The sequence below is a fragment of the Physella acuta genome, unplaced genomic scaffold (genome assembly GCF_028476545.2).
Source record: "Physella acuta isolate Inbredline_101_S28 unplaced genomic scaffold, ASM2847654v3 ptg001058l, whole genome shotgun sequence".
NCBI lineage: Eukaryota > Metazoa > Mollusca > Gastropoda > Physidae > Physella > Physella acuta.
In genome coordinates, this window is record NW_026732575.1 from 1,382,282 (window position 1) to 1,454,370 (window position 72,089).

General features: G+C 36.5%; 6 protein-coding genes across 6 annotated transcripts in view; 3 read left to right on the forward strand and 3 right to left on the reverse strand.

Annotated features, from left to right (window-relative positions):
• Positions 1 to 6,633: 6,633 nt before the first annotated feature.
• On the forward strand, positions 6,634 to 20,590 carry LOC131955223 (ficolin-2-like). Its single transcript, XM_059319244.1, has 5 exons — positions 6,634 to 6,710; positions 7,637 to 7,701; positions 11,997 to 12,113; positions 13,057 to 13,176; positions 20,219 to 20,590. Exons 1-5 carry the CDS (start codon positions 6,641 to 6,643, stop codon positions 20,588 to 20,590), a joined length of 744 nt encoding a protein of 247 aa, XP_059175227.1. The 5' UTR covers positions 6,634 to 6,640.
• A 2,784-nt stretch (positions 20,591 to 23,374) lies between these two features.
• Positions 23,375 to 27,432, forward strand: LOC131955224 (uncharacterized). Its single transcript, XM_059319245.1, has 2 exons — positions 23,375 to 23,449; positions 26,326 to 27,432. Exons 1-2 carry the CDS (start codon positions 23,375 to 23,377, stop codon positions 27,430 to 27,432), a joined length of 1,182 nt encoding a protein of 393 aa, XP_059175228.1.
• Positions 27,433 to 28,988: 1,556 nt separating this feature from the next.
• On the forward strand, positions 28,989 to 30,334 carry LOC131955225 (uncharacterized). The gene is made up of 3 exons (XM_059319247.1): positions 28,989 to 29,476; positions 29,625 to 29,789; positions 30,321 to 30,334. Exons 1-3 carry the CDS (start codon positions 29,293 to 29,295, stop codon positions 30,332 to 30,334), a joined length of 363 nt encoding a protein of 120 aa, XP_059175230.1. The 5' UTR covers positions 28,989 to 29,292.
• Positions 30,335 to 42,993: 12,659 nt separating this feature from the next.
• LOC131955187 (thyroglobulin-like) lies at positions 42,994 to 48,388 on the reverse strand. Its single transcript, XM_059319206.1, has 8 exons — positions 48,190 to 48,388; positions 47,314 to 47,511; positions 46,857 to 46,934; positions 45,717 to 45,890; positions 45,465 to 45,575; positions 45,180 to 45,311; positions 44,981 to 45,077; positions 42,994 to 43,596 (listed from the first exon to the last, which is right to left on the reverse strand). Exons 1-8 carry the CDS (start codon positions 48,329 to 48,331, stop codon positions 43,533 to 43,535), a joined length of 996 nt encoding a protein of 331 aa, XP_059175189.1. The 5' UTR covers positions 48,332 to 48,388; the 3' UTR covers positions 42,994 to 43,532.
• LOC131955226 (sushi, von Willebrand factor type A, EGF and pentraxin domain-containing protein 1-like) lies at positions 48,358 to 54,095 on the reverse strand. Its single transcript, XM_059319248.1, has 11 exons — positions 53,894 to 54,095; positions 53,214 to 53,375; positions 52,385 to 52,546; positions 51,567 to 51,774; positions 51,219 to 51,364; positions 50,718 to 50,870; positions 50,282 to 50,521; positions 49,977 to 50,141; positions 49,463 to 49,624; positions 48,617 to 48,774; positions 48,358 to 48,399 (listed from the first exon to the last, which is right to left on the reverse strand). Exons 1-11 carry the CDS (start codon positions 54,039 to 54,041, stop codon positions 48,358 to 48,360), a joined length of 1,746 nt encoding a protein of 581 aa, XP_059175231.1. The 5' UTR covers positions 54,042 to 54,095.
• A 14,765-nt stretch (positions 54,096 to 68,860) lies between these two features.
• LOC131955171 (uncharacterized) overlaps positions 68,861 to 72,089 on the reverse strand; it is a 16,696-nt gene continuing 13,467 nt past the window's right edge. Inside the window, exons 5-6 of the mRNA XM_059319176.1 lie at positions 70,410 to 70,674; positions 68,861 to 69,207 (exon numbers count right to left, since the gene is read on the reverse strand). Coding sequence (XP_059175159.1) covers positions 68,898 to 69,207; positions 70,410 to 70,674 — 575 coding nt within the window. The 3' untranslated portion in view covers positions 68,861 to 68,897. The remainder of the gene's footprint in view (positions 69,208 to 70,409; positions 70,675 to 72,089) is intronic.

The following is a 72,089-nucleotide window of genomic DNA, read 5'->3' on the forward strand; positions in this document are numbered from 1 at the left end:
TTGTGCGATAGACAGAAGTGGCTTGTGGTATGAAGATTGTCACTATATTAATGTCATTTGTGACTATATTAATATCAAGGGGGAAGTGGGTAGCCTTGTTAGTAGATAAGGAGTTTACTGGAATGGTGTTACAGACAACGATTACTCTCTAGACTTTGTGGTGATGAAAGTTGTTTTTAGTTTAGGTTCTAAAAAAATACAACTCTATCAATCTAGCGCCTGTTGTATTTCTCCCTCAACGTGCCATTTATCTAGTAATTTAAAAAAAATCATTTTAGCACACACCCACAACACAATCTACTCTCATGCGTCTGCCCCGCTTTAGACATCATTAACATCCACACCACACAACTAACTTTCCACGTGAACGGCACAGAAAACACCAGTCATATCAACACCACACTGCCTGTCATCAGCATCATATTATACTACATGCACATGCACATGCACATCCACATCTACACTACACTGCCCGTCATCAGCATCATATTATACTACATGCACATCCACATCTACACTACACTTCCCGTCATCAGCATCATATTATACTACATGCACATCCACATCTAGACCACACTGCCCGTCATCAGCATCATATTATACTACATGCACATCCACATCTACACTACACTGCCCGTTATTCACAGCCACCTGTTATACATGAACTCTTTGCCCCTCAACATTGTCTTTGTCTAAAATATTTTAAAACAATCAGACGCACTTAAATTGTCCTTTGAAATTTACAAATGTCACGCTACATTAGTTATTGAATGATTAGCATTACTTGAACCAGTAAACCATAGAAAACATAATGTAATTTCACTTTGAACTGAGCTACTGTGGCATGCATCTGATGTATTGAAGCCTTATGTTAACCAGTTAACTATCGATTTAGGTGGGTAGGTTGGAGAGAAGTGGGGGGGGGGGGGGGGTGGGGTCGTATTGCTGACTACACATTATATCCCAGCACAGTTAAAGGTATGGGGCATGGGCGGGTTATGAAAACAATATCAGACAAAATGCTTATTCATAAACCTAATGGTATCTTATTTAGCATATAGTTATAATTCAAAGAGTTAAGTATTAAATGGGGGGGGGGGGGGGGGGTAAAGTAAGACCTCCCCTGACACTAAAAAAAATATGCTCTATACAAAGAAAAACTCGGATAATGTTGAATATTAGCCTGGGCACATGTCGTACGAATTTAAGGGGCGCTGGGTTCATTATCTTATTAGACGTAGAAACATTGTAGTGGCTAACTAGTAATTGAGGCATATTATATTGATTTTGAAATAATAATATACATATGTAACTGTAGAAAGTGATTAGTAAACTTGAGGGTGTATTTATATGTTTTAATTATACTTGAAACACTATCTGCTAATTAATTATTTAATTGTAGTTGTGTTATGTTGATTTGAGTATCATATAAAATAACACACGGATACACATTATTATCAGTATGTTCCAAGTACGGTAGAATAAGATAAAACTGCTGTGCAAAATCATAGTGAAAACAAATTGTTTAAGGTCACTAGCTGGTAGGCTATTTATACAATAGTAAACATTTAACTGTAAATTTTACATATCATTATCACATAAGAGACAGCACACAAAGAAATGCGAGCCCAGAGACACTATTAAAATTGTGTAGCACTTAAGCTCATGTAATGTTAGATTGTACTGTTTAAATATCCATTGTTTGTGACAAGTGCTTTAGAATCATGTATGCTAATTTCTTCTTCTTTCTTCTTCTTCGTTCTTTAATTTAGTGTAGAAAGAGATCCCCTCCAAAACAATTAATTAATTATACGTGTACATTGCTATGCTCCATTGAGGCCATTAAATCCGATTTCAGGCTGCTTTTCTTTTTTAGATTTGATTAAATAGACTTTGTCCAACCAACAACAAACTAACAGCAGCAGTTGTTTGATTTTAGAGTTGTCTCTCCTAGAAGAGTGGATGTCCGTAGCTAATGAGCCTCATCTGCCCCAGGGTTCAAACTCGAGACTTTTCGGTTTAGCAACCGTAAACTTTACCGACTCGTCCCCACCGATCTCTAATGCTCCTTTTAATTGTTTTTCAATATAAGGTTAGAGAAGAGTCTGGTCATCTTGCTATGGTCAACAAATACATTTATTATCATTCAAAAAATAGTGTCGATTGTTTTCATATCTGGCTCACGGGGGGCAACTTATCCGTCCCGGCTTGCTACCCCCCCCCCACACACACACACACTCATCCTTACTGTAAATAGGGGTATATTTTCCGAACTGTATCTTCGCCATCTGCGTTACTACAAGATGGATTAAAAATCAATACATTATATGGTATGAACGTGATAAAGGACTAGGTCATGGTAACCCATGAATTATCTTTTCATCTTGTTAAAGGACTACCAATGTTTATTAATTCAGGCATCTCTTTAGGAGCCCCAGCCTCCATCCCCTACCACCCACAACCCCCCACCAGCTCATGGAGAAGTAATTAACATAGAAAATATTAAATTTTACCACTATCTGACAACCGAAAATTGTGTCCGCCCCACCCCTCCCCTCCCCTGACTCTCAAACGTTTTAAGTGCCATCACCCTCTCCACGTAGAAAATAGAGAATGAAAAACTGATGAGTAGGTCATCGTGACTCAAAAGGTAATGAATTCATGTGTAAAAAGACTAGGTCATGTTGACACATAAACCACATCTTCGTTCACTCACCTCTTAGATTTTGACCCACATACTTAATATTAAACTTTTGAGGCTTCATATTTGTTTTATTACCTCAATTATATGATTTTCATATCAAGTTAAAAAAACTATCATTAAATGTAGAATACTTATTCCAATAACACGAAACTGTCATCTCCAAACTTTACAAAATAATTTTGCTTTGCCTAATGATATTCTATTTTTAAAAGTTTTCCTTGAACAAAACGTTAATGCAGTCCAACTAGAAAACGACAAAGTTTATATTTTTTCTCTTTTGAAAAGAAAATATAAGAAAAGTAAATTCGTCATGTGGTTTTTTTTTGTTTGTTTCTGGCATCAAACGGACAACTGTTCCACTTTAAACATTTTATCCTACAAAAAATGTTTTATCCTGAAATAGAAGAATTATATACCTTAATCAATTCATATAATGCAACGATTTGTTTAAATGTTTTTTATTAATTTAAATCACTATTCGCGGTCCGTATACGTGAAAGTTATTGTTATTACCACCCGACCACCAGGTCCTTTACTACTGGACCGGGATTGGTTAACAAGAACAAGAGTAATAAGGAATAAACACAATTAGTAACTGTTTCTGTCCGTGCCGCCCGGTGTCCTCGGATCCCCGCAGCCAGGCCTTTGGGAGTGTGTGGGTGAACAGGAACTGGGAACGAAAGGGGCCGACGTCCCCATGGCAGACATGTTGACCTAATGCTGCGGCCTCCTCGTGGCCACGGACGGGTGCCCTACCCGGGTAGCGAACGGCAGCTAGGGGTTTTAGTCTGTGCATCCGTGTCAGCCAGCGTCCCCTGGTTGATGCTTGGATGCCGGTCCGAAGAGCCTGGTATGTCGGACTCCCAAAACCCCCATATTGGGACCAGGAGATCTGCCCGCATTGGACGGGTGGATCTCCGTTATGGTCCCAAATAGCGAGGTGGTGGAGAGATGCATGACTGCTAGGAATTAAAAATGATCTGTTCACGATCCTAACCAGACGGTTTAACTTAAAGCTGCGGCCCTCATACGGCTTCGGACGAACGCTGCCAGTCGGACCAAATCCTCGGGGGGTGGCTGGGGGGCCGTCCCACAGAGGAAGCGGGATGGCTGGTGGAGTGAACAGCAGCTAGAGGATTTTCGTTCTGGACGGTGGAACTGTTGTGTGCGTCCAGCATCCAGCTTTTCCGAATAGCCTGACACGTCGGTCTCCCAAGTCCCGCACAGAACAGCGTGGGGGAGGGGAGTTGCAAGACAGTCGGGAACAAAAAGAGTCAGATATCGCTTTTGACTTGAAGCGGCGGCCTGACGAGGTTTCGGAATAATGTCGCTGGTCCGACCAAATCCACGTTAAGTGGATGCGGGACGGCCGAGGGCAGATAACAGCCGCTAGAGGTTTTTCGATCTGACGAGATGCCCCCCACGATCAAGCCGGGTACCAGGCGGTGGGACGACGTCCTGCGTCTGGTGGGAGGGGAAGAAAAGCCTGGTGAGAAAACCGCGGTTTTAGCGACCAATGTGTGGGGAGCCCTGGCCCCTTAACGGGGGCCGGGGCTTACTACATTGAGGCCTGCCTGGCTAATGGAAGTCATCCTTCTGAGCCGGTTTCCGCATAAGAAGAAGAAGAAGTAACTGTTTCTTGCAGTTCAGTGCCACGATTTAGTTACAACACTTAACATCAAACCGCCATCACATGAAATACAATGAGTAAAATACTACTATTTACAACGGAAATAAAAATAACTTTAAAGTGACTACTCAACTTGCCGCTAACGGTTAGTTCTATTCTAAGTCTACAGACATCACAACATGTCCCCTCTCGTCGTAGTCTTATCTTGCACTGTCACAGATGACAATACACTTATAAACAACATAAACTTTACATAACTTTTTGGAATATACACATTGATGTAACACACAACGCAACATATTTTCGATAATTTTCCGTTAAAACCCATAGAGACACCTACATCCTATGGCATATCTTAAAAATTATTAAAGATATCGGGAAAACGTTAACCATTTTAAAATCTACGTGTCATTTGACTCTAAATGTGTTCACATATATTTGAAATTATGCGTACAGACCTTGTGGTACTGAAAGGGTTAAAATAATTATTAATATCCCTTAATACCTGAATTATGTTCCAAGCGTGTTAAAAGTTGTTTGTGCTGATTTTCTCTCATCATACTGTCACTGAATTTGGGGTATATAGTTGTTTTTAAATTTGGACTTATTTTTTTATGTTATTTACGGTATGTCGCGAAAACGCGACATCAGGCACTTATGGACCAAACAATAATTAAATTATTTTTTTAGTTCGGGTCATTTTACTATTTACTGACACGTGTTTCTTTAAATATCCACGAACAAACGATAGAATATCACATACTAAACATACGGACATGCAAAGAGATATAAACACTTGCGAAATTCAAGTAGTTTATTAGCTCAGGCATAGAGTTACATAACTATGCTGCACCTGCTCACTGACTAACTCTAATGAATGGGTATTTTGAAGCCTTGCTGTCGTGGTTCTACTACACTACAGTAACACACTAGGTATGAAAGGACTTTCTTAAATGTGTAGAGCCTTAGTTCTCCCCGGTTACGTCATTTTCGTGAAATTCTATTCAAGGTCAACTAATAAAGACGCATATTTCTCAGTTGACATATACTTGTTATACACACAAAGCACGTGAACAAATACTGTCAGATAATGACAGTGTTTAGCAGTTGTATATTTTTCCATGCTCAATGCAGCTGCTGTGGGTACTCAGTGCCACTGGTGTGGGTACTAAGTGCTATTGTTGATGGTACCCAATGTTTCTGCTTTTGGTACTACGTGCTACGGCTGTTGTACTCGGATGATACTGCTATGGATTACCAATGACAGTGCTGTAGCTACATATTGCCACTGGTATGGGTACTCTGTGCTACAACAGTGGGTACTGAGTGTTGAAGCCGTGTGTACTGAGTGCTGAAGCTGTGGGTACTAACTTTTGAAGCTGTGGGTACTCACTTATGTAGATATTCAACAGCACTTCAATGGTTAGTTTTTGTCAGTATTACACCGTACTGTATTTATTACGAGGTGTAGGTCTATGCTCAGTGGTATTATTGTAAAGGTCGTTGTGGAGACCTATCTTTGGTGGAATTCAGGATAGTGATCCTCCACCTCACTTCATGTTGTCTTTTTCTTTTTTATGTTCTCCTAATATTTTACTTTGCTATTTCAAAGCTAAATTAGTTTTATTGTACCCAGCAACATGATCCCAATATTTCAGCATTGCTCTCTCTCCATATGTCAATATCAATGAAACAGGTGAACTCTACTTCACCTACCACATGGACAGCAACGTTCTAAAGTGCACTTTTATGTACATGCAAAGACTATACTGTAAATCCGTTACTTGTTTATAATGATACATATTGAATGACAGCTTGACGATGCATCGTATTTCGTTATACTTGCTTGGCACCCATGTACCATTTTATGTCTTGTTGCCGGCTGTCGCGAAAACGCGACAAACCGTAATCAGCCGATAACTTCCAAATGTAAGTAGGCTGAATTCACGAAGTCAAAAAAATTACGATGCGCGTGAGTCAAGAGAGTGTGACGTCATAAATTTCGACTTGACAACGTGACCATTGGTACAATACAACCGTCTGGATGTACCCAATACACAACGACCAGTAGCAGTAGGATAAATGTACCTATGCGCATATGCTATGCGCTAAATCGGTATGTCGCGAAAACGCGACTGTCGGCATTAAGGGGTTTTAACAAGTTATAAGCGACGTGTAATTGAAATACAAGTCTTAGGCCAGATAAGGCCCGCATATAGACAGAACATTAAAATCCAACAGTATTATATATCGACAACGCCTATCGATAACAACGTCATTCTTCTCTGCGCTGTGTGACTACAACCATGGGGACTCTGAAAATATTTGCCAGAGCTTTTGTAGTAGTGTTTGCTCTCAACTTTTTTCTGTGTTCTGGTAAGGTTATAAACTTTAAGTTGATACATTTAATCATTAATTTTATTTGATTTTAAAACAAAGATGTGTTGGCGATTGCTTTTACTTTCGTTTTTATCGATTGATCGAATTTCTATATGGAAATTTTACTTATCGTTTACCACCGCATATATACGGTATAATTAATATCCACGTCACTTAGCAGGTAAATATTTCAAACTATTGTGGACTAATAATTTCCGATTCACTAGAAACTTGCAACCATACTTTTTTTCAAATAAAAAACGTAATTAATAATTGATCGTGAACAACGTCCAATCTATCCACACGGATATAGCATACTTCTAACTTAATTTAACGCGGTTAGTTATTCATTTTCTAAGTTTTAATCCACAACTTAGCCTTGAGTGAGGTATGAATTCATTTACATGATTTAAAATTAAGTTTAATATGGTTTCGAACTCTTTTTTTTTTTGGCATAAGAGGAAATATATTTTTTATTGTAAAAAAGGTAATGTCACCTAATCCGATTGTCATTTTAGTATGGCTGATTGAGTTCAGCATTTTCTGCGACATAGATACTTATACTGATCTATAGATTTTAGAATAAGTAATTTTTTTCTTCAGTTGATAAGCATTGGACGGAGAGGCCTATCACTAGAGAGCTAGGCTGCTTACCCAAAAATATCGAGTTCGAATCCGGGTTCAAGTCAATAGAATGTCCATAAGCCACCCAACGTTGAGATGGCACGACTTAGTACAGACCACACTATTACTTAAACTGTTGCGGTTTCTAAATTAGAAGTTCTCTATGAAAATTAAAATAATGATGGTTCATCAACATCGTCCCCTAAACATTAGAATAATATACCTGCGAAAAAGTCCTGAAACAAGGGACTCCAAAAATCAATTGAAATTCAAATTTAATTTAAACATGCTTGACACAGGTCAACATGACGATGACAAAATAAAAGCTCAAGACATACACAAAAGAGAGGACACGATTAACAAGGTATTCAATTATTTTTAATTAATTTGTTATAAATGTTATATTCCTTTGTCACAAAAAAAAAAAAACAATTACAAAAAGTAATTGCAATAAAAAATGCCAGAAGTCATTCGTCGGCAACAAACGGTTTTTTAAGTTTCTATTAAAGTTAATAGGGCCTGTATTGCTAAAAATGAATTTCGTAAAAATGAATTCTTAGTTTCTATTACTTTTCAAGACATACCATTTAGGACACATTGAAAAAGAGAGATTACAAAAATTAACTCATCTTAAAAAATAATAACGCTGATATACAAGCAAATACACATTTTGTATTGTGTTTTTTTCTGTTTAAAATTGAGTTTTATTCAATACTTCATCAATGGAAGTAGCAGGTTTGCGTTAAGGTGCCCCCTCCTCCCCTCTACCTTCCCCAGCCCTGTTGGAACTTGTCAACTTTGATCTTAAATGTCTATTTACCTCTAATGAATCATTTATTTAAATGTAACGATCTTTTTTTGCCTTTGAGTCACTCACTAAAATTGTGACCCCCCCCCCCCCCGCTGCGGTCCATAAATACGTTATATCAATACTTTACTCTTTTGTTGCAATACATGTACATGGGGCCGTTGGTTGCTAGCGTCCCATTTATGGGACGTTTTTAAAAAAAAATCGATATTAAAAAATCCACAGGCATTCTTGCATTTAGAGCCCAAAAGCTAATCCATTTCAAAAAATTATAAAAAATTGAGACCTTGGAATAATATAGGTTAACATAGCTGGAAGTAGCAGGTTTGCGTCATGGTGTCTAACCCCCCCCCCCCCCCCCCCCGTACCTTTCCCATCCCTGTTGGAACTTGTCAACTTTGATCTTAAAAGTCTATTAACCTCTAATTAATTATTTATTTAAATCGAATGATCTTCTTTTGTTTGGAGTCACTCCCTTAAATTGTGCCCCCCCCCCCCCCCCGGTGCGGTCCATAAATACGTTACATTACAGCTTTACACTTTTGTTGCTGCTATGCCAACAGTATTAGAAACTGTAAGAAAATCACGGCGCCCCACGTTTTTCATCGCTTATAGTAGAGTGATCGCTTGCATTATTGTGATGTATAGCTTTTTTTTCTACTTTTTAGTTCATTCAGAAAACGTGGGTTTTTTAAAACTTTTTTAATGATAATTATTTTCTACTTTTTAGTCTTTGTCTGTTTGTTTGCTTTAAAATCTTGCTATCGATTTTATCTTTTCGCATTCACTTTTTTTTGGGTAAACGAAGACAACTCGTAAAAAACACGTGCCTTGAACCCGTGTCGAGTGGGTTAGCAATCGTGTGCCCAACCACTCGAACATATCGTGTCCCCCATACTGGCCACTAGTTGTTATGTTCTGGTTGTTTGTACACAAACACCGCGTGATAACTACTCAGTAAGCAAAAAGAGGGAGAGTACCGAACCTTGTTTTCATCAAATTACAATTACTGGGTTATGTCCCTTTTTCCCCACGTTTTTTGTACAATTATAGCGGTCTAAAATGATCAATAAAATGTTTCCATGGATCAATTTAGTAATAATAACAATTGAATATTCTATTGTCATCGGAAACAAAGCTTCCCTGAAAATTTCAGCGCGCTAGCTAACTGGGAAGTGTCCGAAATTTCGATTACAAGATTTGATTGGAAAGACGCGAAAGCAAGTTAAAGAAAACGTGGGGAAAAAGGAAGATTCACAAATAAAAATAAAAAAAAAAATTAGCTTTGACTTGGTGTGTCTTGATCCAGCACCACCTGTCTGGTATCAAGTACACTATCATCTCAGCTAATTAGGTACCTTTTAATATATGGAGAATAAAAGAAGTGTTTAAAAAAAATAACTTACACGAATATGCCTATTTTTTCAAATTATTTTTTTACCCAAAATTAGCCAATTTCATTGCTAAACAAACAAAGATTTCTATAAAATATTTAAGTCCTGAAAAAGTTTATTATGGAAATTTATTTTTGGAATAGATTCTACAGTAGATGGAGTCTAAATCTAGATCTAGAATAGATCTAAGCGACGTAGCGTAGATTTAGATCTAGTCTAGATCTAGAATCTCTAGATCTAGAATCCAAATAGATAAAATAATTTTTTTAAGTTCAGGCCGAGAATATCGTATAGTGTAGTCTACATTTCATAGCGTACATAGCTCTAAATCATATTTGAATGAAATAGTTTATTTTTTAAAATTCTAAACTCGGAAGATGACGTCATCAGTTTTGTGCTTTTTTTTTTTATTTAGTGTAAACAATAAGCGACGTCATTGTTAAATGCGTTCTTGTCCCAAGTTTATACACTTTTCCGGTTGCATAAATAATAGTGTTTCTCTATATTCGAATACGCCTTTTTTAAATTTTTCTTCTTTAAATAAAATTGTGGTTATAAATTTAAAACATATAACATATTATTTTCAACAAAAGTCCGTATAAAGGTATCCATATATTGCTGCCGATTCTGACGTGATGTCCGGCGAAAATATTTTGCGGACAGAGAGAGAGAAGAGCGCACATGGTCTTTTATATATTAGGATACTTATATATACACACATACGCAAACACACAGAAACACGCACACACATGTCTATATATCTATATATGTATATATATATATTTATTTATATCTATCTATCTATATATATATAAAGCAATGTATGTGTGTCTGTGTGTGTGTCTGTCTGTGTGTCTTTTATGCATTACCACACCTCTTATCCCATCGCCTTGAAACTTTGGGAAGTTGTTGAGAATATTCCTAGGGAGGTTTCTACGAAAAAAATATTATAAATTCGCAGGGGTGGCGCCTCGGCAGGGCGCGATTTGTTTTTCTCTATATACGGTATATAAAAATAAAAGTCTATTTTGATTTCACACTGTTCATCCGATAGGCATGAAACTTTGGGGAGTTGATTAGAACACTCTAGGAAAGAGTTATGTACAAAAATCATTTTTAATTTCGCAAGGACGGCGCCACGGTAGGGTGCGATTTTTCTCTTTATACGGTATATAAAAATAATAAAAGTGAATTGCCGTAACACCGTTCACACGATCGCCATGAAACTTTAGGAAGTTGTTGACAATATGCCTGGGGAGGTTTCTGCAAAAAAAAAATATTTCAAATTCGCAGGGGTGGCGCCCCGACACGGCGCGATTTGTTTTTTTCTATATACGGTGTATAAAAATAAAAGTAGATTTTGATTCGGCATTGTTCATCCGATAGCCATGAGACTTTAGGGAGTTCATTATATCACTCTAGGGAAGGGCTCTGTCAAAAATAATTTTTAATTTCGCAAAGGGCGGCGCCACGGGAGGGTCCGATTTTTCTCTATATACGGTATAAAAAAATAATAAAAGTGAATTGCAGTGACACCGTTAATCCGATAGGCATGATAGTTTGGGGAGTTCATTATAAAGCTCTAGGGAAGGGTTCTGTAAAAAATCATTTTTAATTTCGCAAGGGCGGCACAACGGGAGGATGCGATTTTTCTCTATATACGGTTTATAAAATTTTAGTTTCACACCGTTCATCCGTGTACCATGAAACTTTGGGGAGATGATTAGATCACTCAATGGTAGGGTTCTGCAAAAAAAAAAATTGTTTAATATTGCAAGGGCGGCGCCCCCAGGGGGAGCGATTTTTTTCTCTTTACACGGTATATAAAAAATAAAACTCGGATGCAGTTCATGTTAGTTTTAAGGAGCCAGGGGTCGTACGCCGCGCCTATGCGGTAGTGTAATCAGGGGTTGGGGGCCCTGGTAGCGCCTCTCTACGTCTCTGACACATAGGCGGTCACCGAAGTGTCTTCTACCATATTATTTCTGTGAGTAATTAATGTACACTCGAGGTTTTCATGCGGTAGTGTAGGTAAACCCGTGTCCTGATATTTATGATCCAAGAACAGGCATTGTTTACATTTAAATAACTCATTTTTAGAAAAGAAGGTCACGCATCTAAGAACATATAATTATAATTGATAACGCGTTGGTGAAATCCTAATATATTTTGTCAAACTTTCTTCTATCCCCGCGGCAACGCGCGGGGGTCGGGTACGCTAGTATATATATAAATATATATATATATATATATATATATATATATATATATATATATATATATATATATATATTTATATATTTATAAATTGTATGTGGATGGGTGTGAGTGTGTGGTGTTTTGCTAGATGATAATGTTGCTGTAGATAATAACATAATAGCAAACGTTTTCCTTGTGTAAAAACACTTGTTTTCAACTGATATTTAAAATAAATATTCGTTGTATTGTTTACTCCAGTCAAAATGTGCCAACATGAACAATGGCGTTTTAGTGGACATGACAAAGGCTGGAATAGATGTCAGCAGAACCTTGTGTGATACCGAGACTGACGTTGTAGGATGGATTGTCATTCAGGTTGTTTTGTCATTTAAATTACTCTAAGCCATTTACCAATGTGTTCTTTTCCGATATTTTATTTTAACAGTTTCGATGTAATTATTCCATTAAAAACACACGTATGATACATAATGTTGACGTTTATATGCGATCTAAAGAAAAAAAATTCTAATAGTTAAACGACATACGCAGTATTTGTCTATTTGAAATAACAAAGACTCTAATAAGTTATATTGACGTCAAAAGACACCAGCTCTAGTTTTGTTATAGTTCTGGCAGACCGTTGGTCAGTATTCTAATTGGTTGACCTTAAGTCAGGTTATAAGTACACATCAGAGTTTTTAACATAACTCAGTATTTTAGTGGCTATTGGTGGGAAGGTGAATCGTGGTCTTGTTTATTTTGTTTTCCTTCATAAAGGTATGGATTTTTAAATCAAATAGAAAAATTCATAGTTTGTTATAAACAATTATAACATTATGTGTACATTAATTTTATTTTGAAGATTTTGATTGTGCATGAATATCTTTTGTGTTGTATGTATACAATTTAAGATTTATTTGGTTTCGAGTTAGAACAAAAGCAAACGTTATAGCTCGTGTTTTATCTCGTGATCCTTGTAGCTGTATAATTTAAAGAGTGTTGGAAATATTTAGAGAGTTAATGTGAAGACTATTAGTTTTTATAAAGTAATAACTGCTTTGATTTTATGTAATGTGTTTGCTGTATGATATAACTAAAAACTTAATTAATTTCAAAGATAATTAAGCCTTAAAATAAATCAAATGAACTTATTTTACCGTGGTTTTACCACTGCAATTATTTCATTCAGAAGCTTTTAAATTTCTTAAATATTTTCATTTATATTAGCACTTGCGTAAATTAAAATATAATTAATCTTAGGAATCAATGAGATCAACTTGCTTAAACTTTATTTTAGCATTGTCGTTATCTCTTACAGAGACGTATCAAAGGTGATGTGAACTTTACTAGAAATTGGAACGATTATAAAAACGGATTTGGCTCAAATTCTGGAGACTTCTGGATAGGGAATGACGTCATTCATCAGCTAACAAATTTAGTAAGAACATCAGAAATCTAGAACCTCTTTTAATTTTTGTCATAACAAAATTTAAGGAAAATATCTTTTTGTGCACCCTACTGTTATTAAGTTTCACCTTGTGTGTCTAAAACACAAGTTAGTATAGACTTTCCACGCCCACAAGTTTATATTTTCCCAAACTTTTAAGTCAGGTAGACTTATTAGAATCCCAAAATACCATTTTATTCTTACGTTTTTTTCTTTAAAATTTAACAAAATGATAGCATTGTTTCGAAATAAATCAGAATGCAATTTTATAATTCGTCCTGAAACTCATATGTATATTATACAAAAAGTAAAGAAGAATTTTACCAGTTAAATGAAATGTTAGTGCTTACAGGATGTAAACCGTACATGATGAGGTGAAGAGGGGGGAGGTGTACGTATGTCCCCGGGCGCCGACCAGATGGGGGCCAAATTGGGTTGGCAAAAAATATAAAGCTTATTTTAGGATCAGTTTTGAATTATAAACAAGTCAAGAAATTTAAGGGCTACGAGCCTTTACATACTATTTTCTTCTTTGACCTTGTAACTGCAAAAGAAATACATTTAAGGAATATTAGCAGCGAAGAGGCGTAGCTATAATTTACACTAGGGAACAAACTACTAAATTGGTGGCGCCCCAGCCCACACCCCGTTTAATCACATTTTCTATTACATTAAATAAGGTAAACATTTTAAATTTTAAGAAGATATTGTATTTAAAGAAGAAAATTGATAGAAATTATACTACATGATCAACTCAGTCAATGTCGTATACTGATTGACATAGTCTACAAAAGATTTATTTTTCTTGATTTCACTGTCGCAAACTGGTCAATTACGCAATCAAAATTTATTTTTTCCAATGTTTCTCTTTCAACGCTATAAAGAGCAAGATCACTGAGACGATCTTGACCCATTGACGCACGTAAATGCGAAAAAAAAGTTTTAACTGGCTGAACGACCGCTCGCAGCTTGCCATTGAAATTGTTATCTGACGACATACCTCTAGCCGTCTGTCGGGCACAATGTCATGACAATCCTGCTGTGATGACTGGGCATATATCGAGTCTTCAATGACGAATGTGTGACAGAAATCAGAGAGCATTATTTGTCAACTGTGGTAACCACAGCTTAAACTTAGCAGGAGGCAGAGGCGTAGTGACCCTTCCCTGCGCCCGGGAACAAAATTTTTGATTTGCAACCCCCTCAAGATTTCGATTTGCACCCCCCCCCCCCCCCTCAAACTTTCGATATGCACCACCCTCAACCTTTCAATTTATTTTTCCAACCCATTTTGGCGCCTCCTAAGGTCTGCGGCCGGGGAGATATGTACCCCTCCGCCCCCCCCCCCCCTCGCTACGCTACTAAATCCCGAGTTGCCATCCCCGTAGTCGTATATAACAGGGGTCTCCAAACTAAGGCCCGCGGGCCGGATGCGGCCCGCGATGTCCTCTCATCCGGCCCGCGGAGATCTTTTTGTCCACGGGAAAAAACGTTTGTTGGTGATGGCTGAGGAAATTTGCCCAGAAAAATCAATGACAAGCATGGAAGAAACTGGCCCCCGAACTGAAATTTGATAGTTAATGCGGCCCTCGGACTGAAAAGTTTGGAGACCCCTGGTATATAAGAATACGAGCCGACCTGCGGTATATTATACGCCGATATTTAGTTGTTTTTTATTCTACTTTTCAGTAATTCATAATTTGTGAATTCGACAGTACCAACGCTGCCACTAAAAATATTTCTTTAAAACAATATAAGTAGCTCGTTAAGGACGATAACCCCCCCCCCCCCTCCGTAAAAGAAAACACCACTTAGTTACACCCCCCCTCCCCCTTCGTTTAAAATCGTTTCAAACTAAATTATCTGCCCCTAATAGTCGTCACTAAACCCGGCTCTGCTTGTAAACATTTAGCTTGAACCACAGCTCAACAGACCATGTAGGGGTGGGGGTGGTAGGGAGCGCGCTTTTAGCTTGTTTTCTAAAGTCTCCCAGAAGAGAATTATATATATAGATTTGAGGAAATTTAGGGGAGATCACTAGTGATTTATTCTTTCTTTGGGTTATAAGCTTTTGTTCAGGTTATGGGGGTTGAAGAGAACTTCTTGTTGCAAAGAACAGGTTTTAGAGCGATATTTTATCAAGATCGCAATATGAGAGCACCTGTTATCTGATTTCAATCTTGGTTTTTTCATTTTGCTTTGCAATTGGTCTTAAATAAAAATGTCCGTTTAACATGTAACAGTTGACATCATTTTATTTGCGTTATTGTCACAACTATATACACTTTTCCATGTTTCTACATTCAAATATGCCTTTATTTTGTTTAGATTCTCCATATATCGCTGGAGAAATTGATATAATAGCCTAGGAAATATGTTGCTGTCAGAGACAGAGAGAGAGAGAGAGAAGTGCTCACATGGCCTTTATATACTAAAATATGATAACTGAATTGTACATTACATTTTAAAAAAATTAAATTTAAAAAAATTCTTTTATCACATTAGCTCACCTAATCAGTTTTTTTGTGTTAAGCGTAATTTGTTATGTTACATGAGTCTTGACAAAGCCAAGGATAGAATCCTAATCTATAAAACCCCACGTTCGCACATCTCTCTCTCTCTCTCTCTCTCTCTCTCTCTGTCTGTCCGCAAAATATTTTCGCCGGACATCACGTCAGAATCGGCAGCGATATATGAAGAACTTTTTAAAGACTTTTGTTGAAAATAATATGTTAGATGTTTTAAATGTATAACCACAATTTTATTTAAAGAAGAAAAATAAAAAATAAAGGCGTATTCGAATATAGAGAAACAGTATTATTTATGCAACCGGAAAAGTGTATAAACTTGGGGCAAGAACGCATTTAACAATGACGTCGCTTATTGTTTACACTAAAACACTAAAACAAGAGCACGAAACTGATGACGTCATCTTCCGAGTTTACAATTTTAAAAAATGAACTATTTCATTCAAATATGATTTAGAGCTAGATCTATGTACGCTATGAAATGTATACAATACGATTTTCTCGGCCTAAACTTAAAAAAAAATATTTTATCTATTTGGATTCTAGATCTAGAGATTCTAGATCTAGATATTGATCTAGATGTTCTAGATCATCTAGATCTAGATGATCTATAAAGCTAAGTTGTCGGGTGCCCGATAGGGCACTTCCCGGCGCCGCAGGCGCTTCAAATTTGGCAGGATCTTGCCTTGGGGCGACAGAACACGGGGGCCGGTTGGCCGAAAAGTCTACGATGAGGGGGTCAAAACTGACCTCGACTGACCGGCGCCTTATATGGGCGAATTAATTAAGCATTCAAATTCTCAATGTTTTCGAAAGCCTAAGCGAAGCTGGGCAGCATGCCTAGTATTACATATCTCGCCTGCCTACCCTCTTTAATTATTCTCAAGTCATCCTTACTGGTTAAGTAAGAGAAGTATAATGTCCTACAATTGGCAAAGTCAGACGTGTGTTTAATCTAGATATTTCTAGAAAATATATTGATGTATTCTATCAATGGCGGAACGAGAAAAAAAGGATCTCTGGCAAAAAAAATTGCGTAGTCTGCCTCAACAAATTTGATATTATCTATTTTATGAGTAATTTAACCTCTTTCATTGTGATGTATGTGTTATGTTCATTTTTATGACTTTTTAAATTTATACTATTAGTTTTTAAGTTATTTCATATTTTATAGCTAAACTATTCTTTGGTATGCCTTCTTTAAAAAAAATAAAATGAGATAGTCAATCGTCTTTTAATTTGCATTGTACAAAACTGTTCAAATAAGCTTTATAATCAGCCCTATTTTAACGAAGGGCAGTAAGGCATCAAAGTAGTTTAATGGGAAATGCGCGGACAAAAATCATAAAATTTCTTGTTTTTCGTCATGATGGGTTTCTTGCACTTTTGGATACTTTGTCCATTTTTGTATAAAGAAAATAATAACTTTAAAGAGAAAAAAATTTGTATGTGTTTGAATTACAATTTTTATGAGCCTATTAATTAACAAAAATCAATTTTTTTCCAATCTTACAAGCTCTCTATGAAAAGTTTTATATCCGTATTATATTGTATTTGACATCATTTGAAAGCTTGATTTCTCATGTATAAATAAACTTAATTTCCTACATCTCGGAAACACCCAAAGCTTTCAATCGGCTTTGCAGTTTACACAGATATGGTACTTTCCTGACCTAGTTTTCGTCACTTTTGGCTGTTTTTCTCAGTTCGCAGGTTTTTAACACTAAAAAGCCTACTACTTTTTTATTTATTAAACAATGCCGACCATATTTTCAGTAAATGTTCTTGATGTGAAAATACAACTTTTTCCACAACTGAATTGTGATTGCTTTCATAGGAAAAAAGTGTTTGGTAATTAATATGCACATTTTGAAACTTTTGAATGTTAAAAAGGGTGCGATTTTTTTAGAGATTGTAAAATTCTTACTAGTACGAGAAAAATGGCCCGTTGAGGAAGGATACAACGGGCGCTAGGCTGATAGTGCTGTCTCTTTTCTCTAAACTAAAACCACCCTACCCCCCCCCCCCCCCCCCCCCACACACACACCACCTCCCCCCCCGAACCCCCCCCCCCCAAAAAAAACATGTCTACCGTCCCATTCAACGAAATATAATTATATACTTTTTCCAGTGTCCGCCCCCTCCCCGAAAATTCTACCAACGCCACCGAAAATTTCAAGTACCCCCCACCCCTCTCCGGGGAGGAAAAAGTCTAAACTAAAACCACCCCACCCCCCCCCCCCCCCACACACACCACCCCCACCCCTCCACACACCACCCACCCCCCCCCCCCCCAATTAAAAAAATGTCTACCGTCCCATTCAACGAAATATAATTAAATACTTTTTCCAGTGTCCGCCCCCTCCCCGAAAATTCTACCCCCGTCCCCGAAACTTTCAAGTACCTCCACCCCTCTCCGGGGAGGAAAAAGTCTGAAAGAAACACTGGTGTCGCGCTTAGCCACTACCCGAAAAATTGCATTAAAGAAATTGCAAGAAAACCACTTTTTAGATTAGACACATTAATTATGCGGTACTTTTATTATAGAGTATCGATGAAGAAATTTCTTTTGAGTTGGGGAGGGGGGCTCAGATGTTCTTAAGCGGGGGTGGGGCTTCGCCCCTACCCGAAGAATTGTGTGCAAGAAACTCTTCACAGCAAACCATTTAGATTAGACAAAATTGCCTTTGTATTCCATGTTTACTCGAGAATCAATGACGTCATATTACTGTGTGCACTCTCCGGCTTAGAGATTATTTTCTACTATATGACGTCATATTTCGCCAGCCGCTTTACTGTGAAGCTTTTTAATTTCCTTGTGTTTTCTCTAGAGCGTTCTTGTCAGACAGATAGATAGATAGATAGATAGATAGATAGATAGATAGATAGATAGATAGATAGATAGATAGATAGATAGATAGATAGATAGATAGATAGATAGATAGATAGATAGATAGATAGATAGATAGATAGATAGATAGATAGATAGATAGATAGATAGATAGATAGATAGATAGATAGATAGATAGATAGATAGATAGATAGATAGATAGATAGATAGATAGATAGATAGATAGATAGATACATAGATACACAGACAGCGAAACTATTAGTATTAATTTATTTAAAAGATGTCGTGACATAAGTTTTAATATATACTGAAATATAAGCAGTTTAAATTTGATTGCTATAGATGCATAATAAAAAAAAGCCTTAGCATTTTTAAAAGTACCGAAAAATTTAATTTAAATTGGAGGAGGTTTTTTGGTTTCCATGACAACCAAAATTGTTTTCGACCCTTTTTTTTGCTGTTTCATACTTACTTTTATATGCCAAATATGATTAAAGTATTCAAAAGGCTTTAGATCTTAATCTGTAAAAAAATAGAAAAAAACATAGCATATCCCCTTAAGTAGATTTTAAAATATTTTTTCCACTCAGCAGTATTTGGTAGTTATTCTATAACCATGACAGCTATGGTAGACCTTTTTGATGTTTCTCAAAAGCAACATCATGGTGCACGCAAAAAAATATTTTGGAAAAAAAATTGTTTTGGTCAGAATTTGGCCCCTAAAACAGGAACGAACGGAATAGGTCAGGGGTCGGCAACCTTTTGAGACGGAAGAGCCAAAAGATTCAATTTACAAAATGTTCCAGTTTTTAAAAGGCCACAAACATTTTTATTTCAATATTATGATATATATATATATATATATATATATATATATATATATATATATATATATATATATATATATATATATATATATGAATATTATGACCCGAAGATCGTCAGCACTCCAAATGCTAACTTTTTTAATTCATTGTAGTATCCTGGGAAATATTTAATGCGTCACATAAACATATTGTTTATATTTATTATTATATCGCTTATCACCGAATGTTGCAGAACAATATTTTTAAGAGTTTCAAAAACAAATTATAACTATTAATATTTGTGCATGGTGCTGAAGAGCCGCATCTTGACATCAAAAGAGCTGCATACGGCTCGCGAGCGCAGGTTGCCGACCCCTGGAATAGGGTAACAAGTAAAACCAAAATTCACCACTATTCTTCCCTTCACTCGCTAATTACATAAGTAAATTGAATAAAAATGATATTTCTCGTAAGGGAATAGATTGCTAAGCTGAAACATAAGCAGGAAATAGAGAGTGTTATATAATCTTTTTGAACAGAAGTCGTTTGTTGTAATAATGTGATAAATGAAGGCTTACCGAATTAAGTGTATCCAATATTTTTACTTTATAAAAAAAAGTTTTTCCAAGCATATTATAAATATCAATTACTGCGCAGCCAATCATTATTTGCATAAGTGGTAAATTTGTTTTAGAAAATGTCGTGTATTATTTATAGATTTTTGTCACGTTTTAGCAAAAGTTTTAATATGTATATTTATCATATAGGCTAATATTAGCAGATTAATACTTAAAATAATTCAAACACAATGCAATATCTAAATATTTCTAATTTTTTGTCTTCCACAGGGTTATAATGAACTCAGATTTGACATGAAGTATAAAGATAAAGACTACTACGCTGTGTACAGAGGTTTTAAGGTAGGAAATGAAGCCGCAAAGTATAAGATGAGCCTCACGTCATTCAGTGGTGGGAATGCTAAAGACGATTTTAATTATCACAAAGACTTGAAGTTTACAACCATTGACTCTGATAACGATGCAGACAATGGAAACTGTGCTGTAGAGAGGAGAGGTGGTTGGTGGTATTATCATTGTCACACTGTTAACGTCAACGGTGAATGGGCGAGTCGTGCTGAATGTAAAGGAATTTATTGGAGTAGGATTACAACTTTGTCTGACTCTCTAGATTTTGTTGAGATGAAACTTCGTCGAATGTAAACAACCCGAAAACAATGCTATGGTAAAATAATGGATAAACAGTAAACAAATTATTTATATAATCTTCAGGAACATAAACAACATTTCATATATTAAAATAATTAGATGTAAACATTTAACTAAGGCAATATTTTCTTGATGGTGAGTATACATAAGAAGTTTAAAATTCACGAACATTAAACCAAACATTTTATTTAAAAAAAAATGATTTTAAAAACTACAACAGTTTGTTTTGCTATTATGATGTAATAAAGCCAAGTATACACTCATCTAGAATTGAAATTCCTCATAGATTGACTGTGCGTGTAATAGCCATTAAAACAGGGAAAAAACAGACTATGTTGTTGTCATTTATTTCTTGCATATTCATAGACTAGTAGTGTAGTTGTAATCTACCACTATATCTTTAATCAGACATTCACTCGGATCGTGTGAAGTTCAACTCTAATAACGTGTGTAATATTTGTTCACTTTTATCCATATTTTTTCGCATAGTTTTTCGAAAGATATATGCCATCCAAAATCATATAAAGTAGATAGTAACTGTTAATTTGGGATCTGTAAAACTTTGTATTTGAAATGTGAACATTATGCGGTCATATAGTAGAATAAAAATAGATTAATTTAGTAAATCCTATGTTTAAGTAGTTAATATTTTATCTAGTGTATCTCATATCGAGCATGTTTGTTTATTTAGAAATCTCTACTATCACATAAGTATATATTAGTAGAAAATAAAAGTTTAATTCTGAACATTTTTTTTTATTATCGAGATTGGATTATTCATTTATTATCGTTTTCAAGGTATATAACCATACTCTCACAAATCAAGTCGGTAATTTTAATTGTTATCTCCCGTGAAAAATTTAGTGTCGTTTGTGTTCCATGCCATAGGCTAGAGAAATTTCCAATTACCTAATTTTATAATTGTATTTGTTTAGTGTATTTACATGGACACAATTAATGCAAAGCAATTATAAGCATTTATATACATCTTTATTATAAATTCCACTTAATTTTTATATCAAGCCTCCCTTTGTGTAGGTTAAGGAATTGTTTGGTTTATATATTTACAAAATACATCCGTTTATACAACTTATGGTTAATGTGTTATTTCATATGTTTTGTTTTTTTCGTTTGTTTTTTGAACACATAATAAAATCTTCGGAATTTTCAAACATAAAAACTGTCGTTATTTTTTAATGTGTTGAAGGCAATGAGGACCAAGGCTAATTGTTGTGCGTAAATGAGTCCACACAGCTACGATGGTACTTTACTCACGTAAATTAGTCCACACAGCTACGATGGTACTTACTCACGTAAATGAGTCCACACAGCTACGATGGTACTTTACTCACGTTATGGAACATTGACCACGTTTTTCCTACTCATGTCGAGATTACAAAAACATGTGAACTCTATATAATTGTACTGATATTAATTTGTGATCCTAGGATAAATCAATAACTTTATTAACTTAATGTTTCCATTTCTATCAGCATTTTGTCATACAAGATACAACAGCTGATGTGATCTGTAAATCCTGTAAGCTTGTCAGTTCCTCTAACGTGAATGTTTTCAATACAGGTCAGACCTTCCGACACCAGACCACTGCTGACAAGATTTTACCTTAATGTTATTTTTGGTATTAGCTCGAGTATTAGCTTTATTTTTTTTATCTCTGGTCCTAGCTAAAAGTTGCTTTTATCATCGTGCTTTATTACTTTTTAGAATTCCCTTTAACAAGTTAGATGGTATATAATGAGCTTAAAACGGTAATGCTCGTGTGTTAGAAATGATAGATTGGCTTGTATTCTGAAGGCGTGTGTATGTGTGTGTTCCCAGAGTATTGCTGCCATCAAAGACATTTGCAGGCTGTCACGGTAGGGGGTGCGTGACTGGGTAAAATGGGATACAAAGTTCTATACGGCGTCAAACGAACAGACAAGGGGAGGCTACTAGAGAAATATTTGTGGCACAGCTTAGATGTAAGCTCCTCAAGGCGATAGCTTTCTGGTCTAAATCTGACGAATCTACCCGTTTGAATTTAGTTATGAAAGATGTACATATTTACAAATAAACACACCACACACACACACACACACACACACACACACACACACACACACACACACACATATATATATATATATATATATATATATATATATATATATATATATATATATATATATATATATATATATAATGTAAACATATTCACATAAATAAAATAAAATAATAAATAAAGATTTTAATATTCTGGCGCATTTAGGGCAAGGTTGTTGTTTTTTTTTTTTTTACAAATAATGCCAACATTATGTGTATTTGCTTGAAGATAAAGGAAATTAACAGAATTGTTTTTTAAATCTGCATTCTGCATCCTGTGTAAGCTGTCAGTTAACTATATTGTTCGATTTATGTTGTTGCTTGCGTATTCAATATAATTTTTTTTAGAGTTTTAAATGTCGGTAATACATTTTAAGAATATCTTTAAAATTTAATTTCAGGTGTTCTAAAATTTATGAGATTCTTCAGAACAACACAACATCTTTATAATTTTTGAAATTGTAATTCAGTAAAATGTAAATGCTTACCTAAGAAGCGAACATACAGTAAAACTACTTTTGTATAATAGCACATCGTCTTTCCCTTTTGTGTAATATTACTTAAGTATCAAGGCCTAGTGGCTTCGCTAGGTCGGGTGTCACCCGGTACAGTACCTTATGGTGTCAACCCCCCATCCCAACACCCGAAAATAACTTATGTTTCCCATTTTGCCTAATGGCTTCTATTGATGGGTACAGGCCACCTATTAGTTCATGTGCAGAAAGCATCGTCATTACATCTTATGTGTCAGTAGGTTAAAGCACACATCTGCAAACACAAGTTCGAATCACAGGTTCATGTCAATAGAACATCCTTGAGTACACCCAGCCCTGGCGGGTACCTACTAATGTTATGGAAGTAAAGAGGCTGGGCATAGTGCTGGACACGCGATCCCTTATAGACTGAGGTCATTAAAATTGGCTAATTCTACTAAGCTTGACACATGGAACGTCAGTCTTGCAAAAAGGTTTACAAAAATCGGAGATAAAATTCGGGACTTAAATCTATAAAGCACATTAAAAGGCAACTGTAAGAGACCAACGTACTAGGATTGGTTTGGAAGTTGGGGGTGGAAGCTGCTAAATGAAAGATACCGTCCAGTTGATTAAAACTTCCAGCTTGTCGAGTACAAAGGTGTTATATAACACGGGTGTTACAGTTTAGTGGGGCGTTAAAATGAATATATCCTAAAGATTATTACATAGGTTACTATATTTTCCATATTGCGATAGATATTAACATATACAATATATTAGTACATATAAAAGTACATATAACAGTTTAGTTACCAAAAGAAAGTTTTCAATTACGTCCACATGAAGCCATACATGTTATCCCTCTACAAGATGTCAAGTGTTTACAATAACTATATCCGTGGAGTATAAGTGCTGTATTAAAATAATATAGTTTGCTTATATTTTGGTAAGCGCCGTAACACCAAATATCACGTGTAAGGGGGGGGTGGGGGTCTGGAGAAAGTAAAGTGACTGGACTATAGCGTCCCTAACCTGCAGGTCACCTGAGTCAAGCTCCGCTCTCGTGACTGCAGTCCGAGGTCAAGGACCGTGGTAGGGCAGAGCTGATAATTCCGCTGCTCACTGTTCATGAAGTTAATGTTAGCCTAAGTTCTCTTAAACCGTCTACAACAGCTTCGTTTGATGACATCTCTAATAAATTATTGACGATTTCAGTTCCAATAATCTCTGAAGTTTTAACCTATATCTATAACCTCTGTATTGCCAAGCAATATTACCCTAAACATTTTAAGCATGCTAAGGTTATACCTCGTCACAAAAAAGGTAACATCAAAGATGCTAACAACTACAGGCCAATTTCTATACTTTCTTCTCTCTCCAAGCCACTAGAATTATATATAAATAAATGCATGTCAAACTACCTAGAAAGGCATAAGCTTTTCCATAGTAATCAGTCTGGGTTTAGAAAGTTTCATTCATGTCACACTGCTTTGATTAAAATGAATGAAAACTGGCTTAAAAATATTAACAAAAACCTACTTTCTGGCACGCTTTTTTTCGATTTCAGAAAAGACTTTGATTCTATTGATCACAGCATACTTCTTAAAAAAACTATTTCCTTACAAATTCCACGAATTTACAGTTAGGTTACTTCACTCCTTTTTATCTAACAGATCTCAATGCGTGTTTCACCTTAATACCATCTCTTCACTGAAATATGTTAATATACGGGTTCACCACGGCTCAATCTTAGGTCCTTTACTTTGTTTCATTATACATTAATGATCTTGCATTACACATCGACGCAGGTCAGTGCGAGATGGTCACTGATGATACTTTGTTACATGTCTTTGCAGACAGTGCTGACTCACTTTCAAACTTCAAACATGTGCCAATCAGCTTGCTACTTGGATAAATTTTAACAAAATGAAACTTCACCCCGATAAATCCAAGTCCATGATTATTACAACTCATCAGAATCGCCTTTTCAACTTTCCACCTCATTACGCATTACTATAGACAATTCAAACATTGAACAGGTTGATAGTTACAAATGCCTAGGATTGGTTATAGATCACAATCTCACTTGGGCCGGTCATTTCCATCCTCTAAAAATGTCCCTATTAAAGACAAATTTTCAACTAGCAAGGATAAAGAACTTTCTGGACTATAGGAGCAGGCTGTAGTGTGGAGTGGCAGCTTTATAACTAAGCAGCGTCCTCTAATATCACTACAAAAAGGGCTATGCAACTGGTTACTGGCTTGTCTAGTAGCCTTGATTCTTTTATTTAAACTAATATACTTCCATTAAATAAAAAGATTATATATACTAAAGCAATTTTTTTATATAAAATATTCCACGAAACACCCCTCCACCCTCTTACTTATCAGACATATTTTCTTTTATAATTAAATTAAATCGTCGTCTTAATTTAACGTTCCCATATACAACTTTTTTCCCAAAAACATAGCTTCGCCTACTCTGGTTCTAATTTGTGGAATAATCTTCCTGATAAAATAAAGCTATCTAGATCTGAAAATATATTCAAATCTAAACTAAAACAACAATTATTTAATGACCTCTCTAACTGACTTGTTGAAACATTTCTCATTCATCTATTGTATTTTTATTTTATCTCATCTTGTATTATAACTATGTAATATTATTTCTTTATCCCACATTTTTAGTGTTATGTTACTGCTATTACTGTGCTATTGTTTTTTTTTAAATGCTGTTATTAAATTGTTGTTTTTATTTTTTTATTTAAAAACGGCCAATTTGAAAAAGGGCCTCCGTGCCTACAATTGTTACCGTAATTAAATAAATAAATATATAAATGAATAAATAAAAAAATAGATGTTGCATGAGCAACAAGTTGGCTTTTTAGGTAATAGATCGTGAAACAAACTGGTTTCAGAGGGAATAGATAGTACAACGAGAAAATTTGTTTTGCTAAACATAGTAGAACCGTCAGTAGAATGGAACTCCTCTAAATATCTTATTACATAGATTTTGAAAAAGCTTCTGATGACATCCAGCATCTATTACCATGGAAGACATTCGAGTTATATGGCATGCTAGAAAGTGTCATCAATCTGCTAAACGGCTTGTATGAAGATAACCAATGATATGTGTACCATGAACATCAGCAAAGCGAATGGTTCATAGTCAGAACTGGAGTCGTACAAGAAAGTGTCATACCACCTGTCATACCACCTGTCATACCACCTGTCATACCACCTGTCATATCACCTTTCATACCACCTGTCATACCACCTGTCATACCACCTGTCATACCACCTGTCATACGACCTGTCATACCACCTGTCATACCACCTGTCATACCATCTGTCATACCCCCTGTCATACCACCTGTCATACCACCTGTCATACCCCCTGTCATTCCACCTGTCATACCACCTGTTATACGACCTGTCATACCACCTGTCATACCACCTGTCATACCACCTGTCATACCCCCTGTCATACCACCTGTCATACCACCTGTCATACCACCTGTCATACCACCTGTTATACCACCTGTCATACCACCTGTCATACCACCTGTCATACCACCTGTCATACCACCTGTCATACCACCTGTCATACCACCTGTCATACCACCTGTCATACCACCTGTCATACCACCTGTCATACCACCTGTCATACCACCTGTCATACCACCTGTCATACCACCTGTCATACCACCTGTCATACCACCTGTCATACCACCTGTCATACCACCTGTCATACCACCTGCCATACCACCTGTCATACCACCTGTCATACCACCTGTCATACCACCTGTCATACCACCTGTCATACCACCTGTCATACCAACTGTCATACCACCTGTCATACCACCTGTCATACCACCTGTCATACCACCTGTCATACCACCTGTCATACCAACTGTCATACCACCTGTCATACCACCTGTCATACCACCTGTCATACCACCTGTCATACCACCTGTCATACCACCTGTCATACCACCTGTCATACCACCTGTCATACCACCTGTCATACCACCTGTCATACCACCTGTCATACCCCCTGTCATACCACCTGTCATACCACCTGTCATACCACCTGTCATACCACCTGTTATACCACCTGTCATACCACCTGTCATACCACCTGTCATACCCCCTGTCACCTTCTTGGTGGCTGTAGATTGGGCTGTGAGAGAAGCTACTGAAAAATGGCCAAGAGAAATTGCAGGGGAGGTTATCAACCAACTGGAAGACGCCTGATGACTTGACTGATGACTTGCTTGATGACTTGGCTGATGACTTGGCTCTACTGTCACATGCCCAAAAATAGAGAAAACGTCCATGATCGAAGTAATGGCCAAATGTAAAAGTCTTGGGCTAAACATCAACCCTGGGTGGACCCCCCCCCCCTTCGCTTGTCTACGCCACTGGGTTCCGGACACTTTATCGACGACAGCCGAGGTTCTATTTCAAACAGTTGACAGATTACTCAGTCGTCTCAATCGTCTTACTAAACAATATTCTAGCAGCCTACTCAATCGTCTCACAACACAATAGGCCTACTCTAGCAGCCTACTCAATCGACTCACAACACAATACTGTAGCAGCCTACTCAATCGTCTCACTACACATTATTTTATCGGCCTACACAATCGTCTCACAACACAATACTCTAGCAGCCTACTCAATCGTCTCACAACACAATACTCTAGCAGCCTACTCAATCGTCTCACAACACAATACTCTAGCAGCCTACTCAATCGTCTCACAACACAATACTCTAGCAGCCTACTCAATCGTCTCACAACACAATACTCTAGCAGCCTACTCAATCGTCTCACAACACAATACTCTAGCAGCCTACTCAATCGTCTCACAACTCAATACTCTAGCAGCCTACTCAATCGTCTCACAACACAATACTCTAGCAGTCTACTCAATCGTCTCACAACACAATACTCTAGCAGCCTACTCAATCGTCTCACAACACAATACTCTAGCAGCCTACTCAATCGTTTCAAAACACAATACTCTAGCAGCCTACTCAATCGTCTCACAACACAATACTCTAGCAGCCTACTCAATCGTCTCACAACACAATACTCTAGCAACCTACGCAATCGTCTTACAACACAATACTCTAGCAGCCTACTCAATCGTCTGACAACACAATACTCTAGCAGCCTACTCAATCGTCTCACAACACAATACTCTAGCAGCCTACTCAATCGTCTCACAACACAATACTCTAGCAGCCTACTCAATCGTCTCACAACACAATACTCTAGCAGTCTACTCAATCGTCTCACAACACAATACTCTAGCAGCCTACTCAATCGTCTCACAACACAATACTCTAGCAGCCTATTCAATCGTTTCAAAACACAATACTCTAGCAGCCTACTCAATCGTCTCACAACACAATACTCTAGCAGCCTACTCAATCGTCTCACAACACAATACTCTAGCAACCTACGCAATCGTCTTACAACACAATACTCTAGCAGCCTACTCAATCGTCTCACAACACAATACTCTAGCAGCCTACTCAATCGTCTCACAACACAATACTCTAGCAGCCTACTCAATCGTCTCACAACTCAATACTCTAGCAGCCTACTCAATCGTCTCACAACACAATACTCTAGCAGCCTACTCAATCGTCTCACAACACAATACTCTGTACGTGTAAAGCAGAGAGACGTAAACAATAGCCAGTCACGTGACCTACACCGGATCAGGCTAGTGAATACGTCGTGCTTTGGTTGCCTCACGTCTGCTGACAACTGCTTGGTACACCGTGCGTGGCGCTGAGTACAAGAAACACGGTGATCACGTGTTGCACTAGGTGGTCGCAGCTTTTACTGTCTTCATCTTGCAGAAGACTTGTACATCTGATTTCACTTGGTTTCATGGGATTTCACAAGATTTAATGTGATTTCATGGGATTTCATGTGATTTAAAGGGATTTACTGGGATTTCAATCAGCAAGCCGTCAACTACGTGAGTAAGGCACGTAATCTATGAGAACAAGACACATGATCTAGCACACCAGACAGACTGCTACAAGACACGTGATCTAGCACCCCAGACACACTGCCACAAGACAGTCGAAGTGAAATGGCGCACGGTGATTACGTGCAGCGGTTGGTGAGTTGCTTCCGTCTGCTGGTGCTGGCTGTGTGTGGGTTTATCGTGGCGTTCAGCAGTCCGGCGTGGTCAGCCTTGAATGCCTTCTACACCTACGTCTACACGGGGCTGTGGTCGTGCAAGGACTACGTGTGGTGCTCAAAGAACCTGCTTGGTAAGCTGCTTTTTGGTGTACGCAACACACGTGCTTAAGGTGTGCATTGGTATAAACAACTTGAATGTGTGTGTATTTTATCAATAGCACTACCAAGTACATGTGTACATGTCACGTGATGTAAACTTTAACCTCCCAACACACCCAGGGAACCCACTAACGACCCAATTTCTGGAAGTTGTTGCTCTGATTGCTGACGGCATATCTGTGGCAGCAGTGGTGTTTTCCTATTGCGTCCACGTCCGCAGGAACAGATTTCTCATCTACCAGAACTTGGCTCTCAGGCTTGCAGCAGTGGCGGCTACTGTGGGAGGTAAGATTTTATGGGGGGATGGGCAGTGTTTGAGGTAAGATGAAATGGGGGGAGGGGAAGGGCAATGTGTGAAGTAAGATTTGATGGGGGGGCAATGTGTGAAGTAAGATTTGATGGGGGGGGGGCAATGTGTGAAGTAAGATTTGATGGGGGCAGTGTGAGAGGTAATGAACACATTAACACATTAACACATGAACGCATGAACATATGAACAGCTTTACAATTGTTGTTGTCGCCCGTTATGTGTAAGATTGTACATTCCCGTTTGACTTGAATGTCAGTAATCATACAACATACATTCATGATTCAATGTTAGGCCTCAGTTGCCCCAGTAACATGCCTGGACTAATCCTGAAGTTATTACAGACCTTAACAAGACAAACATTGCGAACAAAAGAGCCATGACAATCTTTGAGAAGCCTTCAATTAGATGAACCAGTTATTTAGATTTCTACATTAACTCGTATAAAAGTTTGAAAACTATATAGTGCTTGATTTAATCCTAATCAAATGTTTTGTTAAACTTTACAGCAATATTGATTTAACCTGATTACGATTGTTTAATCTTAATTTCTTGTGTTTAGTTTAATCCTAATCCCGTGAATCTAATCACATGTGTCGTAGGTGTGCTGGGCGCTATACTCTACTCTATCTACACAAGCGACAGCCTGGCTTGGGCTTTCGTGTTGTCGTTTTTTGCATCTGTCGTCATCATGGTGAGCGGTGTTGGCCTGCTTGTCCTGGGCACAACCCGAGCTAAACAGACATTTAAACGGAATTTTGAGACTCTGATTTGCTGCACATTCCACACAAGTTTTTTTTATTAGCTTTTATTTAACTCGCTTTCTCGTACTTCCTCATAGTGCTTCGTCCATCCTGGTGTGTGAAATTTCGACCACTTCTAACGGACCAATTTAAAAAAAAAACTTAGAACGTAGATCAAGATCTGATAACAATGCAATGTGACAACAAAATTTGACTTAATGGAAATGTAATTAATTTTTAATTTTTAAATTAAAGTTTCTTGTATGCAATACTAATTGTACGCAATATAAAATGCACACATTTTTTTGTGTTTTTTTGCCATGCAATTTTATTGTATTAAAACTTTTAAAGTTTTGAATTTTAAAAAATAAAAACTCATTATTTTTACAAGCTTTTATTTAGCTAGTTACGTCTGTATGTTATTAATTTGTTTTTGGGTTTGTGGCAAATTTTGTAACTCAATTTCGACCCACTTCTAACGCAGATATTTCATTTAAACTTTCCAGATACGCTCCACTTCGAGGACAATACGAGTCTTTATATATATATATATGTAACTAGGTGTAGTTACCAGAGATGATAACAACGCAATAGTGCAGGTGTTGGACTGATAAGCCAACTGATAACGATCATAAAGCCACGGCGTAGTTTGGAAGGATACGACAAGCGCTATCAACTTTGACACGACTGTTGTAATAACGCAGGTGTTGGCTGATAACGATCAGAAAGCCAAGGCGTAGTATTTTGGGAAGCGATACGATAAGAACGCAATACGGTCTGTCAACTTTGATGTGACAGGATGCAGGTGGCTTATTAAATCGGACTGTACGACAGAAGCGGCGTAATGAACATTCTGATGCAACGATTAGAATCGATTACGATTACGATTACGATTATGATAGAACCGAATACGACTACGGATACGAGGGGGATATAAGGAAGGCGACGCCTCAGTCTCGCTCTCTCTCTCGATCAGTCAGTCTGTGTGGCAGTATCAAGTTGGTTATATTGTGTTAAGAAGGACGATAGACATGTGTATTCAGTTATATGAAGACTAGTGAGGACTGTTGGGAGTCAGTTGATTCAAACTATTATTGTGAAGCATTCCTTTTGATTCATTATATTATTGTGAAGCATTTCTTTGATTCATGTAATAAAAGGATCAATAGCGAACCTGCATCTTCGAGTATCTATACTGTGGTCGATGTTGTGTAGAATGAGTGGTTAGACTCGGTAACATTTGGCGTTGTCGAGCAGAACTCGTTAACATTTGGCACTACAGGCAAATAGTCTCGTTACATTTGGCCCTGCGAGCAGGGTAGTCATCGTTACATTTGGCGCTGCGGACAGGATGAGTCAGCTAGCCTAGGTCACATTTGGCGTCGTCGGACAGGATGAATTCAACTAGACTTGCCGTTTTAGGCACCCATAGTCAACCTAGTTCATAACTGTGTTTAGTGTGTGTGTGAGTTCGGACATTCAGGAACAGTGAAAATTGAGGAACGAGGAAAATTTTTCATACACACACGGTAAGAAAGGTCTTTCTTTATTTGAAGGAAATAAATAAAAGGGAAAACTGAAATCAGAATCGAGGAAATTGAAAAGAACAGAGATGAGACACCTTTCATTATCATTCTGGCTTGGTGTCACATGCTCTTTTGCTGCTGCAAGCATGTGGCTCAGTATACCCCTAGTTGTAGCACCAACTACCCTGGGGACAGCTATGGGGCTGACCACCAGCATCCAGATAATTGTCATTGGTATCTCCAACTGGGTTGTTGGACAAATACTGGGCAAAGATGGCAACCAAGATATGGATGTAACTCTTGGACACTGGAAATGTGTCATGATCTCCCTTTTGGGCAACACTATCTGCTGCATAGCTGCAACATTTTTCCTTGGTGTGAGTGGCAGACGCGGGAGTGATATTTTAGATATCGGAAAGGAACAAAAACTCCTGCTGGCCCTACAATCTGAGTCAGATAAGATAGGCAACGGTAAAGATGACCCTTTGCCTCCAGATGGACCAGGACAAAATGTGGACAAAAAGCCGATCCATATTGTGGTCCTGCCCAGTGAGTCCCACATCAACAAATTTTACGGGGACGGTGATCCAACCCTAACCAACAGGTTCAGTGAAGAGGTCAGGGCTGCCTGGGCCTCAAGATACATGTCACCAGAGGAAAGATTAAGACTGCTGATGTGAAGTATAGGAGAGACGGTCAGGGCAGAGGTAAAATGCCACGATAAAACCATCCAATCAGATCCAGATAAGGTGCTGGATCTGATTATGGAGACCTTTGGGGAGAGACGGTCGGGTTCGCAACTGCTAACGGTGTTAGTAGGCTTGAAGCAGAGAATGGCGGAGAGTGTGATGGAGTATTCACACAGAATGAACGGGGCCTTTGAAGCGGTAAAAGGCAAAATACCCGACATGGATGCGCGCCTGCTGAGGGACCATTTCATCGAGGGGCTGGCGACCCCTATGTCAAGAAGATATTTGAAAGAAGAGGTCTACAAAGACCCGCAGTTGACCTTCCTTCAGGTCAGGAACTCAGCGATCCGCAGGTCCGAGGATGAGGACCAATCGAACTGTTCGGTAGACAAAGTCTCTGTGCCGGAACAGAAACAATCCCCACCCACAGGGACCGGCACGATGGAAACCATGATGGCTCAACTGTTGGCCCACCTGCATAAGGTTGACCAACGATTGGAGAGGTTAGAAAGCAGGCCAACAGCAGAGAATCAGGACAAAAACGGGACAAAACAGAGACAGGTTGGACAGCCGCGACCCGCCGGTCCATCGCTCCGGTGGACGGCTGATGGTCGACCAATTTGCCTGTCCCGCTCACAACCCGGACATATGGCACAACACTGTCCGGTGAAACGATCGCTCTCTGTAGGGCAGGTCAAGGCTACAGAGCGGCGAGGTTATGGCGTAAGAAACAAAAGGGGACAAACAATGAAAGAGTCTCAAACAAGACTTGAAGAAAAATTATCAGATATTGAAAAAGAACTTCAAATTACAGCAAGGCTGGGATCCATCGAACAGCGATGGGCAGCAGAATTGGCACTCTTTGACCTAGAGATAAAATATCGCCCGGGGCGGTCCAATGACAATGCGGACGCCTTATCAAGGAATCCTTACGAGAGACCGGGCGATGAGGAAGAAACGCTGACAGGAATATGTGAGGTCAGAGCGTCAACAGATATCCCTCACGGGGTGCAAGTGATGCAAAACGGGCAGACCGGGGTGGAGCACATTTCCACAGAGCCCGGACATATGGACATTAGTGATTTTAATTGTCTTAATCACAAAGAGATAAGAGATGCCCAGAGAACGGATAGTGGCTTACAGCCGCTGTTGAAACACGTCCAGGAACAAAAATTCCCAGGAAGAAGGGAAAGAGAACAATTTGGTCGAGAAACAAAGAAAATACTGAGTCAGTGGGACCGTCTCAGTATAAAGGATGGTGTTCTCATGCGGAGAATTCATGACCAAATTGATGGGACAATACACCAGGTGGTGGTGCCTGGACAATTACGAGAAGAAGTGCTAAGGTTGGCACATGACAGGGCAGGACACCAGGGTCAGGACAGGACGCACAAAATATTACGACAGAGGTGTTACTGGCCCAATATGGAAATGGAGGTCAAACGCCATTGTGAGGCTTGTGTTAGGTGTCAGCATGCGAAAATGCCAGTTGTCAAAATGAGACAGCCATCAGGACACCTACTAGCGACAAAACCACTAGAGATTGTGGCTATGGACTTTACGTCGTTGGAGCAATCATCGGATGGGACGGAACATGTGTTGGTAATGACTGATGTATTCACCAAATGGACTGTGGCGGTGCCCACACGAGATCAGACTGCCAAAACAGTGGCAAAGGTCTTAATAGAACATTGGTTCATCAAATATGGCATACCAAGACAATTACACTCTGACCAAGGAAGGGCCTTCGAGTCAGAAGTAATTAACCAACTGTGCAGCCACTACGGGATCAACAAATCTAGAACAACCACATTTAATCCGAAAGGAAACGGACAGTGCGAGCGGTTCAACCGCAGCATGCATGATTTGCTGCGTACGCTAGAACCTGAACAGAAAAAACGTTGGCCTGATTTTCTCCCAGAGTTGGTATATCTATACAACTGCACCCCCCATGCCACAACCGGCTTTTCGCCACACATGTTGCTGTTCGGACGGGAGGCTCGACTCCCTCTTGACTTGTTCCTAGGGAAAAAGGAGAGTATGACTGGCTCATACACTGCACTGGAATATGTGAATGAACATATGAGACGAATTAGAGAAATGTACAGGGTAGTACAGGAAAGACTAGAACATGAAGCACGGCGAAGGGAACCGCCGGTACAGACAAAGGACCCGCCACTCAAACTGAACGACAGGGTATTACTGCGTAGCCACCCGTTAGGCAGAAACAAAATCCACGATCTCTGGGGACAGGAGATATGGCAAGTCGTGGAGATGCCTAAAGTAGCAGGTGGCCCCTTTAAGATAAGACCCATCGATCACGCCAAACCGGATCGGTGGGCGAATATTGCTCAATTAAAGAAATATTGTCATAGTCAAGAAGAGCAGTTACACACAAGGAAACCCAAGACAATTAGGGAACCGGAAACTATAACGGAAATTCACATACCCATCCCGGAACCATGTCACCATCAACAGAACAACAGCGAGACACAAGTGGAGGATAACGGCAACGAAGAGGATCCCGTTCCTCCCAGAAGCAGAGAGACAGTAGACCATCAGATAAGTGGTCCGCGGAGAAGTTTGAGAAACAGAAAGAATACGAAATTTTTTGTCAGCAACCATCAATTCTTTCATGGTCGCGCTGGTATGAGAACAGACTGTTCAAAAAGTTATAAAAGTGAATTGGTGAAGGCACCAAACGAAAAAAGGTGGATGTGAATTCTAGAACTGTTTTGTGTCTGAGGAAGATGAGGTAGACACATTTGAGATGTTGAAATAGGGATAACTGTCAATCTTTTACGAATGGGACGACATTGACAGTGAATGGAACAATACATTTTTTTTTTACGATGGTGAGATTGACATTTAGGAAGTGCACCTACCAAGCGTTGTTTGTGGTTGAAAACACACAAAAAAAGGCGGCGGTGGATGTAACTAGGTGTAGTTACCAGAGATGATAACAACGCAATAGTGCAGGTGTTGGACTGATAAGCCAACTGATAACGATCATAAAGCCACGGCGTAGTTTGGAAGGATACGACAAGCGCTATCAACTTTGACACGACTGTTGTAATAACGCAGGTGTTGGCTGATAACGATCAGAAAGCCAAGGCGTAGTATTTTGGGAAGCGATACGATAAGAACGCAATACGGTCTGTCAACTTTGATGTGACAGGATGCAGGTGGCTTATTAAATCGGACTGTACGACAGAAGCGGCGTAATGAACATTCTGATGCAACGATTAGAATCGATTACGATTACGATTACGATTATGATAGAACCGAATACGACTACGGATACGAGGGGGATATAAGGAAGGCGACGCCTCAGTCTCGCTCTCTCTCTCGATCAGTCAGTCTGTGTGGCAGTATCAAGTTGGTTATATTGTGTTAAGAAGGACGATAGACATGTGTATTCAGTTATATGAAGACTAGTGAGGACTGTTGGGAGTCAGTTGATTCAAACTATTATTGTGAAGCATTCCTTTTGATTCATTATATTATTGTGAAGCATTTCTTTGATTCATGTAATAAAAGGATCAATAGCGAACCTGCATCTTCGAGTATCTATACTGTGGTCGATGTTGTGTAGAATGAGTGGTTAGACTCGGTAACATTTGGCGTTGTCGAGCAGAACTCGTTAACATTTGGCACTACAGGCAAATAGTCATCGTTACATTTGGCGCTGCGGACAGGATGAGTCAGCTAGCCTAGGTCACATATATATATATATATATATATATATATATATATATATATATATATATATATATATATATATATATATATATATATATATACGAGAAAAATGGCCCGTTGAGGAAGGATACAACGGGCGCTAGGTTGATAGTGCTGTCTATTTTCTCTAAACTAGAACCAACCCCTCCCCCCCCCCCCCACACACACACCATAAAAAAAGGCCAAGTGTCCCATTCAACGAAATATAATTATATTCTTTTTCCAGTGTCCGCCCCCCTCCCAGAAAAATCTACCCCCGCCCCCGAAAATTTCAAGTACCCCCAACCCTCTCCGGGAAGGAAAATGTCTGAAAGAAACACTGGTCGCATTTGTAGATCATACAAACTAAAGGAAGAACCTGGGCGGGGCTTCGCCCCTACCGGAAGAGATGCATGAAAAAAAAACTGCACGCTAAACACTTTTTAGATTAGAAAAAGTTCCCCCCTCCGGGGAGGAAAAAGTCTGAAACACTGGAGTCGCGATTAGGCATTACCCGAAGAATTTCATGAAAGAAACTCTGCACGCAAACAACCTTTTAGATTAGACACATGACTTAGGCTGTAATTTTATTATAGAGTATCGATGACGACATTTCTTTTGAGCTGGGGGGGGGGAGGGCGGGGGAGGCTTAGACGTTCTTACGCGGGGGATAGGCTTCGCCCCTACCCGAAGAATTGTATGAAAGAAACTCTTCACGCAAACCGCTTTTAAGATTAGACAAAATTGACTTTTAAATTCAATGTTTACTCGAGAACCAATGACGTCATATTACAGTGTGCACTCTCCGGCTTGAGATCATTTTCTACTATATGCTCCAATGTGACGTCATATTTCGTTTCCGTATTACTATGAACGTTTTTAATTTGCTTGTGTTTTCTCTATAGTGTTCTTGTCAGATACATACACAGATAGATAGATAGACAGACAGCGAAACTATTATTATAGACGAGAACAATGGCCCGTTGAGGAAGGATACAACGGGCGCTAGGTTAATAGTGCTGTCTATTTTCTCTAAACTAAAACCAAAACAAATATCACCATCTTAATTCAATTTAACCGGAAACAAAAAATGACATTGAAAACGGATTTTTATCCAGAATTGGTACTTTAATTTATACTAAATATAGTCATAGGCATATCCCTAAACCATGTACCTAATCTCATTCATGACAAAAGTCGCATTTAGAATTTCTTTCAGGCATTTCTACTTGGGAGGAGTCTCCCCCCCCCCCCCCCCCCACCCCAAAACATTTCTACCGTCCCATTCAACGAAATATAATTATATAATTATATAATTATATACTTTTTCCAGTGTCCACCCCCTCCCAGAAAATTCTACCCCCGCCCCCGAAAATTTTAAGTACGCTCACCCTTCGCCGGGGAGGAAAAAGTCTGAAAGAAACACTGGTCGCATTTGTAGATCATACAAACTGGAGGAAGAACCTGGACGGGGCTTCGCCCCTACCGTAAGAGATGCATGAAAAAAACTGTGCACGCTAAACACTTTTTAGATTAGAAAAAGTTTCCCCCTCCGGGGAGGAAAAAGTCTGTCTGAAAGAAACACTGTTGTCGCGCTACCCGAAGAATTGCATGAAAGAAACTGCAAGCAAACCACTTTTTAGATTAGACACATTAATTAAGCGGTAATTTTATTAAAGAGTATCGATGCCCCAACCCGAAGAATAGTATGAAAGAAACTCTTCACGCTAACCACTTAGATTGGACAAAATTGCCTTTTTATTAAATGTTTTCTCGAGAATCAATGACGTCATATTACTGTGTGCACTCTCCGGCTTGATACTATTTTCTACTATATACTAAATGTGACGTCATATTTCGTTTTCATTTAACTATGCATGTTTTTAATTTGCTTGTGTTTTCTCTATAGCGTTCTTGTCAGATAGATACACAGACAGATAGATACATAGACAGAAAGCGAAACTATTAGTATTAATATATATGTATATATATATATATATATATATATATATATATATATATATATATATATATATATATATAATTTATTTAATCAGATGTTTAATTACAAATTAAACATTAATTAAACGGTTTCAAAACAAAGGGGAGATATATTTATTTACTGGATAGATTAGTATATTCAACTTCGACTTCATGAATTAGAAATCAATAAAAAGTTGAAAATCTTCAGCTGAATAATTATTAGAAATAAACGCAACAGCTCTTTCCTGTCTGCACTAACATTACACACTTAAATAACCGCCCTGATACGGTAAGCCTCTCCATTCACCCATATGATCGAATCAGTTAAGGTTTAGTCTTGTTCATGCGGTTAGTTATATTATATGAAGACGTTTTCAATCAGAACTGTTTGTGTATATCTTAGCTGGTAATAATAAGGTCAACTGGGGCATGGGGATGAATTGGTGGTTGAGTACCTAGACACCACTCTGAACCAAAATATTTTGTTTACTATATACAGCAGCACGGTATTAAAATTTAAAATTTAAATATAAGGACGGCTTTCATTATGCATTTTTTTTCACTGATTGCATGATGCATATCAGGTTGTTGTGAAATGTTTTAGAAAAAAATAAATAAATAAATAATATGTTATTTTAAAGGCCCCTAAATATATATATATATATATATATATATATATATATATATATATATATATATATATATATATATATATATATATATATATATATATATATATCTTAAGTATTAGTGAGATTTATCTGCCAGTGGGTTTGAACTCGAGACTTTGTTCGATTTATCAACCATGAGCTTTTTGCCGACTCGACCACGCCTCCAACACAATTAAGCGTTACGTGTCAACTGGTTATGCGTTATTGAGGCCATTGACTCTGATTTCAGCCTGCTTTTCTTTTTGCATTTGCTTCCATAGCCTTTGTCCAACCAAGAACAAACTACAAGGCAGCAGTTGTTTAATTTTGGAGTTGTCTCTTCTAGAAGAGTGGCTGTCCCCAGCTAACGAGCCTCATCTGCCCGAGGGTTCGAACTCAAGACTTTTCGGTTTAGCAACCATAAGCTTTACCGACTCGACCACGCCGACCCCACAACGTGTTACCAATCATATGTTCTAAGACGCGTGACCGTCTTTTCTAAAAGTGAGTTATTTAAATGTAAACGCTTGGATCATAAATATCGGGACACCGGTTTACCTACACTACCGCATGAAAACCTTGAGTGTACATTAATCACTCACCGAAATAATATGGTAGAACACACTTCGGTGACCGCCCATGTGTCAGAGACGTAGAGGGGCGCTCTCAGGGCCCCCACCCCCCGATTACACAACCGCATAGGCGCGGCGTACGACCCCCTGGCTCCTTAAAACTAACAGGCACCATCGGCCAAATAGCATCCTGTTAATAATGATGCAGATTTCGTCATTCGCTAAAGTGACACAAATGAACAGGATTTTTTTCTTTAACACGTAAAAAAAGTATTTGACGTGTTTTAAACATCAGTGTAACTGATCAATATGCTAGCGTTACTAATTGTCTATTATTAGATGCTCGATCTCAATTTCTGACTGGATTGTCTAATAATAGATGCGTATTGCATCATTCGCAAAGTGACGAAACTCTACAGTAGGCTCCTCATATTTAACTCTCAGCTTCCGAGTTTTTTTATTACAACACCTTAGATACGCATCACCGCCTCTGGTGTCTCACCAATCACTCCCCTTTCGGATGTTTTTCGCCCCATGACCCCACCCCTACAACCCTCGTGCCCCCATGACCCCACCCCTACAACCCTCGTGCCACCATGACCCCACCCCTGCAACCCTCGTGGCCCCATCTCTTTTCGTACTATTTATTCTGTATGAATATGGTTTCTATTGTTCCTTTTCTAATCGGTTTTATTTACATAACATTCACGTTTTTCATTTTTTGTCATAATGCGCACGCAGTTTGCGATCACTTATAGTAGAGTGATCGCTTGCATTATTGTGATGTATAGCATTTATTTTCTACTTTTTAGTTCAATCAGAAAACGTGGGTTTTTAAAAACTTTTTAAATGATAATTAGTGTGTGATATGCTATGCTTTCCTTTATTTTTTATATAATTTAATTATGCTTGTGACCTATCTCATACGTTAGTAAAAAAACTCGTCACTATATATGATATGCTGGTCACATGAGTCACCCCCACGTGATAGGTGCTGGTCACATGACTAGCCTCTATGTTAAAATTCTAATCACATGACTCACGTCCTCATTCCAGATCCAGATTGTGCTACTGATCAGCTAAAATAAATAAACTATTTCGTTAGCAACATGCTTTTTAAATGTTAAATTTAGATCAAACGTTTAATCTTGATTGAATTGCTCCATAAATCAGCTACTTTATATCAGCAGTTTTACCGTAATTTTAAAGTTCTCATGCCAGAAATCCTTTGCCCTAATTGTTGCGGGAAGAAATGCAAAGTAAGTTACAGGCCTACATGTTGTTTTTTTTTTAACCTACTCACGAGATAGAAAATTGTAACATCTCAATGACAAGCTATGAGCGTTGAACGTAGATACCCACATTCTTATCTTGATGCACGTGTTGTTTTGCTCGGTTCATGTAAGACGATACCAGTGGGAAACGTAATTTTCGCGCACTGGTGCTGCCTAAAATTTTCTACATGCAAAATGTTGGTTTATTTTTTTTTTAAATTATGTCTTGGGCACAAGGGTTCCAAATTTGTTTTCGATGGATTCTATTTTAGAAAATAACTTGTTGGTCGATTATCCATTGTGAATTTGATGGGTATCGGAGTACAATATTTTAACAATAGAATAACTGGTGGTGTTTTAGAAATACGTTTTAAAAATGTTTTTATATGTAAACATGTATATATTTTTTAATTTACAAAGCCTTGTCATAGTTTTGTAAGTTCTTAATATTTCGAACACTCCGACTGTTCTAACTGGGGGTTACAACATTTATTTGTACTGATAGGAGGTAAGGGGTTGGATTAATTCCAGTGATTAACGGAAAGTGAGATGAGAGAATATAAAACCCTGAAAATGTTGGTGGTGTAGAATTAGTTAATTATTTGAAGCAAATATTATTAGCTTGGGGGAGAGGGGGGTGGTGTTATGATGTGTGTTTATTCAGGGTATGTTGGTGCGAACGATTGTTGGTGTGAAAGATATAATGAAGGAATGGAATGATGACGAGGAGGAAAGATAGTGAATTTCTGGGTAGAAACTGGTTGCTGTGTATTGTGTTTCAGTTATCTCTTGGTCGTCTTAGAGTAAGGATGATATGAACTGTGTGATTCAATTGTGAGAGTGATTTCGTGAGGCGTCTATATGTACGATAATTGTAAGCATAATTGATTAGTCCCGTAACTTAATAAAGATCGAAAGAAAAAAAAATCCATATGCATCTTGTCGATTTAATTGTCAACTGTATCGTTGAGATGTGTATATTTACTGCCATTGGTAATGGTATCCTCACATGGTAGTAATTTCCTCACAGGGTAGGGGTATCCTCACATGGTAGTGTTATTCTCACATGGTCTTTGTATCCTCAAATGTTAGTAAAAAGTAAAAAAGTTTCCCTTTCAAACCTGACGGTCTATGGGGCAAGTGAAGTAGAGTTCACTTGTTTCTGTGACCTCGGCATATGAAGAGATAGTGTGGTCAGCACTATGCCCAGCCGCCTTTACTTTCCCTAACGTGAGTTAGGTACCCATCAGAGTTGGGTGGACTCAGGGACGTTCTACTGACTTGAACCCGGATTCGAACTCGAGACTTACGGGTTAGTAGTCCAGCTCTCTACCACCTCTGACATATCCAACTCATAAAAAGAAGCACACTCTGACTGCAGGTTCATTACAACACTTTATTTCTTCATGAATAATCACTGTTCAAGGAATAGCGAGAAAGTCAATAGATCTGCAATGTCACAAGTCTACACACTGTATCCCCCCCCCCCCCCCCCACAGTATCTCACAAATTGTCTTTTTAAGTTTGAGCTAAAGCAATCATTATTTTAAACTGTAGACAGAAAAAACCCACATTATTTTAAGGTTTAAGACCAAAAAATCTACGCAAGGTTACTAATTACCATCACAGTGGTCACAATGGAACCACTAGAGAAACTAACAACTCATCAAATAGTATGTACATAATATCCTCAGCAATTATAATACAGCTATGGTCTAACCTTGTTGGTCGCAGTATGTTTAGCTCTACAGGCATACTTGTTGAGATCAATTTTACCTCCACTTGTTCGAATGTTGTCATATTAGCCTCAGCCACATTATAATTATATAGGCAGTGCTTTTTTTTTTGTGACGGTACGTACCGGTACCGCACCTTTTTCAATTTGGGGAGAAATAATTACTTTCCTTGTATTTTAACGTTAATTTGTTAATTGTGAATTTAGTATCTTTGCAGTTGTGTATAAGCTTGAGTAAAGGTGAGAACTGGTAGTTAAAAGTTAGGCAACCTATTTTGTTTTTACAAATAAAAAGCAATGTATGTAGGTATCTATTTGCCCCAAGTGCACCTTTTCAATGACATAATTATGTACAGACCCACATAGAAAGAAACTTAGCCAGCTCTAAGCTTAAGGCTACTGCAGCCTGTGGCTATCGGTTACTAGATAAAATGTATATTATAAGCTAAATATCTTGGGTAAAATAATAATATATTTCTACATTAAATATATTCATCCTATTAAAAGCAATGCCAATATATACAGCAAAAATGCAGATTAGAATGTAAACCAGTATTATACTGTTATGCAATTTAGAAAAGAAGATAGAAAACTTAACTTTATAAATTTCAATAACAGACATTTAAAGTAATCTAGTACACTAAGCAAACCTAAACTTATTTTTTTAGGACATCGCTTAATAATTATTTCCATCACAAATTAATGACATACATTTAAAAAAAACAACACATGATTATTAAGAAAAGGCTATTTTGAACTAATAATTTATAAAACTGCAATTCTAAACTATTTAAAGAAATGATAACAATTTATTTGGTAGGCGAATCAATTACATCTTCTTTGGTTGGTCCTTGTTGAATACAGTTACAGTTTCCACACTTTTGTTCTGCCTTCTGTTGGCAATAAGAGAGTGATGTATGTTTAATATTTGCTTTAATATGTTTTTAATATAAAAGTGGATACCTAGCACAACTTACACATATTAGATAAAAAATAAGCCTAGAGATATTATTTTATACATAATGAAAATGGATTGAGTCTAAACATCAGTTCCTATTATCATATTTCAATAATTAGTATGCAAAATTGCATGTGATGTTGAATAGCTTGTCCATTTTAGTGAAATTATTGAAAATGTTATCTTCTATTGATATCACCATCTTTTCTCATTCATGCACAAGACAGATGAAGTAGAGTTAATCTGTTTCATTGGCCTCAGCATAAAAGCATTATCCTCAGCCACCTTTGCTTTCTTAAAGTAAGTCAGGTACTAATCAGAGCTGGGCGAACTCAGGGCGTCTCACAGACTAAAGCCTGGGACCTGTACTTGAGACTTTCGGGTTAGTAGCCGTAAGCTCTACGATTCAACCACACCATCCCATTATATTAATAATACTGCAAAAGCACTTATACATAGAGAATGAATTGTAGTAGGTGTGAAATGCATTATTTAATAATAAAATTCATTAAAAGGTTATTTCCGCAAAATTAATTATAAAGTTGCCGCCAAAGATAGCAGTTTAGGAATTCTGGACTCCCAATCAACAGATCATAAATTTTTTTTTTACACCAAGCTACCAAAGGAGCAGGCTAAAAATTAGCATCCATTATAATATCAAGCAGTCACTACATGGGATTTGTCACCCTCGAAACTGGTCAGTTCTGATCCAATGCTAGTCAAGAAAAATTGGTATTGTGCGGAATGATGGACTGGTATTCAATTTCTTTGCATTGTTCTGTATTTAAAATGGATGTTTGTCCATCTACTTATGACATTGAAATAACACTTTACATCTAATATTGCAACTTTTGCTGCATTGTTTTATGAAACATTAAAATCACATTTGAGCACAGCTATTCTTATTCACTCAATCTAGAATTATCTTCAGCTGAATGTTCCTACTTATGAAATGATTTTAAACATTGCATTTAAATTTATTATTTTACTATTTTCTAGTGTTTTTGTGATATTTTTGGCTTTTTATAATATTAAAATATAATCTAAAATCATTCAACACTTGATAAATCTGTTGTAATTTTTTTTTCTTTATGGTATTGCTCAGATCTATTGAATAACTTCTTGGAAAGTGAAAACATTTATCTGAAGTTCTTACACATGAACAGCATTACAATTTTTTACAACATTTAAATCACAATCGGAATATACTACCTATTTACCAACAGTTATTAATAAAATATGACTGCATGTTAACAATGTAATTATGTTTGTATTATTTAATTATGTAATATGTACATTAACACTAACTAAATACTTACTTTCTGAAGCGTAAGACAATGGCAGCAATTAGAATCACAACAACCACTACAACTGCTGCTGACAATCCAGAAATTAAAGCAATATGATCTTCACCAACTGAAAAATATACAGAGAAAAATCCAAGAATCAAAACAGATCTGAAAATAATCAATAATAAACTGGTTCATTGAGGACATTGTTTAGAATAGCATAACATACCGTTTATTGTGATGTCATTATGTTTGCTTTGATCACTGTTAGGTACATAGCATGGGTAGACATCTTCAAATGTTACTGGTTCCATAGTGCAATGATCGCTGGAAAAAGATCCTTTGTTTGATGTTGTGCTGCCTACATAATTTTTAGACAAAAAAATTTAGGTGAAAAAAAATGAGATAAAAATTATTTATTTTAAAAAAATAATAAATTACAAGCAATTTAATCAAGTAATTTAATATATATTTTGTTAGTTGTAACAATAGTTCTATATTTTAATTTCCTTACCAACAGGACATTGTTTGCAATAGGTCATTCTTGGTTGATCCTGGAAAAATCCCTTATCACACAAAACACAAGAGCCATTTCCATTAGAATATGACCCTGCTTGACAGTCCACTAAATAATTGACATAAAAATAATAAACTTCTATCCAGCATTTCTATTTATAGTTTAAGTAAATTTTTAATATATATATAGCATACAGCTCTGCTTTTGTCTAACATTTGAAGAGACAAATTTTAGAAAGTGAATTCTCACCACAAAATCCATTATAATACCCAGCCCCTTCCTGGCATAGAACACTGGTTTGAAGTGACTCAATGTTTCCACTGGGAAAAGATCCCCCAAGGAACAAGATCAAACCATCATCTGTTTGATTTACCAGTTGGTTTAGGAGATTTTCAAAATTCATCAGTTTTTCTTTCTCTTGCTCTTTATGGGAATACACTAAAATTACTTTTTGCTTGATAACAACATAAAACATTACATGAAGCAGTTTTCAAAACTGTTGTAATTCAATAATGCAATCTTTTTATTAATAATAGTAAATTAAAATCTAAAATGGGGGGAGGGGAAGGAGGAGTAAATAAGTGCATTTTTTCACTAGCTCAAACAATTGAAACCTAAGGCAGATGAGGCTCAATTTACTGGGGAAAAAAAGTCCTTAATCAAATCCCTCCCTGCTGCCCAGGCATTGTGCTTGTATTTTTACAGCACAATTATCCCATTGTCTAGACCAAGGGTTCCCAACACTGTGCGCGCGGGCGCCATGGCGCCCGCTGAATGATTAGTATGTGCCCACCTCTCACTATTCAACAGAGACAGAATTTTATTCATAAACATTATTTTAAAATATGATTTATTTTTATTCATTTGTTACAGTTTTAAATTTTTTTTGACAGCCTAGGTTTATTAAATATGTTCGATACTTGTCCCAACTTGTCTAGCCAGACTGCACTCTTTACGTTTTGTAAATACATTTCTCTGTGTGTATGCAATTTGAAAACATTTTGAAACATTTTTGTTTATTATTTATTAATACATTGTGACTATAAGAAAATAAATTATGGGAAAATGACAAGTTATGGTAGGAGTTTGTCGATTTAAAATAGGTGGTGCCTGCCACCCTTCCGAGATTTTAGAATGTGCTCTATAGTAAAAAAAAAGGTTGGGAACCCCTGGTCTAGACTAAGAGGGTCAAATTATATTGATTTATTAATATGTATTATTTTTGAAAAACTTTTACTGTTACACTTTTGTAATATGAAAATTAAAGGAAATGTACTTAACACTATAGTATATTAGACCTTATGCACAGTTTGCTTAAGCGTAGAGAACTGTAACATTCCAATTTATTAGTTATTTTCAAATTTAAAAGCAGCAAGAAAAAATAATTACCAGGAGTGGAGTCATCATCCAAAGTCTCTGTTTCACTTTTAGTTGTCAGTGATAAATTTATAGTTAATGTCAAAGTACCTGTTAGAAAATTAGAAATTAGTTTAACTTCTTTTTTACTTTCTATCCAAATACAAAAGTAATTTTTAAATCTTAAAAGGTAGAATTTACATAAATTTAATCTAAAAATCATATTTTTTCTGTTTTAAAAACTTCATTATCTTTTTTCAGGTTATTTTTATTTTTTAAATATTATTGAATAAAATTATAAAATAAAATAAAATATATTTATAAATAGTAGCATTAAACAAAGCAGAATGATAAATACATTATTTCTGTGTATTACTAAAATGTCTTTAATCCTAAATAATTGTTATTAAATTATATATTAGGCCTATATTAAATCTTGATGAAAGAATAACTGTATATTAAAAAATGTGTTAGAAAAGTATTTGACTACCAAGTGATCTCTTTTTGCTGACAACACAGTTTGACAAAGAATTAATGTCAAAAAAACAATTATTCTCTTTTGTACATCCATTTCGCCTTAATTGATCTGAAATAAGATTCTGCATTTCTTCTATGTTTGTCTTGTTGTTGCAGTCAATATCAAATGTAGCTATGATTGCAGGCTCAACTTGTAAGGGCACATTCTTATCTAAGAAAAAAATGAGCTCATTAAATTTACACAGTTAAAAAAATTCTAACTTGAAGAAAAAATTCTATCAAATATATTTTAAATGTACAAAAATCATATAACTATTTTAGTGTGAAGTTGTGGTTAATAGTTTGAAAAAGAGAGTGTTACTTAAAATAATTAAATAGAGAAATAACCTAGAAGTTACAAACAGTGTGTGATAAAGAGTAAGGTTTTATAGAAGAATATATAATCTAGAGTGTTTATTATTCTAATAGCATTATGTAATTAGGGTTCATCCATAAATGACGTCACACTCGTAGGGGGGCGGGGGGGTCCGTTATTTTGTGATGATGTGTGATGAGGGGGAGGGGGGGGGGGGGTTCAGATGTTGGGACGTCACACTTTTGCATCATAAAAAAGCAATGTTAGAAAACGAATTTTAGACGTTATTTCGCGTTTTAGATAACTGTTTTAATAAATTGTAATAATTTAGACAAGATTTTGGAAGAATATCGATGTTTAAAAATTCAACTGCAATTTTGAGGAGGGTTGTAGGTTGAGGTGTGACGTCATTTTAGGGGGGGGTCTGGCTTTTTGTGACGACGTGTGACGGAGGGGAGGGGGGGGGAGGTAAAAATCGTCCAAAAAAGCGTGACATCATTTATGGATGACCCCTTAAATATTTTGCATAACCACCTGTACAGGCAGGGAGAAGACCAGTTGGATTATCAACAGTCTGGTGAGTCCAGGTATAGTTTGTTGCTGGCCCACACATGAAAGTGTTGTCAAACTCTACAACAGTTAAACCAGGCTCACAGACGATGCTACAGATCTGCATCTCATCACCCGTAAAATTGGTGCAGTTCAAACTCTTGTGTCCCTCTCGTAGTTCCGGCTTTTTGCATTCTAAAATATACAATGGATACAATCAAAGTTAAATCAAAGAAAATATTGTAAGAGGCTTAATAAATAATTTTTAAGGTTTATAGTTTATATATATATATATATATATATATATATATATATATATATATATATATATATATATATATATATATATATATAGTGTAATGGAATGTGATGTATAATGAGAGGAGTAAAACTTACCAGGACATGGCTTCACATTACATGTGATCTTCTCAACAGCTAGTGAACTGTCACACTGTGCCCCTCCTTTACTTGGAGGAGGATTATCACATAATCTTCTCCTGATGGAACTTCCACCTCCACAACTTGCACTGCATTGGGACCATTCTGACCAGTCGCCAAATTTACCATTCACTGTAAGAAAATATGAGAAAATAATATAAACAGTTTAACCAGAATGTTGAATAGTATAATACTTTATTATATATATAATGATGACACTATGGCTCTTGAGCTAAAACAGCTCCCAGCTGCCAAATCCAGTGGGTTTAGACCATCATCTCAATAAAAAGGTTTAAATTAAGAAAAAAGTTAATTTATTGAAACAATTTATTCAAATTTGATACAAAAAGAGAACTTCTTATTGCAAATTTAATGTTGTATTTAATTAATGCAATTTAAATGTAATTTTTATTCTTTGATAAGCCTATCAGATAAAGATAAGTATTATTTACTAATGGATATATAAATGTATTGAAAACTAAGGAAAAAGTACTTTCTTCTTAAGGAAGTCTAGCACATTTCATCATTTAAAACAATTATATCTCTCTGAGTTTTATCATTTAAATTAATTGTTTTTTGTAAAGAATGCATACAGTATTAACTGTGATTAGCAATGTATTTGGCAAAATCATCCTTGCTTGCAAACATCTGATACATGGTAATTTCTCTTGTGGAACGGAGACAACTCAAATAATATTTAAGAATGAAAAAGACTTCAAAATATGACATTATTTTGGATATTAAATAAAAAAATCAACAAAAATGCATGATGCCAATTTTCATTTTGTACATGTAAAATGATTTGAAATCGTTAACTTACCTGGACAGTCGGTTAGATTACAGGAGATGACTGTGAGATTCAGACCTTGGCAAGGCATACCACCACCAGTTGCATCATTCAAGATTGTCCGGGTCCTTATTGCTTGTTGGTCACCACAAGTACCAGAACATGGAGAGGTTACCCATTCACTCCAATGGCAATCTTAGAATTAAATAAACAATAATATTAAAATAGCAAAATCATACAAGGGTTAATATAGATATCATCATCATCTTTTCCTGTTTTTGCCCAAGACACTTGAGGCAGATGAAGTTGAGTTATCTGTTTCCATGACAAGGGGATAATGTGGTCAACACTATGTCCAATAATATATTAATTAAAAAAAATTGAAAAAAAATCAGCTTGAGGTGCTGTATTAATTAAATATGTGTATACTTTTCCATCTCTAGATACAAATATCTAAACGGAAAGCGATTCAATTTATACAATGATTTACACAAATGAAAATTCAAAAAATTTTTTATTAAAAAATAACTACACATCATAATCTAACCTTGACATGCACTCTGACACACCTCTGTTGCTATGCCAACACCTTGACACGCAGCTTGACCCAGACTGTTGCATTGTCGAGTTCTTGTCCTCTCCCCAAAACCACATGCCACTGAGCATTTTGACCAGGAACTCCAGGCACCCCAGCTTGCTATCTCTCGAGATGCTAGTTCAACCATAATAAAAACTTCATGTTTAGATGTTCATATTGATACAGATTGATTATTATACTACATTGATAAAATTTGCTAATCTCCTGAGTTAGTCATGCCAAAATAACACATAGTTTTTAGAAGCTTGACCGACCTAATTTATCATGACACAACAGCCCAAAGAATCCAGGTGCGCAGCTGCACGTATAGTTTCTATCCTCCGGTCTGTTGACACAAGTTGACCCATTGGCACACAGATTGTCAGCACAGAAATCTGTGACATTCTGGCATCTGTCACCTGACCAGGGACTGTCACACTGACATGTCAGGTTTTGGCTGCCAATGACACAGACGCCATGTTGGCCACATGGTTTACCAGAACAGAGGTCTTTATCTGGTGGAATACAAATCATGTATCATTTGTAAGCACAATTACATTTTACAAATTGCTCATTTTTATCAAGCTTTATAACATAGTTATTTATTATATAAAAATAGACCGATAGTTTGTATACTAGAGTGCAGTATAAAACAAGGTTTAAAAATTAAAGTATATTAAATCAAAGGTAAAAAAAATTAATTTTGTTTACCAACACAAGTGCTGGTTGAAATCAATGTGGGGCTGAAAGGATTTGGTGCTAGGACCTGCTTGTCAACCTGTTTGGTACATGAAAGGCTGAACTCTTTGATTTGCAATGCTGAGTAGAGAGTTGTTGTCATCTGAATACCATTTATTACAACTTCTGTAAAGGAAATGAATAGCAAGTCATTTTAGAAAATTATTTAAGTAAAAAAAGATGTATAACAAATTACTGACTAATAAATTAATCGACATAGCAATGTTTAGGAACAAATAAATCACAGATCAGAAAAAATAATGATTATTAGTCACTGGTTACTTTTAATTGATAAATGTGTTCTTTTTTAAAGATGTAATATAATCTTGTATAAGAAATTCCAGGAACTATATTTTTTTAACAAGTGATTGAGTATGGAATGTTCTGTTTTTAAGTTTTAGTGTTGGTTGGGTTGCAATCAGAAATTTAATTATGTAATGTAGCCTGTTAAGATATTATGTTTTTAAGACTCACTTGATATATCTTTAGACTTTTTGAAGTAGAGAGATTTCTTATCTAGAGATGTGAAATTCAGTCCTGAAGAGAAGTATATTTGCTGACCATTTAGATAAAGAGTCACATTTCCATTAGAATATGCAATAGCCAAATGATTCCATTTTCTGAAATAAGTATTAAGAAATACAAATGTATTTTGTACAAACTAAAGATAGAAGTAAATCATAGGCTAGTATGTAGGCTACAAATATTCAGACCTTTTTATAATAAAAAATATAAATAATCCATTATATTTATTAAAAATTTCATTTTGAACATCAAATAGCACTCATCAATCAAAAATGAAGGCAAATATCAAAGGATAACCTTAGGTTTCTGTTAAAATCAGCTGTTACTGGAGCTAAGTTGATCACAAACTGATCTAGCAAAAGTTTGGCTGTGCTGTTATTCACTACGTTAACTGATGCAACTGTTGTATCAAATATCCAAGTCATGAGAGTGAATCTTTTAGGCACTGCATCAAAGATTTGGATTACAGGCCCAGTGCTGTTTTCTGTCATCTTCACATCATAAACTATGGAGGAAAACAATGAAAATGTGAATGTGCAAATGTAACTGTTAACAAATAGATATTATGTTCTAGTTTGTTAAGGTGTTCGATAAGTTTAAAATATATCTTTATACGTTGTTTGTGTAATCCTACTTAGGATTTACATAAAACTTGTATGCTTTTTCAAGGCTTAAAAGCAGTTTCTGCTAGGTTGTACATTTAAAACAATATACACAAATCATAAAAATTGCAATAAAGATTTGTGAATTAACAATAACATATATATAGCATACTTTTCATAAATAGAGTATGTTTTGAGCAAAGTACTTGAAAACGTTATTAGCTATACAATATAATATTTTCTAAATGCAAAATTTTGAAACCTCATCCTTATTGTTTCTCACTAAAATGCAACATTTCATGAAATTGAAATCTAAAATAAATATGATATTTAAAATGAAATATAAAAACATAAAAGTTAATACTAGTTGTATGTTTCAAAGAAAAAGTTAACATTTACATTGGCAAGCAGAAGATGCATTCTGTCCAGGTAAAGTTGTTGAGGTTCCATAAGGACATTTGTTGCATGAATACTAGTTTTATATTTCAAACAAAAAATAAAATTAACATTTACATTGGCAAGCAGAAGATGCATTCTGTCCAGGTAAAGTTGTTGATGTTCCATAAGGACATTTGTTGCATTGTTTCATGCCAATATCAGACTGGTAGGTGCCGACAGGACACGGTTTGCAGGGTTTGGTGCCGTTCTGTGATACAGTCCCAGGGGTGCATAAGTCTAGAATAACAAACACAGATCACATTTGACGCAAGTGCCAGTAATAGCACATTTTATGAACCTCAGCTATACTTAAAATTTAATAAAAATAAACCAGGTTGATGAGTTGTTTTATGATTAGTAAACTATCTCATTATTTTCATGTGTTTTAATAACAGCATGTATTTACAAATCATTGCTGCAGACAGTAGCAGATAGACATTAGCAATAACATTGAGCTCAGTAAATAAACAAGCATTAGAATATTACACTTTTACGGCTAACACTAACTACCAAAAAATGCTTATGCTCTTTTAGTTTTAAACTCTGAATAAGCTTAAAATATATTTCAATATTTTACATCCAATGTTTCTAGTAAATGTATATAAAAAATTTCTAATATGTTTGCCAAATTTTAACATGTAAAATATTTATCTGAGATAGGCCTAAATGTTGGCAATCATTCAGCTTAATAATCGGTAACCTTTTTGCCTGATAAAAATTTATTCTTCATTGAAACAATGGGAGTTCAAAAGCGGTTTTCTCAATTTATAAATTTATGATCAAAATTTACAAATACCTTAAAGTGAATACAACAAGAAGGTGACATATCTAAAGTTTTGTTTAAAATTAAAGTTGAAGTTTTAAATCAAGTAGATAAACAAGTCAAATAAAAAAAAATATTTACCCAAGCATTGGCTGGGAGAGTTAGAACTTTTGTCTTTTGTAGTTTTACCAACAGGACAAGGGATGCAGGAGAAAGCAACATCTTTGTCCTGATAGGTCCCCACAGGACAAGACAAACAGGACTCTGTTTCATTGTTGAACATATAGCCTGCTCCACATCCAGCTGAAAAATATTGGTTGAGTATTTTTTTTAAAAACAACAGAAAATATATATTGGATTAGATTTGATATTTAATCATATGAAATACTAATACAATATTTGTTATTTTTTTGACTAACTAATTATTGTGAAAAAAACAAATGAAAATATATTAAACTTTAGGATTAGTTGTTTTTAAACATCAAGTAAGTCTTTTACAAAATAAAATAAATGAATAAGACATACTCATTTTTAAAATTGCTTATGTAGAACCTACAGATTCAAGTGTCAAATAAACCAAATTTGCATTATATATATGCCTACTTCTAAATTATGATTCTTTATTATGATGTTTTATAACTTGATAATTTAATTTATTTAGAAAAAAACCCATAGGACTTGATGTCTATGTAGCAAATGAATTAAATTTCTTCTGTTTCTTTCACTAAATCATATGCAGGTTGTCATTATTATGTCTAGCATTTATAGTTAAATAACTATGTGAATGTAAAAACCAAAATACATATGGTTTATCCACTTACCACATGCCATTGTCCTCTGCACCATTTTCATTCCTGGATCACACTTAAGTCCAACTTGACCATAGTCAAACATGTCAAAAGTGCCGATACTTGGTACATTCAGGAGACCTGCATCCGCTTTGGCTTGAATCTTGTCATTGATGCCCATCACAATCTTGTCGTAGTACTGGAAAGTTGACTCAGGGCTGCCCTTATCTCGATACTCTCCGATATTGATGATTACAGAAATCTATGCAACAAAAGTACTTTCGTTACGAAAATGTAACCGTTGCTCAAAAGCTAAATGTTTAATGCTAACTGTGAATATTTAACTAAATAATTTATTATAAGGGGTCACACTTTAAAAGCATCCTTCAAGCATATGGGGACCGTAGGTTTCGTAAATGTGGAAGCACACCATTTATGTCATTGTATTTGAGTTTCATTACTTAAGTTTGCATAATTAAAGTTTTTCTAGTGAGTTCATATGTTTCTTGACCTCGGCATATGAAGGGATGGTGTATATTAAGTGGTTTTTAAAAGCACTGGTAAAATTAATAACTTCGGAAAAATAAAATCTCACAGCCAAGCTCCCATTTCAGACTTAAAGATCCATAGGGCAGATGAAGTAGAGTTCATGTTTCTTGACCCCAGCATTTGAAGGGATGGTGTGGTCAGCGCTATGCTAAAGTCCGAACCGGGATCCGAACTCGTGACTTTCTCGTTAGCAAACCCAAAGCAGGGTTATCATGGACGTGTGTGTGTGTGGCCTAGCGATAGTCTCGAGTTCGAATCCGGGTACAAGTTAGTGGATCGTCCCTGAGTCCACCTAACTCGGATGGGTACCTAACTCATGTTAGGGAAAAAGGCGGCTGGGCATAGCTTTTATATGCCGAGGTCAAGAAAAATATGAACTCCACTTCATTATAATACCTGGCAACATAGAAATCCACAATTTTGAACAGACTTAATATAGTCTTTAGGAAAAATAGTGAAACAACATTTGATCTTTTAGGGGGTGTACTTGTTTCACAATGCTAGATTGTAAAACCCGCTTCAGAATGTAACGACAAAAAACATTGGGTAGTAAACTATTATTGATTAGGATAGAGATTGCAGGGAAGAAAACGATATACAAACATTCAAAATGTAAATTTGTCTAGTTATCAAAAAACTTGAAAATATTTTTTTTTAAACAATCAGAGTTATCTATAAAGCTACAAAAGATAAGGAAAGTATCTATATATATAATTCTCTTCTTCGAGCCGTTAGAAAACAAGCTGCAACCTCGCCTTACAGTCCCCTCTCTTCCTCTATATCAATATCACAACCACCCCCACCCCGCCCCCACATTGTCTGGTGAGTTGTGTTCACTCTGTTTACATTTTACAATCACAGAGACGGGTTTGGTGACGGCTATTAGGGGCAGATAATTTAGTTTGAAACGATTTTAAACTTAGAGGAGGTAACTTAGAGGAGGCTGCTTTCACGTGGGGGGGGGGGGGTAGTGTTTTTAAGCAAATATTTTCAATGGCAGCATTGGTACTGTCGAATTCACAAATTAAAAATTACTGAAAAGTAGAAAAAAAAACAACTAAAATAGCGGCGTATGATACGCAGCGGGTCGGCTCGTTTAAACTATTTTAACAATTAAATGTTTTATTTACCTGGTATTCATGCGCTGTAGACTGAGTGTCCCTCCTCTTCCTACGCGAAAAAGTGCCACAGGAAACGTCGACACTGTCGATAGTGCAAGTCGAGTCCTCTGAACAGAGATCACTAAATATAGACAGAGCTACGGCCTGGACAAACTTCTGCTTGATGTCAATGCTGTCATTGCTGCAACTTCCGGTGTAGTAGTAAAATTGTAGTTCAGTGGTTACAGCTTTCACTTTTCCCTTTTCTAGACAATATGAATCATCAATTACATTTTTTAAAGTAAATTTTCTATTTTGCTTTCAGACATAAAGATACATAAGGCAGATGAAGTAGAGTTCGTTTGTTTTTTTACCTCAGCATATAATTTACATTTCCAACAAGTTTGAAAATGGTGTATATATCTTTTATTATGGAACGGCGTGGCCTAGCTGTTGGGAGCTAGACAGCCAAACCGAAAGTCTCGAGTTGGAATCCAGGTTCAAATCAGTAGAAAGTCCCTGTCCACCCAGCTCTGATGGGTATTAACTGACGTTTGGAAAAACAAAGGTGGATGACATGCGCTGACCACATTATCCCTTCATATGCCGAGGTCTCTGAAACAGATGAACTCTACTTCATGTACCCCATGTGTCTTGCACAAGAACGAGAAAAAAAATGATAATCTATCTTTTATTATAACAACTTACTGACACAGCCTTGCAATGTAACATTGGGTAGCCAAGTCCCTATTCGTTTAATACAAGTCAGCTGGAAAGGTGCTTGGTAGGGATACGTGTATTGTTCATTGCACATGACGTTGCATACATCGGTGGCACCGCTGATCGAAATACAAGCCAAAGCGCCGTTGATGGGTGGTTTTAGTTTTCTGCATGATTTAGCTGCAAGAAAAGATTGAACTTAAAAATCACTTGATGGAAACTAAATAATGTAGTAAATGTAATCAAATCCATCTTCAAACACATTCTTAATCACACACGCCTACGCATAGAAAAAACACTTCAACACGCACTCCCAGAAGAATAACAATGACATAAGCGAACATGCACACTTATACACTGAAATATATTTAAAATATATTTAAAAAAAACGTTGAAAATGTGTGTAAAAATTATTACGATTGCAATATGGGTACGCGTTCCCTTCTATTTTCCAGTCTAACTCCATGGACTTGTTAATTTTATCACATGTCACTCTGTTTGACCCTGTCAGGGGATCCCCGCTTGAGCAGTTCATCGAACAGGAGGCGCCGTAGACAAATTGATCCGGGCAGTCATAAACGATCACATTTTTTCCTGATGTGTCCAGATTAGGGGCATCACACGAGATAGCTGTTGTAATTTTAAAAAGTAGCGTAACAGTTCCAGTGCATCTTTAGCATTTTAAATCTAATAATTAATTTATCGTTTAAGAGATCATAGCTTAGATTTTCGAATACACTAATCACTGTATTACTTTGTGTATCTTTAGCATTTTAGGTCTAATAATTGATTTATCATTTAAGAAATCGCAGCTTAGATTTTAGAATAAACTCTTCACTATTTTACTTTGTGTATCTTTAGCATTTTAAATGTAATAATTAATTTATCGTGTAAGAAATCGTAGCTTAGATTTTAGAATAAACTCATCATTATTTTACTTTGTGCATCTTTAGCTTTTAAATCTAATAATTAATTTATGGTTTAAGAGATCGTAGTTTAGATTTTCGAATACACTCATCACTATGTTACTTTGTATCTAAATCCTATATTATAATTAGAATGTCCCTACATTTAACCGTTATGTAGAACGAGCAGTTGGCTTGGTTTCCTGTTGAATCGGTTGCCGAAACAACCACCTGGTTGGCCCCGAGTTGGAAATCTGATCCGGAGATCGGGTTGGAGTGAATGACAACCCCCTCTCCAGAGTTGTCCACAGCTTCGGGTAAAGTGTAATTCACATAGTTGGGTTGGTGGACAGCCGTGGCGATAACTTCAAAGTCTTTTGGACAACCGTTCGGAAACTTCGGTGCTTCGATATCTGGGGGTAGAAGAACATTGAAATTCGCAACAAGATTTCCTATTTTATTTTAAACGCATAGTTTCCTCAAGGTTGTGGTGTTGAAATAATTTAATCCCTTACAACATAAGCATATGCTACTTAATTATGGTTATGAGAAGTTGCATTTACCTAAACACGAACCAGAGACAGACCACTGCTGGTCACTTTTGCAGACAATCGTTATGGGAGTGAACCGTTTAAAACCAGGGTTGCAGGTTAAGGTGCAGACGTCTTTGTATCTTAATCCAGTTAGACAAGAATAATTTCCTTGCGACACGTAATGTGGGGCACCACATTCTCTCGCTGTTAATCAGAACATACATTGAAAGAGAACTTATTTAACACAAACTTTTATTTTAATAAAATAATTTCTTTTAACGCTATAGGCCTATTAAGTGAGATTTCAAGACATATACTGATATGGCGAAAATGTTAATAATAATGGGCTCAAATTTGCTTGGTGTAGAAGAAAATAGGACTATTAAATGTGGCATTTAATTTTTTAAATAATAAAATGTGAATTTAATTGAAATCTTTTAAATCAAGACTAAACAGAAAACATATTTAAAAATATAAAGCAGATCACCAGATGGCCTACCCAACCATGACAGAATGTAGGTAAGAATCTGCGAATAGTTTTCTGACTAACAGACCACCATTGAATGAGTCAATACATATTTTTTTAGAAAATAAAAGTTGCTCATCGCCACACATGTAGTAAAGCCCTTACAAATATCGAACTTGTACCAAAAGATTGAAATTTATCCGCAATAATTGCTGTGAAGTCTGTGTCCCAGAAAACCCCTCTCAGTGCAATTACTAGAGAGTTTCTACCAGGCATCTGTTCGTGGAAGGGGCTCTGTCCGCCCCTAATCCACCCCCCACCACCGAAAAAGATTTACCCCCCCCCCCCCCCAGAACGAAATGAAATTGATACAGAAAATATATACTTATGCAAATGTCCGCCCCCCCCCCCAAAAAAAAAATTGGTCCCCACCCCCGGAAAATGTAGTCCGTCTCCCCCGCCCCGAAAAGAAAATATGAAGTTACCCCCCCCCCCCCCCCCAATCTCCCCCGGAGAAAATAGTTTGAAAGAAACACTGGCCCTGAGGTGGCTTGCTGAGTTGTAATAATATGTGCAGTTCGTGGACAGAGGTAGATTTATAAAGTTACTTTCCAATGATACACATATGAACAAAAAACACAAAGAGGTGAATATGTGCATATTTTAAAAAGTTAACCGGACAAAAAATAATAGATTTTCTCTTTTCAGACAAGTAATAGTTAACACAGCAGCCTAAAATACATTTAATTTTAGAAATTTTGTTTTAGACTACTCACGCGTGCAGGAAGGTTTCGATCCACTCCACGTCTGGTTCAGCTGACACGTCTGGGAATCTCCACCCACCAGCTGGTAACCTTGGTTACACACGCTGGTACACACAGACCCGTAGGCGTCGGCGTGAGAACAGCTGACATCAGCGTTTTCTATAGACTCGTAGTAGGGGCATCTTTTGACTAGTGTTCAAACACAAAAAGAGATACGTAAGGATGACCTTGGGCTTAATCTTGGTACAAAGGTACTAAATAATGTCCGCTGTTATGGTGTGTATGTGTGTGTAGAGGGACAGAGTGGTGTTGAGCAAACCCACCCCTACCCCAAACACGATTATATTTTAAGTAAGGATCTAGAAAAAATTTACATATTTAAATAATTTAAATAGTTCATGTATTTCTTCTATCATAGTCGATTTGGTGTAGTATTAAAGCCCAGAGTCAGTTATATGATACCCATAAATTGTTCCAAAAGATCAAATAGCCCCCCCCCCCCCCCCCATATTTAAACCACGTTGTACATGAGTGAAAGAGATAAAGAGAGAGAAAGAAAGAAGCGCTCCTCTACTTAATTATTCATTTAAATGTCCCAGTTCCAAGTAAACTCCAAAACAAAACAAACAAAAACAGCAAACTACTCTTACGCCTATTTCTCTATATCTTAAAACAAAACTGAGACCACAATAATGAACACGTAGATTTATACACGAATTTGTTTACCTGATACAGTGATAAGTTTAGTACACCTGCCAATGTTACCGCGTGCATCTCTTGCCGTGAACCTCACAGCCGTTTGACCAACGTCGAAATAATATCCTGACGGCAGGTCACCTTCAACTTGCATTCCCAAACCCGAGTTGTCCGAAGCAGTAACTTGTGGCCACTGGACACTCACCTTACCTAGCCTGGGTCCGGCAAAAACGTCGATGTTCGACCCACAGTTTAGTCTAGGTGGTTCAACATCTACAATAATAAATCATTATTTAAGAAAGCTTTATAACTTCGTAAAGAATGTATGGAATTATAAATATTTCTTCTTCTTCTTCGTTCTTTATTGAACGTAGGATGAGATTTCGTCAATACATTAAGCATTACGTGTTAACTTGGTATACGCCATATTGACCGTTGACTCCGATTTCAGCTTGATTTTATTTCAGGATTTGCTTTAATAGTGTTTATCCATTCAAGAACAGACTAAAAAACGGCGGTTGTTTGATTTTTTTGAGGTTTTTTTCATAGATGTGCAGCTGTCCCCAGATAAGAAGCTCCGGGATTCGAACTCGGGGTTTCTGGAGTAAGCAATCACACACTCTCTCTCATCCTCACAACGCTGTCCTCAGAACGTTTGAAATAATTTTCATACTTTTCAAGTAAGTCCTAGATATTCACCTGTTATTTATTTTCTTATAAGCCTCAGTGACATTTTCTAAGTTATAAAGGAGTCCAATAAACTCGTGTATAAGATTAATTTTTAAATTAACGTAAGTTATAAATAGTGGCATGGTGAGAAATTCACATTTTATATTGTCATAAATCAATAGATAATACAGTAATTATTATTAAACCTGTAACTCTCCTGGCACTAACCTACGCAGATCCCTGCAGTTGTCCATTGCTTGTTTGCTTGACATCGGATTGTATTGTCCCTTTCAACAGCATATCCAGCCCCACATGATAGGTAACAGGTAGACAAGTAACTATAGCCACCAGAGCCACAGGTAAACTGGCCACGATCGACGCTAGGTGGCGCTGGGCACGTGATCACTAGATTTTGATGCAATAAAGTTGTAATGAATACGATTATCTTAATTTTATTTCAAATTTCCAATTGCTTCTTGTGTAGTGAAGGAGTAATTAAGCGTGATTCGGTTAATGTTTCACACGTTAACCTGTTCTTGTCGTTGATGTCATATATTGCGTCGTAAATTGTTGTCAGAATTATGTGTTCCAATTTGTTATAGTTTGTGTACCAGTATATGGACGGTTGATAATATGTTTATGTAGGTCCTCTATTTCTAGTACCAGGTTAGCTTGTGTCAGTTTGTGTCTAATATATTTCTCGTTCAGTGTTTCTTCCAGGCATCTCTTCGTCTACCGGCCCCGCCCAACCCCGAAAAAAATAGAATTTTTATAGAAAATATATACCTTTACCAGTATCCGCCCGCCTCCCGGAAAATTTATTCCGCCTCACTCCCTCACCGAAAATTTCAAGACCCCCCCCCCTCACCCCCCGAGAAAAAAGTCTGGAAGAAACAATGTTCTCGTGTAGTTTCATATCATCTAGAAAGTTTGGTAATGTTTTTATTATTGCTTACTTTTAACGTGATTATGTTTTCTTTAGGTCTAGTGTTTTGTTTCCTGTTACTAGTTTATGATTATTTTTACTGTAACACGCTTGACCGCGTTTCAGTGCTGTGTTAGTGTGTTCACAACAGTTATACAAGATAACTCTTTAACGTATATCTAGCAGTATTTACGTAACAGTAAAACCAATACTGACTTCTACAAAATGGCTTTGGTGCACTCCATTGACTGTTTGAGTAGCACTCTAGTCTTGACGCCCCAGCAAGTTCGTACCCTTCATTACAACGATAGTCGCAGACAGCTCCGTAGATATTGCGTTGAGACAATTGACATGAGACGGAGCCACTATCAATGTACGTGGCTTCAGAAGCGCATTTTCGAACTAAAAAGTAAATACATACATCTCAAATCGTTGTATATTTTATAATAAGAGTCTGCAATAATCGTATCATGATTTTAAAAAAAAACCGTGTTTTGTTAGTGGTAATGAAATATAAACAAACTTAACGTAATAATGTCGGTTTTAACTCATGTCATACTGTAACCTTAATGTCTGCCCATAACAGTTAACCTTAAATTACGGCTTGGCCTAAGCGGTAGAGAGCTAGTCTGCTTACCCGAAAGTCTCGAGTTCGAATCCGAATTCAAGTCAGTAGAACGTCTCTGAGTCTACCCAGCTCTGATGGGTACTAAATTCATTTTAGGAAAAGTAAAGGCTGCTGAGCGTAATGCTGACCACAACCTCCCTTCGTATGCCGAGGTCAAGAAACATATAAACTCAACTTCATCAGCCCAATGGATCGCTAGGTCTAAAGAAGATTCTTTACTAAATATTTTTACAATACAACTAACAACCAAACTCGCATAACTATGGATTAGTTCATTTTCAAACAGCAAAAATAGTCTTAAAGGGGTTTAATCTTATGTCAGTGTCATGCTCTAGGAAATGTATACTGTAAAGCATAGACAAACCTATAACCGAGAAACCAAAACTGCATGTAGCGGCTGCTCCTCTGTTGTCGTTGGCCATGTAAGTTATAGTGTAACTACCTTCTTCAAACCTCGAACCTGGTTGTCTGCCTTGAGTCAATGCTATACTGTGATAAGTGCACAAAGGTTATCTAGCTATTTTATATTATTAAATAGTTTATATAAATAGAAACAGCATGTATTACATTGAAAAACGCGTTCTTCTTTTAAAAAATAATAACGTATACACCAAAGGCATAGCGAGTGGGGGGGGGGGGGGGGGGCGGACCGCACCGGGTGACACCATTTTGGGGGGTGAAACCAAGGCAAAAAATAGCAAAATATATAGAGAAAAATTTGAGGGGGGGGGGGTGCAAATCGAAAGTTTGAGGGGGGTGCAAATCGAAAGTTTGAGGGGGGGGGGGATGCAAATCGAAAATTTGTCCCAGGGAAGGGTCGCTACGCCTCTTGGGGGTGACACCAGTAAGCGCCGCACCGGGTGACACCCAACCTCGCTACGCCACTGGTATACACTGGGTTTGTTAAGCATTAGGCCTTCTTTCTTGCTTATTTTAGGGTAGTTCGATAGCGTAATCAAGAACGCCCTGGCTTATGTTTACACTGCCAGCTCACTGAATCTTTTCAAATAAAAAACTTTCTCGTATATATTATCTATAACAGTAGAAGGATGAGGCACTTCCAGTGTTATAGAAATGTTTTGTATTAATATCTTTAATACTTAAAGTTTATTAAGAGAATGGAATCGCGACTAAAAAAGAATTGCGTGCCTAATAAACGCAATGAGTGTGAGTATAATAGAGCGGAAAATTTTTAATGGGAATTTTGATTACCCTTTTTTGAGAAATCAGAAATAGCGTTAAGTACTACTTTCGCTCACCGGAAATCACACTGAATAAAAAACAAGCGAATATGATAATTACTTTCTCGTATACAGAGTATAGAGGAAGTATTGTAATCATGCACAAAAATCACATGAAATTTTGACAGTTTTCATCGTTTTACACCTACTACTTCATCATATACGGAGAATAGGGGACTTATTTTAATTTAATGTTATATAAGAATATTCGAGAGATCACTCCCGGTTTAGTTTTATTCTCTATACTATAAAGGTGAGGGGTGTAAAACGGCGAAAACTATCAAAATTTCCTATAATTTTTTGTGCACGATCATATTACTTTTACTTTACTCTATATACGAGAAAGTAAAAATGTAACAAACTATTTTTTAAAAGATATTTTTTAAGGCCTGGAATGCAGAGGCGTAACGACCCTTCCCGGCGCCCGGGGACAAACTTTCGATTTGCCCCCCCCCCTCGAACTTTTCATTTGCACCCCCCCTCGAACTTTTCATTTGCACCCCCCCTCATCGAACTTTTCATTTGCACCCCCCCCCCCCTCAAACTTTCAATTTGGCGCCCTCGCCCTAAGGTCGGCGCCCGGTGACATGTGTTCATCCCCCCGCCCCCCCCCCCCCTCGCTACGCCTCTGCTGAGATGCGAACTTACGTTATAGGGTCCCCATCGGGATCTGAAGCTTGGGGCGTGCTCCACCAGACTGAAACAGACACATCCCATTTGTCTGAGTAGTAGGTTGACGCTATCGTAGGGCACCAGATGGATGGACTGCGGTTAGGTGGTGGTGGTGGTGGGTCTGCGCAAATATGTACCATGTGATAAGATTACAATTTTAAACAGAGAAGGAACACTGAGAAATAAAGTAAAATATTTTTTAAGATTTATTAATCTATGCGGCAGCTGATATAAATTTGGATTAGCTTTACAGTGCTCTACAATGGTTTTTCACGTTCCAAATTATATTCGGCATAAAACGTTATATATATATATATATATATATATATATATATATATATATATATATATATATATATATATATATATATATATATATATATATATATATATATATATATATATTCATTTATATTTATAATTTATAAAACAAATATATATATATAATAAAACACACACACACACACATATAATAGGGTAATAAAACATTTATATATATATATATAAATATATATATTTATATATATATATATATATATATATATATATATATTTGTATATATATATTTATATATATATATATATATATATATATATATATATATATATATATATATATATATAAATGTTTTATTACCCTATTAATTAAAAGAACACATTCCAAACTATCTATTCATATATGTTGTATATTTATGTGAGGTCACTATATAAAGGGAAAATGGGAAGCATAGATCACAGCTGCTTCTACTCTCCCCGACTAGTGCCAGAGACCAATTTAAGCGTTGATGTAATAGATCTTGGAAATCATACTAAAGGGAATAATATCGTTATCCTATTTTGAACAATGATTTTAAAATTTCTTACTCTTTTTACAACCAAAGAGTCCACACTTAATCTTTTTGAAAATGTTTCCCAAAAATCGTTTTGATCGCTGTAGATGTTGAACTGTAATTATAAAAATTGGTATTAGTACATGCTTTTTGAAAAATGCATAAATGTTTAAAATAACTTTTTAAAGCACAATTTTCAAAATAAATTGATTTATAGTGGTTGTTCATTATCGAGTGGAAGATATCAAAATTGCCATAGCAACCAAATATATTTTAACGTAATCAAAATGTCTAATAAGACCTGCAGTGAAAGTAATTTAAGAAAAAAATGCAAACTTCTTTTGATAGCTAAAAAATTAATACTAAAACTATTCCTAATTTGTAACAATGTACCCATAAAATGACGTTAGTTGTTGTAAATAAAAATGAATAATAAACTAATGTTCCTGTGTTGTATCTAGGATGTGAAGCATGGATATGATATGAATGAAGAGTGTAACAATAAGATATTATCGTTTTTTAAATTGTTCCGTAATCTTGCTCCTGCCTCTTACTTTTAAATTTAGGAAGCTATCTTTTACATCTTATCATAAATGCTTCTTCTTCTTCGTGCTTAATTAATTTTTTATGTTGGAAGGGATTCCTACCAACAAAAGTAAATATTACTATCAAACTGTTATTTGCCATTTGTCAAACCAAGAACAAACTACAAGGCAGCAGTTGATTGATTTTGGAGTTGTCTCTCTAGAAGAGTCGCTGCCCCCAGGTATAGAGCCTTATCTGCCTGGGAGTTCGAACTCGAGGCTTCTAGGTTAGTCAAGAACTTTACCGACTCGACCACGGCGACAACTCATTTATAATTTTACAAATAAGTCCACATTTTAAGGGTTTCTTATTTTAATAGCTTAAGTAAGAAAATAATCGGTAGCATAACTAGTTTTTACCGTTTTCGCGAGGCACCGAGTTCTAGCTTTCGCTTGTTTCTGTGATGGAATTTTTCAAACTGCCACTTGCATATATGAAATAACTTTCGTTTAAATGTTTATTTTGTGCTTATGTTGCATACTTTATGTGAACTTCACTTTCCGCATCATCATGTTGGAGCTGCCTCACCAATTACGCTAATTATACTTTTTGTAGAATCAGTAAAATAGAGTTGAACAGATGAATATGTTTATGGGTTATATATAATAATTTACTCACCGTTTACCCATTGCCCATCAACACACTCGACTGTCTCAGGACTTGATGTGCCTTCTCCTAACACACACCGTGCGCCTTCAGATAGAAAAATGCGTCCATGGTCCTCTCGAGTAGTGAGTGTGTGATCGAGTGTGGTATTGTTTACACACGTCCACAGATTGAAGGCGCTTGTTACCTCACATTCTGCCTGCAAATTGTTTTTGTGAGGTAGTAAAAGCAAAATATTCTTGTGTCGATACCATTTGAAATAACTAGCTTTACAAATCTGGACTATTCTCAACAATTGTGATATTTATGAAATATAATAATTTGATTATCTAACTTGTATTTAATGAAGTTTATGTTGGGCACATATTATCAACAATAATAATCTCATCTTATTACTTTAAAGCTTTCAAAATAAAGTTTATATTAAAGTTTTCCTCATAGTTTTTGGAAAATAATAACTTTAAAAAAAAAAAAGCAAATTTTGAACCTCTCCAATTTTGTATATTGAACTAAATGAGATACTGTTATAATGTTTTTGGAAATACAGCTTTGCGGGTTTTAAGAAAGTGGGTTCAGATCAACCGTTGTATTGATGTTGTCTATTGGAAAGTGGGGCACCATTTCTGTTGTAGTATAGTAAAACCGCCTCGTACACAAGATACCAGCATTTGGCCCCACATAAAATTTCCTTTTGGGGCGTCATTCATGGTGAGGTAGCCTCGTGCAATGTACACAATTTATACATAGCTAAGACCAACATCGGAGAATGTACAAAATTTATACATAGCTAAGACCTACCTCGTACAATGTACACAATTAATACATAGCTAAGACATACCTCGGACAGCTTTATTAGCCGTCAAGCTCATTATGAAAATTAGTGACAGACAAAGCCCTCCCATCTACTAGGTGTTTTTTTTTTCAGAATTTTTTTCCACAGATTGTGGGCCTACTTGAAAATATTTACATATTCCGTTCTTCGGGGTGGGGGGGGGGGGGGAGAGGAGTCTTAGGGATGATGCTTGGAAAGAAAAAACGCTGTTCCCATGCGAATTAACACACACCCACATACACACACAAACACACAAGCCAGCATAGTTTGAAGATTTTCACTTATTAAACGAATCCGTTAATTACATTCAATTTTAAGTTTATTAAATGCTGGCGACTACTAGCAATTAGAATTCTGTATACAGGAAAATACTTCGTGTGAACTCGATAATCTTTCTCGGTGAAAAAAATAAATAAATACAACGCTATCAGCCGTAATCTGATAAATATTAATTAAAATTTTAACATGAAGACTAAATTATAATATGTATACTTACATTATTCTCATTCGAAACATTAGACGCACAGACATTAGGAGATAAAAACGCAATTAATATGTGACTGTAAATGAATTTTAAATATAGACACATTGTATAATAGTTGGACAGATCAGTGATAACACTTTTAGAGAGAAAGTGTTTTTATAGGGGCTATGCACACATGGATACAGGTTTGATACGGTGCAAACGATTTTTTAGAAAAACCACGAGAGGGAAGTGTATCGTGTCTAGAAAAAAAGGCACGTTGGCTTGTGTCAATACGTGCAGTGATTTTCTAGTAAACCCCAGTTACGGCTGTACTATGTTTTATTTAAGGGTGTGGCCGCTTCATTTTCCTTGAAAATATAACCATGCTTTAAAAATTTTTAAGAATAAGCTGAAAATGTGAAAAGAAAAAAAAAGTAGCAAAGCATTGATCGGTAGGAAAAGCATTGATCACTTCTAAAATTTCGTCCAAATATAAGCGACCAAAAAAAAAAAACCTTAGTAAATTGAGAAAGTTCGAATTATTTGTTTTTTTTAATACATTTAAAGTCCTATTATTATAAATGATTGTATTCTTGTTCTATTTTCATTTCTTCATTTTTAAGTCGATATTTCAGTTATAAAAACAAGTAATACTGCAGTTATTATTTGACGCAGATCATTTTAACTTAGCTGTCACCCAATTCACTAAAATATTCGACACAGGGCTTTAAACATCTAACCACATAAGCTCTCGAATCTATTCACAAGTATAATAAAAATAATTGATTCAATTAGAAAAAAGCAAAGCATTTTTTTAGTACATTTAAAAAAATAATTAGCGTTATCATGACTTTTGTTTTGTGAAGTCTATTTAAGTACCAACCGTTTTTATAACCACAATGGGAAAATTATTTTCACGGTTGATTCTTTTTTTAATGTCTGTTACTACCGTGAAGTTTAGCACGTTTCAACTTGGTTTACGTTTTTGTTCATAACATTCGTATTCGTTAAATTTTAGTATTTTACAAGCTTTTATTAAACTCACTTCCTCTGTCTGTCTAGATTGAAACGGCCGAGCAAAATTGCAGGCACTTCTAACTGACATATACGGTTCGTAATTGGTACGTGGGTCAAGACATGAAGACAATGCATCATGACATTCAATTTGACTTAATTGGATGCCTAATTAATTTTTTATGAATTAATCAAAATTTTGACCTGATTAGTAGGCAGACTTATTGTTTTTGGAATCAAAGCGAATTCCAAGTTTTCCAGTATTTGTGCCAATCTCAATTTTTTATTTTAAATTTATTTTTTAGAAATCAGGACATGTTAGGTACAACTTATGGACACTTGAAGTCGATCAAAAGTAGAGCAGCTAATAATATATATTTTCATTTACCTAACTGAAATGGTAGCCTATCGCGTTATAGTTACTACACAGATGGACAAACAGACATGAATACAAGATTGTTCAACAGGGTTTTTCCGACTTAGGATAGTGTAAACAGCTTATGATTTTTTTCGCATGATTACACTATTTCCTTTATACTCCAAATACGAGAAAGTAAAAATACAATTACGATATTTTTTATTTATAGAATATTTAATGTGCATTTCATAGAAACAATTCAAAAATAAAATGCATTATGTGCTTTGGATACACATCGTTTGCATAAAAAATAAATAAATAAATAAATATATATATATATATATATATATATATATATATATATATATATATATATATATATATATGTGTGTGTGTGTGTGTGTGTGTTGTATTTAAAGTTATAGTAATATAAAAGTAATTTCAATATTAATAATTAAGATAACAGTAGATTTAATTTTCATTGCGCCATTTCGGCATAGTCTGTGATGTATTCATCCATGCTGACATCAATGGTGATAAGTCTGTCAAGACACAGCGGTATAAGACTAATTAATCCGTAGAACAATCCCTGCTCCCTCTTCAGAACTTTCATCTCCCATTCCTTGTACCGAACTTTTTCAAGATCCGCTTCCGGTTTGAGGTGCGCCATCATCTCTGCGCATGCGTCTTTGATAGTTTTCTTCAGATTGTGTTGCTTGTCGTTTTCGCAGGCTGCGCGGACCTGACACAGTGGGAATACAATGTTCTTCTGGACTTCAGAGAAGGCTCTGATGAGAAGATATGAAAGGAATAAAAAGAAAGAATAATAATTTTAAAAAAAAAAAGACTGAATTTTAATCTATTAGATATCCTCCAAAAAATCCCGATAATCTGTCACATAGCACTGCCTACTAATCAAAGATAAGGTTCGATAGCTGTGGACTGCAACTTATCTGGAAATACAACTCCAAAATCAAACAACTGCTGCCTTGTTCTTGGTTTGTCAAAGGCTATGGAAGCAAATCCAGAAAGAAAAGCAGGCTGAAATCGGAATGAACGGCCTCAATGGCGCATTACAAGTTGAAAATTCTTTACTGTGTTGGAGGGGATCCATTTCAAACTAGAATTAAGAACGAAGAAGAAGAATGAAGCACTTGCTTTGGAGATTGAGAGCACGACTGCTATCCCGAAAGTATCGAGTTCGGATCCCGGCTTGAACCTACTAAAATTTCTCAAGCCGACATATGGTGGTTACCTGACTTACGTCAGGTAAAGTAAAGTCATGTGGGTAGATTGCTAAACACATTTCTCTTCATATTCCCCGGTCTAAAAAACAGGTGAACTTTACTTCACCTGCCCCACAGACCGTCAGGAGCGAAGGGGTACTTACTCTATTTACAATAAAATTCTTTTTTTCCCCAGAAAATGGACATAACTAATATTTTCAACTAATATTATTACTAGCAAAAACTATAAATACTTAGAATAAAACTTCAGATAATATTTATTAAGATAATTAATTACGAAAACTGTAGGCCTACGTACTTAGAATAAAACTCAACGGCTTAGAGGAAATTTGTTAAAATTCTCAGATAATTTTGATCGAGATAATTAATTTCGGAAACATTAGTTAGTTAACGTAAACCTCCACGAACTTCAAGATTTGGTAAATTTTCTCAGATAATATAAATTAAGATAATTAATTACAAAAAAACTATAAGTACTTAGAGTAAAATTACACGGCGTTGATCAAAAGGTTTTAATATTCTCAGATAATATTAATGAAGAAAATTAATTACGGAAACTGTACGCATTTAGAATAAAACTCTTAGGTCTTGAGGAAATTGTCAAAATTTTCAGATAATTTTTATCAAGATAATTAAGTAGAAAAACTATACGTACTCAAAATAAAACTCTACAATTCTGTGAAAATGGTCGAAATTCACAGATAATTTTAATCAAGATAATTAATTACAAAAACTGTACGTACTTAGAGTAAAACTCCACAGCCTTGAGGAAATGGTCAATATTCTCAAACCCAGCTGTCTTGACCCCTTTAGCCACCTTCACATGTGTGGAGAACTCTTTGATGTTTCGGATGACGGTCGTCGTTTGGGGCAGGGTCTTCTTCACGGTCAGCATGAACTCGCCTAGGTTGTGCTCAAAGCTGCTCTCAAAGTCCCTGGCTTTGGTGAGCAGATCTGGCATCGTCTGCTGCTGGGTCTTTAACCTCTGGACCATGGACAGGTCGTTTTCTGGATGGGCAGACGGAAGGAAAGTAAAATGTACCTCATGACGTTGATGGAAGTAGGTTAAATTATAATAATGGTCAGACGGAAGGAAAGTAAAATGTATCTCATGACGTTGGTGAATGTAGATTAAAACATAACAAGCTGACCCGCGGCATATCATACGCCGCTATTTAGTTATTTTCTACTTTTCAGTACTTCATAGTGAATTCGACACTACCCTCCCTTCCATTCCCATCCATCTCCCCCCACTCTCCCATCCCCACCATTGTGAAAGCAGCAGTCCGTGACGACAGTACACGGACGACAATAAAAAGAGCAAGCAGAACTTCTTACCTCTCATTAGTTTCAAATCGTTTAAAATCTAAATTATCTGCCCCAAATAGCCGGCTCTACGATTGTAAACATTCGAGGTGAACCTTAGCTCAACAGAATGGTGGGGGTGGTGGTGGTAGCTATATGCATAGAGAGCTGGGGAGTAACGGCGTGCTTTTACGTGGTGTCTCGCATGGTCCCTATGAAGAGTATTATATATATATATATATATATATATATATATATATATATATATATATATATATATATATATATATATATATATATATATATATATATATATATGTAGGACGACTTGCCTAGTAATTGATTAAAACAGGGGTTCCCAACCTTTTTTAACTCTAGAGCACATTCTTAAATATCGGTAGGGTGGCGGGCACCACCTATTTTTAATCGACAAACTCCTTCCAGAGGCGTAGCGACCCTTCCCGTCACCCGGGGACAAAACTTTCGATTTGCACCCCCACTCAAACTTTCGATTTGCACCTCCCCGCTCAAACTTTCGATTTATATATATATATATATACCGAGGGGTCTATGGGGGGGGGGGGTTATGACCCCCCCCCCTAACCACCCCTGCCTACGCCACTGGTATCTGGACATACTTAACGACCATAATGTTTTTTTTTCCGTCGGGAATAAAGTTTCTTTTTTCCTCAAGGCGGGCACATACGAATCGTTCGGCGGGCGCCATGGCGCCCGCGGGCACAGGGTTGGGAACCCCTGGATTAAAACAAAACAAATATACAAATGAGTCTAGAATTCTACCTGGGTTAAAACCAGTTGGCGATTTTCAAATTATTTTTTTTTCAGTAAACACAAGCATATTCTAATGGCATTGTGTAAATTGTTTTAAAAAAACTGGAAGATTTCAAATATGTTAGTATTGTATGTTGCTCTAAAATATGTATTATGCTGCATCATTAAACTGTCCTATTTTAAAATTTTCTCAGTCTGTCGGTAACTAGAATTTAATAAAGGGAAGCAACAAAAAAAAATATCAAATACTTGTCCATTATTTGCTTCTTCTTAAATCTTGTTTTCGCCCCTTAACGAGGAATGCCCAAATTCTATCTTGAACTATA

Coding starts and splice junctions, on each gene's coding strand:
- LOC131955223 (XM_059319244.1), top strand. CDS start 6,641: ATGGGGACTCTGAAAATATTTGCCAGAGCTTTTGTAGTAGTGTTTGCT. Junction 7,702..11,996: donor GAGAGGACACGATTAACAAG/GTATTCAATTAT, acceptor TGTTTACTCCAG/TCAAAATGTGCCAACATGAA. Junction 13,177..20,218: donor TTCATCAGCTAACAAATTTA/GTAAGAACATCA, acceptor TGTCTTCCACAG/GGTTATAATGAACTCAGATT.
- LOC131955224 (XM_059319245.1), top strand. CDS start 23,375: ATGGCTTCTATTGATGGGTACAGGCCACCTATTAGTTCATGTGCAGAA. Junction 23,450..26,325: donor TCATTACATCTTATGTGTCA/GTAGGTTAAAGC, acceptor CATGAACATCAG/CAAAGCGAATGGTTCATAGT.
- LOC131955225 (XM_059319247.1), top strand. CDS start 29,293: ATGGCGCACGGTGATTACGTGCAGCGGTTGGTGAGTTGCTTCCGTCTG. Junction 29,477..29,624: donor GTGCTCAAAGAACCTGCTTG/GTAAGCTGCTTT, acceptor CAACACACCCAG/GGAACCCACTAACGACCCAA.
- LOC131955187 (XM_059319206.1), bottom strand. CDS start 48,331: ATGCAGATCTGTAGCATCGTCTGTGAGCCTGGTTTAACTGTTGTAGAG. Junction 46,935..47,313: donor CAGCAAAAAGAGATCACTTG/GTAGTCAAATAC, acceptor ATTTTCTAACAG/GTACTTTGACATTAACTATA. Junction 45,891..46,856: donor GGATGATGACTCCACTCCTG/GTAATTATTTTT, acceptor ATTCCCATAAAG/AGCAAGAGAAAGAAAAACTG.
- LOC131955226 (XM_059319248.1), bottom strand. CDS start 54,041: ATGGGCATCAATGACAAGATTCAAGCCAAAGCGGATGCAGGTCTCCTG. Junction 52,547..53,213: donor CTCTCCCAGCCAATGCTTGG/GTAAATATTTTT, acceptor TTGTTATTCTAG/ACTTATGCACCCCTGGGACT. Junction 50,871..51,218: donor AAAGTCTAAAGATATATCAA/GTGAGTCTTAAA, acceptor TTTCCTTTACAG/AAGTTGTAATAAATGGTATT.